The sequence below is a fragment of the Hydractinia symbiolongicarpus genome, chromosome 11, assembly GCF_029227915.1.
Source record: "Hydractinia symbiolongicarpus strain clone_291-10 chromosome 11, HSymV2.1, whole genome shotgun sequence".
Classification (NCBI taxonomy): Eukaryota; Metazoa; Cnidaria; class Hydrozoa; order Anthoathecata; family Hydractiniidae; genus Hydractinia; species Hydractinia symbiolongicarpus.
The window spans coordinates 29,353,846-29,425,934 of record NC_079885.1 but is presented as its reverse complement, the minus strand read 5'-3'; positions in this window follow the sequence as shown (position 1 = coordinate 29,425,934).

The following is a 72,089-nucleotide window of genomic DNA, read 5'->3' as shown; positions in this document are numbered from 1 at the left end:
AAAATGAAAACATTTTTGAAAACTACAAGTCTCATGCGTTTTAGTGGTGAAAAAAAAATTTAAAAAATCGTTCGGGAAATGAGTTTACTCCCTGGGTACTTTCTTTGTATACATTTGACTACACGGGCCAAGCCCGGGATTTAGGGGAAATCGCTGGTTTTTGTTTGCCGGCGATTAAACCTCTTTCATTAAGCGTCTCATCAAAAATGAAAACATTTTTGAAAACTACAAGTCTCATGCGTTTTAGTGGTGAAAAAATATATTAAAAAATTGTTCTGGAAATGAGTTTACTCACAGGGTACTTTCTTTGTATACATTCGACTATACAGGCCAAGCCCGGGATTTACGGGAAATCGCTGGTTTTTGTTTGCCGGCGATTAAACCGCTTTCATTAAGCGTCTCATCAAAAATGAAAACATTTTTGAAAACTACCAGTCTCATGCGTCTTAGTGGTGAAAAAAAAAATTAAAAAATCGTTCGGGAAATGAGTTTACTCCCTGGGTACTTTCTTTGTATACATTTGACTACACGGGCCAAGCCCGGGATTTAGGGGAAATCGCGGGTTTTCGTGTGCCGGCGATTAAACTTCTTTTATTCAGCGTCCCATCAAAAATGAAAACATTTTTGAAAACTGCAAGTCTTATGCGTTTTAGTGGTGAAAAAATAATTTAAAAAATCGTTCGGGAAATGAGTTTACTCCCTGGGTACTTTCTTTTTATACTTGTGACTATACGGGCCGAGCCCGGGATTTACGGGAAATCGCGGGTTTTCGTTTGCCGGCGATTAAACTTCTTTTATTCAGCGTCTCATCAAAAATGAAAACATTTTTAAAAACTGCAAGTCTCATGGGCTTTAGTGGTGAAATTATAATTAAAAAATCGTTTGGGAAATGAGTTTACTCCCTGGGTACTTTCTTTGTATACTTTTGACTATACGGGCCGAGTGCGGGATTTACGGGAAATCGCAGGTTTCCGTTTGCCGGCGATTAAACTTCTTTTATTCAGCGTCTCATCAAAAATGAAAACATTTTTGAAAACTACAAGTCTCATGCGTTTTAGTGGTGAAAAGATAATTTAAAAATCGTTCTGGAAATGAGTTTACTCACAGGGTACTTTCTTTGTATACATTCGACTGTACGGGCCAAGCCCGGGATTTACGGGAAATTGCGGGTTTTCGTTTGCCGGCGATTAAACCTCTTTCATTAGGCGTCTCATCAAAAATGAAAACATTTTTGAAAACTACAAATCTCATGCGTTTTAGTGGTGAAAAAATAATTTAAAAATCGTTCTGGAAATGAGTTTACTCACAGGGTACTTTCTTTGTATACATTCGACTATACGGGCCAAGCCGGGATTTACGGGAAATCGCGGGTTTTTATTTGCCGGCGATTAAACCTCTTTCATTAAGCGTCTCATCAAAAATGAAAACATTTGTGAAACCTACAAGTCTCATGCGTTTTAGTGGTGAAAAAAAAATTTAAAAAATCGTTCGGGAAATGAGTTTACTCCCTGGGTACTTTCTTTGTATACTTTTGACTATACGGGCCGAGCCCGGGATTTACGGGAAATCGCGGGTTTTCGTTTGCCGGCGATTAAACTTCTTTTATTCAGCGTCTCATCAAAAATGAAAACATTTTTAAAAACTGCAAGTCTCATGGGCTTTAGTGGTGAAATAATAATTAAAAAATCGTTCGGGAAATGAGTTTACTTCCTGGGTACTTTCTTTGTATACTTTTGACTATACGGGCCGAGTGTGAGATTTACGGGAAATCGCAGGTTTCCGTTTGCCGGCGATTAAACTTCTTTTATTCAGCGTCTCATCAAAAATGAAAACATTTTTGAAAACTACAAGTCTCATGCGTTTTAGTGGTGAAAAGATAATTTAAAAATCGTTCTGGAAATAAGTTTACTCACAGGGTACTTTCTTTGTATACATTCGACTATACGGGCCAAGCCTGGGATTTACGGGAAATTGCGGGTTTTCGTTTGCCGGCGATTAAACCTCTTTCATTAGGCGTCTCATCAAAAATGAAAACATTTTTGAAAACTACAAATCTCATGCGTTTTAGTGGTGAAAAAATAATTTAAAAATCGTTCTGGAAATGAGTTTACTCACAGGGTACTTTCTTTGTATACATTCGACTATACGGGCCAAGCCGGGATTTACGGGAAATCGCGGGTTTTTGTTTGCCGGCGATTAAACCTCTTTCATTAAGCGTCTCATCAAAAAGGAAAACATTTGTGAAACCTACAAGTCTCATGCGTTTTAGTGGTGAAAAAAAAATTTAAAAAATCGTTCGGGAAATGAGTTTACTCCCTGGGTACTTTCTTTGTATACTTTTGACTATACGGGCCGAGCCCGGGATTTACGGGAAATCGCGGGTTTTCGTTTGCCGGCGATTAAACTTCTTTTATTCAGCGTCTCATCAAAAATGAAAACACTTTTGAAAACTACAAGTCTCATGCTTTTTAGTGGTGAAAAAATAATTTAAAAAATCGTTCGGGAAATGTGTTTACTCCCTGGGTACTTTCTTTGTATACTTTTGACTATACGGGCCAAGCCCGGGATTTACGGGAAATCGCGGGTTTTCGTTTGCCGGCGATTAAACCTCTTTCATTAAGCGTCTCATCAAAAATGAAAACATTTTTAAAACCTACAAGTCTCATGCGTTTTAGTGGTGAAAAAAAATTTTAAAAAATCGTTCGGGAAATGAGTTTACTCCCTGGGTACTTTCTTTGTATACTTTTGACTATACGGGCCGAGACCTGGATTTACGGGAAATCGCGGGTTTTCGTTTGCCGGCGATTAAACTTCTTTTATTCAGCGTCTCCACAAAAATGAAAACATTTTTAAAAACTGCAAGTCTCATGGGCTTTAGTGGTGAAAAAATAATTTAAAAAATCGTTCGCGAAATGAGTTACTCCCTGGGTACTTTCTTTGTATACATTCGACTATACGGGCCAAGCCCGGGATTTACGGGAAATCGCGGGTTTTTGTTTGCCGGCGATTAGACCTCTTTCATTAAGCGTCTCATCAAAAATGAAAACATTTTTGAAAACTACAAGTCTCATGCGTTTTAGTGGTGAAAAAAAAATTTAAAAAATCGTTCGAGAAATGAGTTTACTCCCTGGGTACTTTCTTTGTATACATTTGACTACACGGGCCAAGCCCGGGATTTAGGGGAAATCGCTGGTTTTTGTTTGCCGGCGATTAAACCTCTTTCATTAAGCGTCTCATCAAAAATGAAAACATTTTTGAAAACTACAAGTCTCATGCGTTTTAGTGGTGAAAAAATATATTAAAAAATTGTTCTGGAAATGAGTTTACTCACAGGGTACTTTCTTTGTATACATTCGACTATACAGGCCAAGCCCGGGATTTACGGGAAATCGCTGGTTTTTGTTTGCCGGCGATTAAACCGCTTTCATTAAGCGTCTCATCAAAAATGAAAACATTTTTGAAAACTACCAGTCTCATGCGTCTTAGTGGTGAAAAAAAAAATTAAAAAATCGTTCGGGAAATGAGTTTACTCCCTGGGTACTTTCTTTGTATACATTTGACTACACGGGCCAAGCCCGGGATTTAGGGGAAATCGCGGGTTTTCGTGTGCCGGCGATTAAACTTCTTTTATTCAGCGTCCCATCAAAAATGAAAACATTTTTGAAAACTGCAAGTCTTATGCGTTTTAGTGGTGAAAAAATAATTTAAAAAATCGTTCGGGAAATGAGTTTACTCCCTGGGTACTTTCTTTGTATACTTTTGACTATACGGGCCGAGCCCGGGATTTACGGGAAATCGCGGGTTTTCGTTTGCCGGCGATTAAACTTCTTTTATTCAGCGTCTCATCAAAAATGAAAACATTTTTAAAAACTGCAAGTCTCATGGGCTTTAGTGGTGAAATTATAATTAAAAAATCGTTTGGGAAATGAGTTTACTCCCTGGGTACTTTCTTTGTATACATTCGACTGTACGGGCCAACCCCGGGATTTACGGGAAATTGCGGGTTTTCGTTTGCCGGCGATTAAACCTCTTTCATTAGGCGTCTCATCAAAAATGAAAACATTTTTGAAAACTACAAATCTCATGCGTTTTAGTGGTGAAATAATAATTAAAAAATCGTTCGGGAAATGAGTTTACTCCCTGGGTACTTTCTTTGTATACTTTTGACTATACGGGCCGAGTGCGAGATTTACGGGAAATCGCAGGTTTCCGTTTGCCGGCGATTAAACTTCTTTTATTCAGCGTCTCATCAAAAATGAAAACATTTTTAAAAACTACAAGTCTCATGCGTTTTAGTGGTGAAAAGATAATTTAAAAATCGTTCTGGAAATAAGTTTACTCACAGGGTACTTTCTTTGTATACATTCGACTATACGGGCCAAGCCCGGGATTTACGGGAAATTGCGGGTTTTCGTTTGCCGGCGATTAAACCTCTTTCATTAGGCGTCTCATCAAAAATGAAAACATTTTTGAAAACTACAAATCTCATGCGTTTTAGTGGTGAAAAAATAATTTAAAAATCGTTCTGGAAATGAGTTTACTCACAGGGTACTTTCTCTGTATACATTCGACTATACGGGACAAGCCCGGCATTTACGGGAAACAGCGGGTTTTCGTTTGCCGGCGATTAAACCTCTTTCATTAAGCGTCTCATTAAAAATGAAAACATTTTTAAAAACTACAAGTCTCATTCGTTCTAGTGGTGCAGAAATAATTTGAAAAATCGTTCGGGAAATTAGTGTACTCCCTGGGTACTTTCTTTAGATACATTCAACTGTACGGGCCAAGCCCAGGATTTACGGGAAATCGCGGGTTTTCGTTTGCCGGCGATTAAACTTCTTTTATTCAGCGTCTCATCAAAAATGAAAACACTTTTGAAAACTACAAGTCTCATGCGTTTTAGTGGTGAAAAAATAATTTAAAAAATCGTTCGGGAAATGTGTTTACTCCCTGGGTACTTTCTTTTTATACTTTTGACTATACGGGCTAAGCCCAGGATTTACGGGAAATCGCGGGTTTTCGTTTGCCGGCGATTAAACCTCTTTCATTAAGCGTCTTATCAAAAATGAAAACATTTTTGAAACCTACAAGTCTCATGCGTTTTAGTGGTGAAAAAAAAATTTAAAAAATCGTTCGGGAAATGAGTTTACTCCCTGGGTACTTTCTTTGTATACTTTTGACTATACGGGCCGGGTCCGGGATTTACGGGAAATCGCAGGTTTCCGTTTGCCGGCGATTAAACTTCTTTTATTCAGCGTCTCATCAAAAATGAAAACATTTTTGAAAACTACAAGTCTCATGCGTTTTAGTGGTGAAAAGATAATTTAAAAGTCGTTCTGGAAATGAGTTTACTCACAGGGTACTTTCTTTGTATACATTCGACTATACGGGCCAAGCCCGGGATTTACGGGAAATCGCGGGTTTTCGTTTGCCGGCGATTAAACTTCTTTTATTCAGCGTCTCATCAAAGATGAAAACATTTTTAAAAACTGCAAGTCTCATGGGCTTTAGTGGTGAAATAATAATTAAAAAATAGTTCGGGAAGTGAGTTTACTCCCTGGGTACTTTTTTTGTATACTTTTGACTATACGGGCCGAGTCCGGGATTTACGGGAAATCGCAGGTTTCCGTTTGCCGACGATTAAACTTCTTTTATTCAGCATCTCATCAAAAATGAAAACATTTTTGAAAACTACAAGTCTCATGCGTTTTAGTGGTGAAAAGATAATTTAAAAATCGTTCTGGAAATGAGTTTACTCACAGGGTACTTTCTTTGTATACATTCGACTATACGGGCCAAGCCCGGGATTTACGGGAAATCGCGGGTTTTCGTTTGCCGGCGATTAAACCTCTTTCATTAGGCGTCTCATCTAAAATGAAAACATTTTTGAAAACTATAAATCTCATGCGTTTTAGTGGTGAAAAAATAATTTAAAAAATCTTTCAAAAAATGAGTTTACTCCCTGGGTACTTTCTTTGTATACATTCGACTATACGGGCCAAGCCCGGGATTTACGGGAAATCGCGGGTTTTCGTTTTCCGGCCATTAAACTTCTTTTATTCAGCGTCTCATCAAAAATGAAAACATTTTTAAAAACTGCAAGTCTCATGGGCTTTAGTGGTGAAATAATAATTAAAAAATAGTTCGGGAAGTGAGTTTACTCCCTGGGTACTTTCTTTGTATACTTTTGACTATACAGGCCGAGTCCGGGATTTACGGGAAATCGCAGGTTTCCGTTTGCCGGCGATTAAACTTCTTTTAGTCAGCGTCTCATCAAAAATGAAAACATTTTCGAAAACTATAAGTCTCATGCGTTTTAGTGGTGAAAAGATAATTTAAAAATCGTTCTGGAAATGAGTTTACTCACAGGGTACTTTCTTTGTATACTTTCGACTATACGGGACAAGCCCGGGCTTTACGGGAAATAGCGGGTTTTCGTTTGCCGGCGATTAAACTTCTTTTATTCAGCGTCTCATCAAAAATGAAAACATTTTTGAAAACTACAAATCTCATGCGTTTTAGTGGTGAACAAATAATTTAAAAAATCTTTCGAAAAATGAGTTTACTCCCTGGCCACTTTCTTTGTATACATTCGACTATACGGGCCAAGCCCGGGATTTACGGGAAATCGCGGGTTTTCGTTTTCCGGCCATTAAACTTCTTTTATTCAGCGTCTCATCAAAAATGAAAACATTTTTAAAAACTGCAAATCTCATGGGCTGTAGTGGTGAAATAATAGTTAAAAAATCGTTCGGGAAATGAGTTTACTCCCTGGGTACTTTCTTTGTATACTTTTGACTATACGGGCCGAGTCCGCGACTTATGGGAAATCGCAGGTTTCCGTTTGCCGGCTATTAAACTTCTTTTAGTCAGCGTCTCATCAAAAATGAAAACATTTTCGAAAACTACAAGTCTCATGCGTTTTAGTGGTGAAAAGATAATTTAAAAATCGTTCTGGAAATGAGTTTACTCACAGGGTACTTTCTTTGTATACATTCGACTATACCGGACAAGCCCGGGATTTACGGAAATAGCGGGTTTTCGTTTGCCGGCGATTAGACCTCTTTCATTAAGCGTCTCATTAAAAATGAAAACATTTTTGAAAACTACAAGTCTCATTCGTTCTAGTGGTGCAGAAATAATTTGAAAAATCGTTCGGGAAATCAGTTTACTCCCTGGGTACTTTCTTTAGATACATTCAACTATACGGGCCAAGCCCAGGATTTACGGGAAATCGCGGGTTTTCGTTTGCCGTCGATTAAACTTCTTTTATTCAGCGTCTCATCAAAAATGAAAACACTTTTGAAAACTACAAGTCTCATGCGTTTTAGTGGTGAAAAAATAATTTAAAAAATCTTTCGAAAAATGAGTTTACTCCCTGGCCACTTTCTTTGTATACATTCGACTATACGGGCCAAGCCCGGGATTTACGGGAAATCGCGGGTTTTCGTTTTCCGGCCATTAAACTTCTTTTATTCAGCGTCTCATCAAAAATGAAAACATTTTTAAAAACTGCAAATCTCATGGGCTGTAGTGGTGAAATAATAGTTAAAAAATCGTTCGGGAAATGAGTTTACTCCCTGGGTACTTTCTTTGTATACTTTTGACTATACGGGCCGAGTCCGCGATTTACGGGAAATCGCAGGTTTCCGTTTGCCGGCTATTAAACTTCTTTTAGTCAGCGTCTCATCAAAAATGAAAACATTTTCGAAAACTACAAGTCTCATGCGTTTTAGTGGTGAAAAGATAATTTAAAAATCGTTCTGGAAATGAGTTTACTCACAGGGTACTTTCTTTGTATACATTCGACTATACCGGACAAGCCCGGGATTTACGGAAATAGCGGGTTTTCGTTTGCCGGCGATTAGACCTCTTTCATTAAGCGTCTCATTAAAAATGAAAACATTTTTGAAAACTACAAGTCTCATTCGTTCTAGTGGTGCAGAAATAATTTGAAAAATCGTTCGGGAAATCAGTTTACTCCCTGGGTACTTTCTTTAGATACATTCAACTATACGGGCCAAGCCCAGGATTTACGGGAAATCGCGGGTTTTCGTTTGCCGTCGATTAAACTTCTTTTATTCAGCGTCTCATCAAAAATGAAAACACTTTTGAAAACTACAAGTCTCATGCGTTTTAGTGGTGAAAAAATAATTTAAAAAATCGTTCGGGAAATGTGTTTACTCCATGGGTACTTTCTTTGTATACTTTTGACTATACGGGCCGAGCCCGTGATTTACGGGAAATCGCGGGTTTTCGTTTGCCGGCGACTAAACTTCTTTTATTCAGCGTCTCATCAAAAATGAAAACATTTTTAAAAACTGCAAGTCTCATGGGCTTTAGTGGTGAAATAATAATTAAAAAATCGTTCGGGAAGTGATTTTACTCCCTGGGTACTTTCTTTGTATACTTTTGACTATACGGGCCGAGTCCGGGATTTACGGGAAATCGCAGGTTTCCGTTTGCCGGCGATTTAACTTCTTTTATTCAGCGTCTCATCAAAAATGAAAACATTTTTGAAAACTACAAGTCTCATGCGTTTTAGTGGTGAAAAGATAATTTAAAAATCGTTCTGGAAATGAGTTTACTCACAGGGTACTTTCTTTGTATACATTCGACTATACGGGCCAAGCCCGGGATTTACGGGAAATCGCGGGTTTTCCTTTGCCGGCGATTAAACCTCTTTCATTAGGCGTCTCATCAAAAATGAAAACATTTTTGAAAACTACAAATCTCATGCGTTTTAGTGGTGAAAAAACAATTTAAAAAATCTTTCGAAAAATGAGTTTACTCCCTGGGTACTTTTTTGTATACATTCGACTATACGGGCCAAGCCCGGGATTTACGGAAAATCGCGGGTTTTCGTTTTCGGGCCATTAAACTTCTTTTATTCAGCGTCTCATCAAAAATGAAAACATTTTTAAAAACTGCAAGTCTCATGGGCTTTAGTGGTGAAATAATAATTAAAAAATCGTTCGGGAAGTGATTTTACTCCCTGGGTACTTTCTTTGTATACTTTTGACTATACGGGCCGAGTCCGGGATTTACGGGAAATCGCAGGTTTCCGTTTGCCGGCGATTTAACTTCTTTTATTCAGCGTCTCATCAAAAATGAAAACATTTTTGAAAACTACAAGTCTCATGCGTTTTAGTGGTGAAAAGATAATTTAAAAATCGTTCTGGAAATGAGTTTACTCACAGGGTACTTTCTTTGTATACATTCGACTATACGGGCCAAGCCCGGGATTTACGGGAAATCGCGGGTTTTCCTTTGCCGGCGATTAAACCTCTTTCATTAGGCGTCTCATCAAAAATGAAAACATTTTTGAAAACTACAAATCTCATGCGTTTTAGTGGTGAAAAAACAATTTAAAAAATCTTTCGAAAAATGAGTTTACTCCCTGGGTACTTTTTTGTATACATTCGACTATACGGGCCAAGCCCGGGATTTACGGAAAATCGCGGGTTTTCGTTTTCGGGCCATTAAACTTCTTTTATTCAGCGTCTCATCAAAAATGAAAACATTTTTAAAAACTGCAAGTCTCATGGGCTTTAGTGGTGAAATAATAGTTAAAAAATCGTTCGGGAAATGAGTTTACTCCCTGGGTACTTTCTTTGTATACTTTTGACTATACGGGTCGAGTCCGGGATTAACGGGAAATCGCAGGTTTCCGTTTGCCGGCGATTAAACTTCTTTTAGTCAGCGTCTCATCAAAAATGAAAACATTTTTGAAAACTACAAGTCTCATGCGTTTTAGTGGTGAAAAGATAATTTAAAAATCCTTCTGGAAATGAGTTTACTCACAGGGTACTTTCTTTGTATACATTCGACTATACGGGACAAGCCCGGGATTAAGGGAAATAGCGGGTTTTCGTTTGCCGGTGATTAAACCTCTTTCATTAAGCGTCTCATTAAAAATGAAAACATTTTTGAAAACTACAAGTCTTATGCGTTTTTTGGTGAAAAAATAATTTAAAAAATTGTTCTGGAAATGAGTTTACTCCCTGGGTACTTTCTTTGTATACATTCGACTATACGGGCCGAGTCCGGGATTTACGGGAAATCGCGGGTTTTTGTTTGCCGGCGATTAAACTTCTTTTATTCAGCGTCTCATCAAAAATGAAAATGTTTATGAAAAGTACAAGTCTCATGCGTTTTAGTGGTGAAAAAATAATTTAAAAAATCGTTCGGAAAATGAGTTTACTCCCTGGGTACTTTCTTTGTATACTTTTGACTATACGGGCCAAGCCCGGGATTTACGGGAAATCGCATGTTTTCGTTTGCCGGCGATTAAACTTCTTTTATTCAGCGTCTCATCAAAAATAAAAACATTTTTAAAAACTACAAGTCTTATGCGTTTTAGTGGTGAAAAAATAATTTAAAAAATCGTTCTGGAAATGAGTTTACTCCCTGGGTACTTTCTTTGTATACATTCGACTATACGGGCCAAGCCCGGAATTTACGGGAAATCGCTGGTTTTCGTTTGCCAGCGATTAAACATCTTTTATTCAGCGTCTCATCAAAAATGAAAACATTTTTGAAAACTACAAGTCTCATGCGTTTTAGTGGTGAAAAAATAATTTAAAAATTCATTCGGGAAATGAGTTTACTCACTGGGTACTTTCCTTGTATACGTTTGACTATACGGGCCGAGTCCGGGATTTACGGGAAATCGCGGGTTTTTGTTTGCCGGCGATTAAACTTCTTTTATTCAGCGTCTCATCAAAAATGAAAATGTTTATGAAAAGTACAAGTCTCATGCGTTTTAGTGGTGAAAAAATAATTTAAAAAATCGTTCGGAAAATGAGTTTACTCCCTGGGTACTTTCTTTGTATACTTTTGACTATACGGGCCAAGCCCGGGATTTACGGGAAATCGCATGTTTTCGTTTGCCGGCGATTAAACTTCTTTTATTCAGCGTCTCATCAAAAATAAAAACATTTTTAAAAACTACAAGTCTTATGCGTTTTAGTGGTGAAAAAATAATTTAAAAAATCGTTCTGGAAATGAGTTTACTCCCTGGGTACTTTCTTAGTATACTTTTGACTATACGGGCCGAGTCCGGGATTTACGGGAAATCGCAGGTATTCATTTGCCGGCGATTAAACTTCTTTTATTCAGCGTCTCATCAAAAATGAAAATATTTTTAAAAACTACAAGTCTCATGCGTTTTAGTGGTGAAATAATAATTTAAAAAATCGTTCGGGAAATGAGTTTACTCCCTGGGTACTTTCTTTGTATACTTTTGACTATACGGGCCAAGCTCGGGATTTACGGGAAATCGCGGGTTTTCGTTTGCCGGCGATTAAATTCTTTTATTCAGCGTCTCATCAAAAATGAAAACATTTTTGAAAACTACAAGTATCATGCGTTTTAGTGGTGAAAAAAAGGTTTAAAAAATCGTTCGGGAAATGAGTTTACATCCTGGGTACTTTCTTTGTATACATTCGACTATACGGGCCAAGCCCGGGATTTACGGGAAATCGCGGGTTTTCGTTTGCCGGCGATTAAACCTCTTTCATTAGGCGTCTCATCAAAAATGAAAACATTTGTGAAACCTACAAGTCTCATGCGTTTTAGTGGTGAAAAGATAATTTAAAAATCGTTCTGGAAATGAGTTTACTCACAGGGTATTTTCTTTGTATACATTCGACTATACGGGCCAAGCCCGGGATTTACGGGAAATCGCGGGTTTTCCTTTGCCAGCGATTAAACCTCTTTCATTAGGCGTCTCATCAAAAATGAAAACATTTTTGAAAACTACAAATCTCATGCGTTTTAGTGGTGAAAAAACAATTTAAAAAATCTTTCGAAAAATGAGTTTACTCCCTGGGTACTTTTTTGTATACATTCGACTATACGGGCCAAGCCCGGGATTTACGGAAAATCGCTGGTTTTCGTTTTCGGGCCATTAAACTTCTTTTATTCAGCGTCTCATCAAAAATGAAAACATTTTTAAAAACTGCAAGTCTCATGGGCTTTAGTGATGAAATAATAGTTAAAAAATCGTTCGGGAAATGAGTTTACTTCCTGGGTACTTTCTTTGTATACTTTTGACTATACGGGTCGAGTCCGGGATTAACGGGAAATCGCAGGTTTCCGTTTGCCGGCGATTAAACTTCTTTTAGTCAGCGTCTCATAAAAAATGAAAACATTTTTGAAAACTACAAGTCTCATGCGTTTTAGTGGTGAAAAGATAATTTAAAAATCCTTCTGGAAATGAGTTTACTCACAGGGTACTTTCTTTGTATACATTCGACTATACGGGACAAGCCCGGGATTAAGGGAAATAGCGGGTTTTCGTTTGCCGGTGATTAAACCTCTTTCATTAAGCGTCTCATTAAAAATGAAAACATTTTTGAAAACTACAAGTCTCATTCGTTCTAGTGGTGCAGAAATAATTTGATAAATCGTTCGGGAAATCAGTTTATTCCCTGGGTACTTTCTTTAGATACATTCAACTATACAGGCCAAGCCCAGGATTTACGGGAAATCGCGGGTTTTCGTTTGCAGGCGATTAAACTTCTTTTATTCAGCGTCTCATCAAAAATAAAAACACTTTTGAAAACTACAAGTCTCATACGTTTTAGTGGTGAAAAAATAATTTAAAAAATCGTTCGGGAAATGTGTTTACTCCCTGGGTACTTTCTTTGTATACTTTTGACTATACGGGCCAAGCCCGGGATTTACGGGAAATCGCGGGTTTTCGTTTGCCGGCGATTAAACCTATTTCAATAAGCGTCTCATCAAAAATGAAAACATTTTTGAAAACTACAAGTCTTATGCGTTTTTTGGTGAAAAAATAATTCAAAAAATTGTTCTGGAAATGAGTTTACTCACAGGATCCTTTCTTTGTATACATTCAACTATACGGGCCAAGCCCGGGATTTACGGGAAATCACGGGTTTTCGTTTGCCGGCGATTAAACCTATTTCAATAAGCGTCTCATCAAAAATGAAAACATTTTTGAAAACTACAAGTCTTATGCGTTTTTTGGTGAAAAAATAATTTAAAAAATTGTTCTGGAAATGAGTTTACTCCCTGGGTACTTTCTTTGTATACATTCGACTATACGGGCCAAGCCCGGAATTTACGGGAAATCGCGGGTTTTCGTTTGCCAGCGATTAAACATCTTTTATTCAGCGTCTCATCAAAAATGAAAACATTTTTGAAAACTACAAGTCTCATGCGTTTTAGTGGTGAAAAAATAATTTAAAAATTCATTCGGGAAATGAGTTTACTCACTGGGTACTTTCCTTGTATACGTTTGACTTTACGGGCCGAGTCCGGGATTTACGGGAAATCGCATGTTTTCGTTTGCCGGCGATTAAACTTCCTTTATCCAGCGTCTCATCAAAAATAAAAACATTTTTAAAAACTACAAGTCTTATGCGTTTTAGTGGTGAAAAAATAATTTAAAAATCGTTCTGGAAATGAGTTTACTCCCTGGGTACTTTCTTAGTATACTTTTGACTATACGGGCCGAGTCCGGGATTTACGGGAAATCGCAGGTATTCATTTGCCGGCGATTAAACTTCTTTTATTCAGCGTCTCATCAAAAATGAAAATATTTTTAAAAACTACAAGTCTCATGCGTTTTAGTGGTGAAATAATAATTTAAAAATCCGTTCGGGAAATGAGTTTACTCCCTGGGTACTTTCTTTGTATACTTTTGACTATACGGGCCAAGCCCAGGATTTACGGGAAATCGCGGGTTTTCGTTTGCCGGCGATTAAACTCCTTTTATTCAGCGTCTCATCAAAAATGAAAACACTTTTGAAAACTACAAGTCTCATGCGTTTTAGTGGTGAAAAAATAATTTAAAAAATCGTTCGGGAAATGTGTTTACTCCCTGGGTACTTTCTTTGTATACTTTTGACTATACGGGCTAAGCCCGGGATTTACGGGAAATCGCGGGTTTTCGTTTGCCGGCGATTAAACCTCTTTCATTAAGCGTCTCATTAAAAATGAAAACATTTTTGAAAACTACAAGTCTCATTCGTTCTAGTGGTGCAGAAATAATTTGAAAAATCGTTCGGGAAATTAGTGTACTTCCTGGGTACTTTCTTTGTATACTTTTGACTATACGGGCCGAGTCCTGGGTTTACGGGAAATGGCGGGTTTTCGTTTGCCGGCGATTAAACTTCTTTTATTCAGCGTCTCATCAAAAATGAAAATATTTTTGAAAACTACAAGTCTCATGCGTTTTACTGGTGAAATAATAATTTAAAAAATCGTTCGGGAAATGAGTTTACTCCCTGGGTACTTTCTTTGTATACTTTTGACTATACGGGCCAAGCTCGGGATTTACGGGAAATCGCGGGTTTTCGTTTGCCGGCGATTAAATTCTTTTATTCAGCGTCTCATCAAAAATGAAAACATTTTTGAAAACTACAAGTATCATGCGTTTTAGTGGTGAAAAAAAAGTTTAAAAAATCGTTCGGAAAATGAGTTTACATCCTGGGTACTTTCTTTGTATACATTCGACTATACGGGCCAAGCCCGGGATTTACGGGAAATCGCGGGTTTTCGTTTGCCGGCGATTAAATTCTTTTATTCAGCGTCTCATCAAAAATGAAAACATTTTTGAAAACTACAAGTCTCATGCGTTTTAGTGGTGAAAAGATAATTTAAAAAATCGTTTTGGAAATGAGTTTACTCACAGGGTAATTTCTTTGTATACATTCGACTATACGGGCCAAGTCCGGGATTTACGGGAAATCGCGGGTTTTCGTTTGCCGGCGATTAAACCACTTTCATTAAGCGTCTCATCAAAAATGAAAACATTTCTGAAAACTACAAGTCTCATGCGTTTTAGTGGTGAAAAAATAATTTAAAAAATTGTTCGGGAAATGAGTTTACTCACAGGGTACTTTCTTTGTATACATTCGACTATACGGGCCAAGCCCGGGATTTACGGGAAATCGCGGGTTTTCGTTTGCCGGTGAGTAAACCTCTTACATTAAGCGTCTCATTAAAAATGAAAACATTTTTGAAAACTACAAGTCTCATGCGTTTTAGTGGTGAAAAAATAATTTAAAAAATCGTTCGGGAAATGAGTTTACTCCCTGGGTACTTTCTTTGTATACTTTTGACTATACGGGCCAAGCCCGGGTATTACGGGAAATCGCATGTTTTCGTTTGCCGGCGATTAAACTTCTTTTATTCAGCGTCTCATCAAAAATGAAAACATTTTTAAAAACTGCAAGTCTCATGGGCTTTAGTGGTGAAATAATAATTAAAAAATCGTTCGGGAAATGAGTTTACTCCCTGGGTACTTTCTTTGTATACTTTTGACTATACGGGCCGAGTGCGAGATTTACGGGAAATCGCAGGTTTCCGTTTGCCGGCGATTAAACTTCTTTTATTCAGCGTCTCATCAAAAATGAAAACATTTTTGAAAACTACAAGTCTCATGCGTTTTAGTGGTGAAAAGATAATTTAAAAATCGTTCTGGAAATAAGTTTATTCACAGGGTATTTTCTTTGTATACATTCGACTATACCGGCCAAGCCCGGGATTTACGGGAAATTGCGGGTTTTCGTTTGCCGGCGATTAAACCTCTTTCATTAGGCGTCTCATCAAAAATGAAAACATTTTTGAAAACTACAAATCTCATGCGTTTTAGTGGTGAAAAAATAATTCAAAAATCGTTCTGGAAATGAGTTTACTCACAGGGTACTTTCTTTGTATACATTCGACTATACGGGACAAGCCCGGGATTTACGGGAAACAGCGGGTTTTCGTTTGCCGGTGATTAAACCTCTTTCATTAAGCGTCTCATTAAAAATGAAAACATTTTTGAAAACTACAAGTCTCATTCGTTCTAGTGGTGCAGAAATAATTTGAAAAATCGTTCGGGAAATTAGTGTACTCCCTGGGTACTTTCTTTAGATACATTCAACTATACGGGCCAAGCCCAGGATTTACGGGAAATCGCGGGTTTTCGTTTGCCGGCGATTAAACTCCTTTTATTCAGCGTCTCATCAAAAATGAAAACACTTTTGAAAACTACAAGTCTCATGCGTTTTAGTGGTGAAAAAATAATTTAAAAAATCGTTCGGGAAATGTGTTTACTCCCTGGGTACTTTCTTTGTATACTTTTGACTATACGGGCTAAGCCCGGGATTTACGGGAAATCGCGGGTTTTCGTTTGCCGGCGATTAAACCTCTTTTATTAAGCGTCTCATTAAAAATGAAAACATTTTTGAAAACTACAAGTCTCATTCGTTCTAGTGGTGCAGAAATAATTTGAAAAATCGTTCGGGAAATTAGTGTACTCCCTGGGTACTTTCTTTGTATACTTTTGACTATACGGGCCGAGTCCTGGGTTTACGGGAAATGGCGGGTTTTCGTTTGCCGGCGATTAAACTCCTTTTATTCAGCGTCTCATCAAAAATGAAAACTCTTTTGAAAACTACAAGTCTCATGCGTTTTAGTGGTGAAAAAATTATTTAAAAAATCGTTCGGGAAATGTGTTTACTCCCTGGGTACTTTCTTTGTATACTTTTGACTATACGGGCTAAGCCCGGGATTTACGGGAAATCGCGGGTTTTCGTTTGCCGGCGATTAAACCTCTTTCATTAAGCGTCTCATCTAAAATGAAAACATTTTTGAAACCTACAAGTCTCATGCGTTTTAGTGGTGAAAAAAAAATTTAAAAAATCGTTCGGGAAATGAGTTTACTCCCTGGGTACTTTCTTTGTATACTTTTGACTATACGGGCCGAGCCCAGGATTTACGGGAAATCGCGGGTTTTCGTTTGCCGGCGATTAAACTTTTTTTATACAGCGTCTCCACAAAAATGAAAACATTTTTAAAAACTGCAAGTCTCATGGGCTTTAGTGGTGAAATAATAGTTAAAAAATCGTTCGGGAAGTGAGTTTACTCCCTGGGTACTTTCTTTGTATACTTTTGACTATACAGGCCGAGTCCGGGATTTACGGGAAATCGCAGGTTTCCGTTTGCCGGCGATTAAACTTCTTTTATTCAGCGTCTCATCAAAAATGAAAACATTTTTGAAAACTACAAGTCTCATGCGTTTTAGTGGTGAAAAGATAATTTAAAAATCGTTCTGGAAATGAATTTACTCACAGGGTACTTTCTTTGTATACATTCGACTATACGGGCCAAGCCCCGGATTTACGGGAAATCGCGGGTTTTCGTTTGCCGGCGATTAAACTTCTTTTATTCAGCGTCTCATCAAAGATGAAAACATTTTTAAAAACTGCAAGTCTCATGGGCTTTAGTGGTGAAATAATAATTAAAATATCGTTCGGGAAGTGAGTTTACTCCCTGGGTACTTTTTTTGTATACTTTTGACTATACGGGCCGAGTCCGGGATTTACGGGAAATCGCAGGTTTCCGTTTGCCGGCGATTAAACTTCTTTTATTCAGCGTCTCATCAAAAATGAAAACATTTTTGAAAACTACAAGTCTCATGCGTTTTAGTGGTGAAAAAATAATTTAAAAAATCGTTCGGGAAATGTGTTTACTCCCTGGGTACTTTCTTTGTATACTTTTGACTATACGGGCCAAGCCCGGGATTTACGGGAAATCGCGGGTTTTCGTTTGCCGGCGATTAAACCTATTTCAATAAGCGTCTCATCAAAAATGAAAACATTTTTGAAAACTACAAGTCTTATGCGTTTTTTGGTGAAAAAATATTTCAAAAAATTGTTCTGGAAATGAGTTTACTCACAGGATACTTTCTTTGTATACATTCAACTATACGGGCCAAGCCCGGGATTTACGGGAAATCACGGGTTTTCGTTTGCCGGCGATTAAACCTATTTCAATAAGCGTCTCATCAAAAATGAAAACATTTTTGAAAACTACAAGTCTTATGCGTTTTTTGGTGAAAAAATAATTTAAAAAATTGTTCTGGAAATGAGTTTACTCCCTGGGTACTTTCTTTGTATACATTCGACTATACGGGCCAAGCCCGGAATTTACGGGAAATCGCGGGTTTTCGTTTGCCAGCGATTAAACATCTTTTATTCAGCGTCTCATCAAAAATGAAAACATTTTTGAAAACTACAAGTCTCATGCGTTTTAGTGGTGAAAAAATAATTTAAAAATTCATTCGGGAAATGAGTTTACTCACTGGGTACTTTCCTTGTATACGTTTGACTTTACGGGCCGAGTCCGGGATTTACGGGAAATCGCATGTTTTCGTTTGCCGGCGATTAAACTTCCTTTATCCAGCGTCTCATCAAAAATAAAAACATTTTTAAAAACTACAAGTCTTATGCGTTTTAGTGGTGAAAAAATAATTTAAAAAATCGTTCTGGAAATGAGTTTACTCCCTGGGTACTTTCTTAGTATACTTTTGACTATACGGGCCGAGTCCGGGATTTACGGGAAATCGCAGGTATTCATTTGCCGGCGATTAAACTTCTTTTATTCAGCGTCTCATCAAAAATGAAAATATTTTTAAAAACTACAAGTCTCATGCGTTTTAGTGGTGAAATAATAATTTAAAAATCCGTTCGGGAAATGAGTTTACTCCCTGGGTACTTTCTTTGTATACTTTTGACTATACGGGCCAAGCCCAGGATTTACGGGAAATCGCGGGTTTTCGTTTGCCGGCGATTAAACTCCTTTTATTCAGCGTCTCATCAAAAATGAAAACACTTTTGAAAACTACAAGTCTCATGCGTTTTAGTGGTGAAAAAATAATTTAAAAAATCGTTCGGGAAATGTGTTTACTCCCTGGGTACTTTCTTTGTATACTTTTGACTATACGGGCTAAGCCCGGGATTTACGGGAAATCGCGGGTTTTCGTTTGCCGGCGATTAAACCTCTTTCATTAAGCGTCTCATTAAAAATGAAAACATTTTTGAAAACTACAAGTCTCATTCGTTCTAGTGGTGCAGAAATAATTTGAAAAATCGTTCGGGAAATTAGTGTACTTCCTGGGTACTTTCTTTGTATACTTTTGACTATACGGGCCGAGTCCTGGGTTTACGGGAAATGGCGGGTTTTCGTTTGCCGGCGATTAAACTTCTTTTATTCAGCGTCTCATCAAAAATGAAAATATTTTTGAAAACTACAAGTCTCATGCGTTTTACTGGTGAAATAATAATTTAAAAAATCGTTCGGGAAATGAGTTTACTCCCTGGGTACTTTCTTTGTATACTTTTGACTATACGGGCCAAGCTCGGGATTTACGGGAAATCGCGGGTTTTCGTTTGCCGGCGATTAAATTCTTTTATTCAGCGTCTCATCAAAAATGAAAACATTTTTGAAAACTACAAGTATCATGCGTTTTAGTGGTGAAAAAAAAGTTTAAAAAATCGTTCGGAAAATGAGTTTACATCCTGGGTACTTTCTTTGTATACATTCGACTATACGGGCCAAGCCCGGGATTTACGGGAAATCGCGGGTTTTCGTTTGCCGGCGATTAAATTCTTTTATTCAGCGTCTCATCAAAAATGAAAACATTTTTGAAAACTACAAGTCTCATGCGTTTTAGTGGTGAAAAGATAATTTAAAAAATCGTTTTGGAAATGAGTTTACTCACAGGGTAATTTCTTTGTATACATTCGACTATACGGGCCAAGTCCGGGATTTACGGGAAATCGCGGGTTTTCGTTTGCCGGCGATTAAACCACTTTCATTAAGCGTCTCATCAAAAATGAAAACATTTCTGAAAACTACAAGTCTCATGCGTTTTAGTGGTGAAAAAATAATTTAAAAAATTGTTCGGGAAATGAGTTTACTCACAGGGTACTTTCTTTGTATACATTCGACTATACGGGCCAAGCCCGGGATTTACGGGAAATCGCGGGTTTTCGTTTGCCGGCGAGTAAACCTCTTACATTAAGCGTCTCATTAAAAATGAAAACATTTTTGAAAACTACAAGTCTCATGCGTTTTAGTGGTGAAAAAATAATTTAAAAAATCGTTCGGGAAATGAGTTTACTCCCTGGGTACTTTCTTTGTATACTTTTGACTATACGGGCCAAGCCCGGGTATTACGGGAAATCGCATGTTTTCGTTTGCCGGCGATTAAACTTCTTTTATTCAGCGTCTCATCAAAAATGAAAACATTTTTAAAAACTGCAAGTCTCATGGGCTTTAGTGGTGAAATAATAATTAAAAAATCGTTCGGGAAATGAGTTTACTCCCTGGGTACTTTCTTTGTATACTTTTGACTATACGGGCCGAGTGCGAGATTTACGGGAAATCGCAGGTTTCCGTTTGCCGGCGATTAAACTTCTTTTATTCAGCGTCTCATCAAAAATGAAAACATTTTTGAAAACTACAAGTCTCATGCGTTTTAGTGGTGAAAAGATAATTTAAAAATCGTTCTGGAAATAAGTTTACTCACAGGGTATTTTCTTTGTATACATTCGACTATACCGGCCAAGCCCGGGATTTACGGGAAATTGCGGGTTTTCGTTTGCCGGCGATTAAACCTCTTTCATTAGGCGTCTCATCAAAAATGAAAACATTTTTGAAAACTACAAATCTCATGCGTTTTAGTGGTGAAAAAATAATTCAAAAATCGTTCTGGAAATGAGTTTACTCACAGGGTACTTTCTTTGTATACATTCGACTATACGGGACAAGCCCGGGATTTACGGGAAACAGCGGGTTTTCGTTTGCCGGCGATTAAACCTCTTTCATTAAGCGTCTCATTAAAAATGAAAACATTTATGAAAACTACAAGTCTCATTCGTTCTAGTGGTGCAGAAATAATTTGAAAAATCGTTCGGGAAATTAGTGTACTCCCTGGGTACTTTCTTTAGATACATTCAACTATACGGGCCAAGCCCAGGATTTACGGGAAATCGCGGGTTTTCGTTTGCCGGCGATTAAACTCCTTTTATTCAGCGTCTCATCAAAAATGAAAACACTTTTGAAAACTACAAGTCTCATGCGTTTTAGTGGTGAAAAAATAATTTAAAAAATCGTTCGGGAAATGTGTTTACTCCCTGGGTACTTTCTTTGTATACTTTTGACTATACGGGCTAAGCCCGGGATTTACGGGAAATCGCGGGTTTTCGTTTGCCGGCGATTAAACCTCTTTTATTAAGCGTCTCATTAAAAATGAAAACATTTTTGAAAACTACAAGTCTCATTCGTTCTAGTGGTGCAGAAATAATTTGAAAAATCGTTCGGGAAATTAGTGTACTCCCTGGGTACTTTCTTTGTATACTTTTGACTATACGGGCCGAGTCCTGGGTTTACGGGAAATGGCGGGTTTTCGTTTGCCGGCGATTAAACTCCTTTTATTCAGCGTCTCATCAAAAATGAAAACTCTTTTGAAAACTACAAGTCTCATGCGTTTTAGTGGTGAAAAAATTATTTAAAAAATCGTTCGGGAAATGTGTTTACTCCCTGGGTACTTTCTTTGTATACTTTTGACTATACGGGCTAAGCCCGGGATTTACGGGAAATCGCGGGTTTTCGTTTGCCGGCGATTAAACCTCTTTCATTAAGCGTCTCATCTAAAATGAAAACATTTTTGAAACCTACAAGTCTCATGCGTTTTAGTGGTGAAAAAAAAATTTAAAAAATCGTTCGGGAAATGAGTTTACTCCCTGGGTACTTTCTTTGTATACTTTTGACTATACGGGCCGAGCCCAGGATTTACGGGAAATCGCGGGTTTTCGTTTGCCGGCGATTAAACTTTTTTTATACAGCGTCTCCACAAAAATGAAAACATTTTTAAAAACTGCAAGTCTCATGGGCTTTAGTGGTGAAATAATAGTTAAAAAATCGTTCGGGAAGTGAGTTTACTCCCTGGGTACTTTCTTTGTATACTTTTGACTATACAGGCCGAGTCCGGGATTTACGGGAAATCGCAGGTTTCCGTTTGCCGGCGATTAAACTTCTTTTATTCAGCGTCTCATCAAAAATGAAAACATTTTTGAAAACTACAAGTCTCATGCGTTTTAGTGGTGAAAAGATAATTTAAAAATCGTTCTGGAAATGAATTTACTCACAGGGTACTTTCTTTGTATACATTCGACTATACGGGCCAAGCCCCGGATTTACGGGAAATCGCGGGTTTTCGTTTGCCGGCGATTAAACTTCTTTTATTCAGCGTCTCATCAAAGATGAAAACATTTTTAAAAACTGCAAGTCTCATGGGCTTTAGTGGTGAAATAATAATTAAAAAATCGTTCGGGAAGTGAGTTTACTCCCTGGGTACTTTTTTTGTATACTTTTGACTATACGGGCCGAGTCCGGGATTTACGGGAAATCGCAGGTTTCCGTTTGCCGGCGATTAAACTTCTTTTATTCAGCGTCTCATCAAAAATGAAAACATTTTTGAAAACTACAAGTCTCATGCGTTTTAGTGGTGAAAAGATAATTTAAAAATCGTTCTGGAAATGAGTTTACTCACAGGGTACTTTCTTTGTATACATTCGACTATACGGGCCAAGCCCGGGATTTACGGGAAATCGCGGGTTTTCGTTTGCCGGCGATTAAACCTCTTTCATTAGGCGTCTCATCAAAAATGAAAACATTTTTGAAAACTATAAATCTCATGCGTTTTAGTGGTGAAAAAATAATTTAAAAAATCTTTCAAAAAATGAGTTTACTCCCTGGGTACTTTCTTTGTATACATTTGACTATACGGGCCAAGCCCGGGATTTACGGGAAATCGCGGGTTTTCGTTTTCCGGCCATTAAACTTCTTTTATTCAGCGTCTCATCAAAAATGAAAACATTTTTATAAACTGCAAGTCTCATGGGCTTTAGTGGTGAAATAATAGTTAAAAAATCGTTCGGGTAATGAGTTTACTCCCTGGGTACTTTCTTTGTATACTTTTGACTATACAGGCCGAGTCCGGGATTTACGGGAAATCGCAGGTTTCCGTTTGCCGGCGATTAAACTTCTTTTAGTCAGCGTCTCATCAAAAATGAAAACATTTTCGAAAACTATAAGTCTCATGCGTTTTAGTGGTGAAAAGATAATTTAAAAATCGTTTTGGAAATGAGTTTACTCACAGGGTACTTTCTTTGTATACTTTCGACTATACGGGACAAGCCCGGACTTTACGGGAAATAGCGGGTTTTCGTTTGCCGGCGATTAAACTTTTTTTATTCAGCGTCTCATCAAAAATGAAAACATTTTTGAAAACTACAAGTCTCATGCGTTTTAGTAGTGAAAAGATAATTTAAAAATCGTTCTGGAAATGAGTTTACTCACAGGGTATTTTTTTTGTATACATTCGACTATACGGGCCAAGCCCGGGATTTACGGGAAATCGCGGGTTCTTGTTTGCCGGCGATTAAACCTCTTTCATTAGGCGTCTCATCAAAAATGAAAACATTTTTGAAAACTACAAATCTCATGCGTTTTAGTGGTGAACAAATAATTTAAAAAATCTTTCGAAAAATGAGTTTACTCCCTGGCCACTTTCTTTGTATACATTCGACTATACGGGCCAAGCCCGGGATTTACGGGAAATCGCGGGTTTTCGTTTTCCGGCCATTAAACTTCTTTTATTCAATGTCTCATCAAAAAAAAAACATTTTTAAAAACTGCAAGTCTCATGGGCTTTAGTGGTGAAATAATAGTTAAAAAATCGTTCGGGAAATGAGTTTACTCCCTGGGTACTTTCTTTGTATACTTTTGACTATACGGGCCGAGTCCGCGATTTACGGGAAATCGCAGGTTTCCGTTTGCCGGCGATTAAACTTCTTTTGGTCAGCGTCTCATCAAAAATGAAAACATTTTCGAAAACTACAAGTCTCATGCGTTTTAGTGGTGAAAAGATAATTTAAAAATCGTTCTGGAAATGAGTTTACTGACAGGGTACTTTCTTTGTATACATTCGACTATACGGGACAAGCCCGGGATTTACGGGAAATAGCGGGTTTTCGTTTGCCGGCGATTAGACCTCTTTCATTAAGCGTCTCATTAAAAATGAAAACATTTTTAAAAACTACAAGTCTCATTCGTTCTAGTGGTGCAGAAATAATTTGAAAAATCGTTCGGGAAATCCGTTTACTCCCTGGGTACTTTCTTTAGATACATTCAACTATACGGGCCAAGCCCAGGATTTGCGGGAAATCGCGGGTTTTCGTTTGCCGTCGATTAAACTTCTTTTATTCAGCGTCTCATCAAAAATGAAAACACTTTTGAAAACTACAAGTCTCATGCGTTTTAGTGGTGAAAAAATAATTTAAAAAATCGTTCGGGAAATGTGTTTACTCCATGGGTACTTTCTTTGTATACTTTTGACTATACGGGCCGAGCCCGGGATTTACGGGAAATCGCGGGTTTTCGTCTGCCGGCGACTAAACTTCTTTTATTCAGCGTCTCATCAAAAATGAAAACATTTTTAAAAACTGCAAGTCTCATGGGCTTTAGTGGTGAAATAATAATTAAAAAATCGTTCGGGAAGTGAGTTTACTCCCTGGGTACTTTCTTTGTATACTTTTGACTATACGGGCCGAGTCCGGGATTTACGGGAAATCGCAGGTTTCCGTTTGCCGGCGATTTAACTTCTTTTATTCAGCGTCTCATCAAAAATGAAAACATTTTTGAAAACTACAAGTCTCATGCGTTTTAGTGGTGAAAAGATAATTTAAAAATCGTTCTGGAAATGAGTTTACTCACAGGGTACTTTCTTTGTATACATTCGACTATACGGGCCAAGCCCGGGATTTACGGGAAATTGCGGGTTTTCCTTTGCCGGCGATAAAACCTCTTTCATTAGGCGTCTCATCAAAAATGAAAACATTTTTGAAAACTACAAATCTCATGCGTTTTAGTGGTGAAAAAACAATTTAAAAAATCTTTCGAAAAATGAGTTTACTCCCTGGGTACTTTTTTGTATACATTCGACTATACGGGCCAAGCCCGGGATTTACGGAAAATCGCGGGTTTTCGTTTTCCGGCCATTAAACTTCTTTTATTCAGCGTCTCATCAAAAATGAAAACATTTTTAAAAACTGCAAGTCTCATGGGCTTTAGTGGTGAAATAATAGTTAAAAAATCGTTCGGGAAATGAGTTTACTCCCTGGGTACTTTCTTTGTATACTTTTGACTATACGGGTCGAGTCCGGGATTAACGGGAAATCGCAGGTTTCCGTTTGCCGGCGATTAAACTTCTTTTAGTCAGCGTCTCATCAAAAATGAAAACATTTTTGAAAACTACAAGTCTCATGCGTTTTAGTGGTGAAAAGATAAGTTAAAAATCCTTCTGGAAATGAGTTTACTCACAGGGTACTTTCTTTGTATACATTCGACTATACGGGACAAGCCCGGGATTAAGGGAAATAGCGGGTTTTCGTTTGCCGGCGATTAAACCTCTTTCATTAAGCGTCTCATTAAAAATGAAAACATTTTTGAAAACTACAAGTCTCATTCGTTCTATTGGTGCAGAAATAATTTGATAAATCGTTCGGGAAATCAATTTATTCCCTGGGTACTTTCTTTACATACATTCAACTATACAGGCCAAGCCCAGGATTTACGGGAAATCGCGGGTTTTCGTTTGCAGGCGATTAAACTTCTTTTATTCAGCGTCTCATCAAAAATAAAAACACTTTTGAAAACTACAAGTCTCATGCGTTTTAGTGGTGAAAAGATAATTTAAAAATCGTTCTGGAAATGAGTTTACTCACAGGGTACTTTCTTTGTATACATTCGACTATACGGGCCAAGCCCGGGATTTACGGGAAATCGCGGGTTTTCGTTTGCCGGCGATTAAACTTCTTTTATTCAGCGTCTCATCAAAGATGAAAACATTTTTAAAAACTGCAAGTCTCATGGGCTTTAGTGGTGAAATAATAATTAAAAAATCGTTCGGGAAGTGAGTTTACTCCCTGGGTACTTTTTTTGTATACTTTTGACTATACGGGCCGAGTCCGGGATTTACGGGAAATCGCAGGTTTCCGTTTGCCGGCGATTAAACTTCTTTTATTCAGCGTCTCATCAAAAATGAAAACATTTTTGAAAACTACAAGTCTCATGCGTTTTAGTGGTGAAAAGATAATTTAAAAATCGTTCTGGAAATGAGTTTACTCACAGGGTACTTTCTTTGTATACATTCGACTATACGGGCCAAGCCCGGGATTTACGGGAAATCGCGGGTTTTCGTTTGCCGGCGATTAAACCTCTTTCATTAGGCGCCTCATCAAAAATGAAAACATTTTTGAAAACTATAAATCTCATGCGTTTTAGTGGTGAAAAAATAATTTAAAAAATCTTTCAAAAAATGAGTTTACTCCCTGGGTACTTTCTTTGTATACATTCGACTATACGGGCCAAGCCCGGGATTTACGGGAAATCGCGGGTTTTCGTTGTCCGGCCATTAAACTTCTTTTATTCAGCGTCTCATCAAAAATGAAAACATTTTTAAAAACTGCAAGTCTCATGGGCTTTAGTGGTGAAATAATAGTTAAAAAATCGTTCGGGTAATGAGTTTACTCCCTGGGTACTTTCTTTGTATACTTTTGACTATACAGGCCGAGTCCGGGATTTACGGGAAATCGCAGGTTTCCGTTTGCCGGCGATTAAACTTCTTTTAGTCAGCGTCTCATCAAAAATGAAAACATTTTCGAAAACTATAAGTCTCATGCGTTTTAGTGGTGAAAAGATAATTTAAAAATCGTTCTGGAAATGAGTTTACTCACAGGGTACTTTCTTTGTATACTTTCGACTATACGGGACAAGTCCGGGCTTTACGGGAAATAGCGGGTTTTCGTTTGCCGGCGATTAAACTTCTTTTATTCAGCGTCTCATCAAAAATGAAAACGTTTTTGAAAACTACAAGTCTCATGCGTTTTAGTAGTGAAAAGATAATTTAAAAATCGTTCTGGAAATGAGTTTACTCACAGGGTACTTTCTTTGTATACATTCGACTATACGGGCCAAGCCCGGGATTTACGGGAAATCGCGGGTTCTTGTTTGCCGGCGATTAAACCTCTTTCATTAAGCGTCTCATCAAAAATGAAAACATTTTTGAAAACTACAAATCTCATGCGTTTCAGTGGTGAACAAATAATTTAAAAAATCTTTCGAAAAATGAGTTTACTCCCTGGCCACTTTCTTTGTATACATTCGACTATACGGGCCAAGCCCGGGATTTACGGGAAATCGCGGGTTTTCGTTTTCCGGCCATTAAACTTCTTTTATTCAGCGTCTCATCAAAAAAAAAACATTTTTAAAAACTGCAAGTCTCATGGGCTTTAGTGGTGAAATAATAGTTAAAAAATCGTTCGGGAAATGAGTTTACTCCCTGGGTACTTTCTTTGTATACTTTTGACTATACGGGCCGAGTCCGCGATTTACGGGAAATCGCAGGTTTCCGTTTGCCGGCGATTAAACTTCTTTTAGTCAGCGTCTCATCAAAAATGAAAACATTTTCGAAAACTACAAGTCTCATGCGTTTTAGTGGTGAAAAGATAATTTAAAAATCGTTCTGGAAATGAGTTTACTCACAGGGTACTTTCTTTGTATACATTCGACTATACGGGACAAGCCCGGGATTTACGGGAAATATCGGGTTTTCGTTTGCCGGCGATTAGACCTCTTTCATTAAACGTCTCATTAAAAATGAAAACATTTTTAAAAACTACAAGTCTCATTCGTTCTAGTGGTGCAGAAATAATTTGAAAAATCGTTCGGGAAATCAGTTTACTCCCTGGGTACTTTCTTTAGATACATTCAACTATACGGGCCAAGCCCAGGATTTGCGGGAAATCGCGGGTTTTCGTTTGCCGTCGATTAAACTTCTTTTATTCAGCGTCTCATCAAAAATGAAAACACTTTTGAAAACTACAAGTCTCATGCGTTTTAGTGGTGAAAAAATAGTTTAAAAAATCGTTCGGGAAATGTGTTTACTCCATGGGTACTTTCTTTGTATACTTTTGACTATACGGGCCGAGCCCGGTATTTACGGGAAATCGCGGGTTTTCGTTTGCCGGCGACTAAACTTCTTTTATTCAGCGTCTCATCAAAAATGAAAACATTTTTAAAAACTGCAAGTCTCATGGGCTTTAGTGGTGAAATAATAATTAAAAAATCGTTCGGGAAGTGAGTTTACTCCCTGGGTACTTTCTTTGTATACTTTTGACTATACGGGCCGAGTCCGGGATTTACGGGAAATCGCAGGTTTCCGTTTGCCGGCGATTTAACTTCTTTTATTCAGCGTCTCATCAAAAATGAAAACATTTTTGAAAACTACAAGTCTCATGCGTTTTAGTGGTGAAAAGATAATTTAAAAATCGTTCTGGAAATGAGTTTACTCACAGGGTACTTTCTTTGTATACATTCGACTATACGGGCCAAGCCCGGGATTTACGGGAAATTGCGGGTTTTCCTTTGCCGGCGATAAAACCTCTTTCATTAGGCGTCTCATCAAAAATGAAAACATTTTTGAAAACTACAAATCTCATGCGTTTTAGTGGTGAAAAAACAATTTAAAAAATCTTTCGAAAAATGAGTTTACTTCCTGGGTACTTTTTTGTATACATTCGACTATACGGGCCAAGCCCGGGATTAACGGAAAATCGCGGGTTTTCGTTTTCCGGCCATTAAACTTCTTTTATTCAGCGTCTCATCAAAAATGAAAACATTTTTAAAAACTGCAAGTCTCATGGGCTTTAGTGGTGAAATAATAGTTAAAAAATCGTTCGGGAAATGAGTTTACTCCCTGGGTACTTTCTTTGTATACTTTTGACTATACGGGTCGAGTCCGGGATTAACGGGAAATCGCAGGTTTCCGTTTGCCGGAGATTAAACTTCTTTTAGTCAGCGTCTCATCAAAAATGAAAACATTTTTGAAAACTACAAGTCTCATGCGTTTTAGTGGTGAAAAGATAAGTTAAAAATCCTTCTGGAAATGAGTTTACTCACAGGGTACTTTCTTTGTATACATTCGACTATACGGGACAAGCCCGGGATTAAGGGAAATAGCGGGTTTTCGTTTGCCGGCGATTAAACCTCTTTCATTAAGCGTCTCATTAAAAATGAAAACATTTTTGAAAACTACAAGTCTCATTCGTTCTAGTGGTGCAGAAATAATTTGATAAATCGTTCGGGAAATCAATTTATTCCCTGGGTACTTATTTTAGATACATTCAACTATACAGGCCAAGCCCAGGATTTACGGGAAATCGCGGGTTTTCGTTTGCAGGCGATTAAACTTCTTTTATTCAGCGTCTCATCAAAAATAAAAACACTTTTGAAAACTACAAGTCTCATGCGTTTTAGTGGTGAAAAGATAATTTAAAAATCGTTCTGGAAATGAGTTTACTCACAGGGTACTTTCTTTGTATACATTCGACTATACGGGCCAAGCCCGGGATTTACGGGAAATCGCGGGTTTTCGTTTGCCGGCGATTAAACTTCTTTTATTCAGCGTCTCATCAAAGATGAAAACATTTTTAAAAACTGCAAGTCTCATGGGCTTTAGTGGTGAAATAATAGTTAAAAAATCGTTCGGGAAATGAGTTTACTCCCTGGGTACTTTCTTTGTATACTTTTGACTATACGGGCCGAGTCCGCGATTTACGGGAAATCGCAGGTTTCCGTTTGCCGGCGATTAAACTTCTTTTAGTCAGCGTCTCATCAAAAATGAAAACATTTTCGAAAACTACAAGTCTCATGCGTTTTAGTGGTGAAAAGATAATTTAAAAATCGTTCTGGAAATGAGTTTACTCACAGGGTACTTTCTTTGTATACATTCGACTATACGGGACAAGCCCGGGATTTACGGGAAATAGCGGGTTTTCGTTTGCCGGCGATTAGACCTCTTTCATTAAACGTCTCATTAAAAATGAAAACATTTTTAAAAACTACAAGTCTCATTCGTTCTAGTGGTGCAGAAATAATTTGAAAAATCGTTCGGGAAATCAGTTTACTCCCTGGGTACTTTCTTTAGATACATTCAACTATACGGGCCAAGCCCAGGATTTGCGGGAAATCGCGGGTTTTCGTTTGCCGTCGATTAAACTTCTTTTATTCAGCGTCTCATCAAAAATGAAAACATTTTTAAAAACTGCAAGTCTCATGGGCTTTAGTGGTGAAATAATAATTAAAAAATCGTTCGGGAAGTGAGTTTACTCCCTGGGTACTTTCTTTGTATACTTTTGACTATACGGGCCGAGTCCGGGATTTACGGGAAATCGCAGGTTTCCGTTTGCCGGCGATTTAACTTCTTTTATTCAGCGTCTCATCAAAAATGAAAACATTTTTGAAAACTACAAGTCTCATGCGTTTTAGTGGTGAAAAGATAATTTAAAAATCGTTCTGGAAATGAGTTTACTCACAGGGTACTTTCTTTGTATACATTCGACTATACGGGCCAAGCCCGGGATTTACGGGAAATTGCGGGTTTTCCTTTGCCGGCGATAAAACCTCTTTCATTAGGCGTCTCATCAAAAATGAAAACATTTTTGAAAACTACAAATCTCATGCGTTTTAGTGGTGAAAAAACAATTTAAAAAATCTTTCGAAAAATGAGTTTACTCCCTGGGTACTTTTTTGTATACATTCGACTATACGGGCCAAGCCCGGGATTAACGGAAAATCGCGGGTTTTCGTTTTCCGGCCATTAAACTTCTTTTATTCAGCGTCTCATCAAAAATGAAAACATTTTTAAAAACTGCAAGTCTCATGGGCTTTAGTGGTGAAATAATAGTTAAAAAATCGTTCGGGAAATGAGTTTACTCCCTGGGTACTTTCTTTGTATACTTTTGACTATACGGGTCGAGTCCGGGATTAACGGGAAATCGCAGGTTTCCGTTTGCCGGAGATTAAACTTCTTTTAGTCAGCGTCTCATCAAAAATGAAAACATTTTTGAAAACTACAAGTCTCATGCGTTTTAGTGGTGAAAAGATAAGTTAAAAATCCTTCTGGAAATGAGTTTACTCACAGGGTACTTTCTTTGTATACATTCGACTATACGGGACAAGCCCGGGATTAAGGGAAATAGCGAGTTTTCGTTTGCCGGCGATTAAACCTCTTTCATTAAGCGTCTCATTAAAAATGAAAACATTTTTGAAAACTACAAGTCTCATTCGTTCTAGTGGTGCAGAAATAATTTGATAAATCGTTCGGGAAATCAATTTATTCCCTGGGTACTTTCTTTAGATACATTCAACTATACAGGCCAAGCCCAGGATTTACGGGAAATCGCGGGTTTTCGTTTGCAGGCGATTAAACTTCTTTTATTCAGCGTCTCATCAAAAATAAAAACACTTTTGAAAACTACAAGTCTCATGCGTTTTAGTGGTGAAAAGATAATTTAAAAATCGTTCTGGAAATGAGTTTACTCACAGGGTACTTTCTTTGTATACATTCGACTATACGGGCCAAGCCCGGGATTTACGGGAAATCGCGGGTTTTCGTTTGCCGGCGATTAAACTTCTTTTATTCAGCGTCTCATCAAAGATGAAAACATTTTTAAAAACTACAAGTCTCATTCGTTCTAGTGGTGCAGAAATAATTTGAAAAATCGTTCGGGAAATCAGTTTACTCCCTGGGTACTTTCTTTAGATACATTCAACTATACGGGCCAAGCCCAGGATTTGCGGGAAATCGCGGGTTTTCGTTTGCCGTCGATTAAACTTCTTTTATTCAGCGTCTCATCAAAAATGAAAACACTTTTGAAAACTACAAGTCTCATGCGTTTTAGTGGTGAAAAAATAGTTTAAAAAATCGTTCGGGAAATGTGTTTACTCCATGGGTACTTTCTTTGTATACTTTTGACTATACGGGCCGAGCCCGGGATTTACGGGAAATCGCGGGTTTTCGTTTGCCGGCGACTAAACTTCTTTTATTCAGCGTCTCATCAAAAATGAAAACATTTTTAAAAACTGCAAGTCTCATGGGCTTTAGTGGTGAAATAATAATTAAAAAATCGTTCGGGAAGTGAGTTTACTCCCTGGGTACTTTCTTTGTATACTTTTGACTATACGGGCCGAGTCCGGGATTTACGGGAAATCGCAGGTTTCCGTTTGCCGGCGATTTAACTTCTTTTATTCAGCGTCTCATCAAAAATGAAAACATTTTTGAAAACTACAAGTCTCATGCGTTTTAGTGGTGAAAAGATAATTTAAAAATCGTTCTGGAAATGAGTTTACTCACAGGGTACTTTCTTTGTATACATTCGACTATACGGGCCAAGCCCGGGATTTACGGGAAATTGCGGGTTTTCCTTTGCCGGCGATAAAACCTCTTTCATTAGGCGTCTCATCAAAAATGAAAACATTTTTGAAAACTACAAATCTCATGCGTTTTAGTGGTGAAAAAACAATTTAAAAAATCTTTCGAAAAATGAGTTTACTCCCTGGGTACTTTTTTGTATACATTCGACTATACGGGCCAAGCCCGGGATTAACGGAAAATCGCGGGTTTTCGTTTTCCGGCCATTAAACTTCTTTTATTCAGCGTCTCATCAAAAATGAAAACATTTTTAAAAACTGCAAGTCTCATGGGCTTTAGTGGTGAAATAATAGTTAAAAAATCGTTCGGGAAATGAGTTTACTCCCTGGGTACTTTCTTTGTATACTTTTGACTATACGGGTCGAGTCCGGGATTAACGGGAAATCGCAGGTTTCCGTTTGCCGGAGATTAAACTTCTTTTAGTCAGCGTCTCATCAAAAATGAAAACATTTTTGAAAACTACAAGTCTCATGCGTTTTAGTGGTGAAAAGATAAGTTAAAAATCCTTCTGGAAATGAGTTTACTCACAGGGTACTTTCTTTGTATACATTCGACTATACGGGACAAGCCCGGGATTAAGGGAAATAGCGGGTTTTCGTTTGCCGGCGATTAAACCTCTTTCATTAAGCGTCTCATTAAAAATGAAAACATTTTTGAAAACTACAAGTCTCATTCGTTCTAGTGGTGCAGAAATAATTTGATAAATCGTTCGGGAAATCAATTTATTCCCTGGGTACTTTCTTTAGATACATTCAACTATACAGGCCAAGCCCAGGATTTACGGGAAATCGCGGGTTTTCGTTTGCAGGCGATTAAACTTCTTTTATTCAGCGTCTCATCAAAAATAAAAACACTTTTGAAAACTACAAGTCTCATGCGTTTTAGTGGTGAAAAGATAATTTAAAAATCGTTCTGGAAATGAGTTTACTCACAGGGTACTTTCTTTGTATACATTCGACTATACGGGCCAAGCCCGGGATTTACGGGAAATCGCGGGTTTTCGTTTGCCGGCGATTAAACTTCTTTTATTCAGCGTCTCATCAAAGATGAAAACATTTTTAAAAACTGCAAGTCTCATGGGCTTTAGTGGTGAAATAATAATTAAAAAATCGTTCGGGAAGTGAGTTTACTCCCTGGGTACTTTTTTTGTATACTTTTGACTATACGGGCCGAGTCCGGGATTTACGGGAAATCGCAGGTTTCCGTTTGCCGGCGATTAAACTTCTTTTATTCAGCGTCTCATCAAAAATGAAAACATTTTTGAAAACTACAAGTCTCATGCGTTTTAGTGGTGAAAAGATAATTTAAAAATCGTTCTGGAAATGAGTTTACTCACAGGGTACTTTCTTTGTATACATTCGACTATACGGGCCAAGCCCGGGATTTACGGGAAATCGCGGGTTTTCGTTTGCCGGCGATTAAACCTCTTTCATTAGGCGCCTCATCAAAAATGAAAACATTTTTGAAAACTATAAATCTCATGCGTTTTAGTGGTGAAAAAATAATTTAAAAAATCTTTCAAAAAATGAGTTTACTCCCTGGGTACTTTCTTTGTATACATTCGACTATACGGGCCAAGCCCGGGATTTACGGGAAATCGCGGGTTTTCGTTGTCCGGCCATTAAACTTCTTTTATTCAGCGTCTCATCAAAAATGAAAACATTTTTAAAAACTGCAAGTCTCATGGGCTTTAGTGGTGAAATAATAGTTAAAAAATCGTTCGGGTAATGAGTTTACTCCCTGGGTACTTTCTTTGTATACTTTTGACTATACAGGCCGAGTCCGGGATTTACGGGAAATCGCAGGTTTCCGTTTGCCGGCGATTAAACTTCTTTTAGTCAGCGTCTCATCAAAAATGAAAACATTTTCGAAAACTATAAGTCTCATGCGTTTTAGTGGTGAAAAGATAATTTAAAAATCGTTCTGGAAATGAGTTTACTCACAGGGTACTTTCTTTGTATACTTTCGACTATACGGGACAAGCCCGGGCTTTACGGGAAATAGCGGGTTTTCGTTTGCCGGCGATTAAACTTCTTTTATTCAGCGTCTCATCAAAAATGAAAACGTTTTTGAAAACTACAAGTCTCATGCGTTTTAGTAGTGAAAAGATAATTTAAAAATCGTTCTGGAAATGAGTTTACTCACAGGGTACTTTCTTTGTATACATTCGACTATACGGGCCAAGCCCGGGATTTACGGGAAATCGCGGGTTCTTGTTTGCCGGCGATTAAACCTCTTTCATTAAACGTCTCATCAAAAATGAAAACATTTTTGAAAACTACAAATCTCATGCGTTTCAGTGGTGAACAAATAATTTAAAAAATCTTTCGAAAAATGAGTTTACTCCCTGGCCACTTTCTTTGTATACATTCGACTATACGGGCCAAGCCCGGGATTTACGGGAAATCGCAGGTTTTCGTTTTCCGGCCATTAAACTTCTTTTATTCAGCGTCTCATCAAAAAAAAAACATTTTTAAAAACTGCAAGTCTCATGGGCTTTAGTGGTGAAATAATAGTTAAAAAATCGTTCGGGAAATGAGTTTACTCCCTGGGTACTTTCTTTGTATACTTTTGACTATACGGGCCGAGTCCGCGATTTACGGGAAATCGCAGGTTTCCGTTTGCCGGCGATTAAACTTCTTTTAGTCAGCGTCTCATCAAAAATGAAAACATTTTCGAAAACTACAAGTCTCATGCGTTTTAGTGGTGAAAAGATAATTTAAAAATCGTTCTGGAAATGAGTTTACTCACAGGGTACTTTCTTTGTATACATTCGACTATACGGGACAAGCCCGGGATTTACGGGAAATAGCGGGTTTTCGTTTGCCGGCGATTAGACCTCTTTCATTAAACGTCTCATTAAAAATGAAAACATTTTTAAAAACTACAAGTCTCATTCGTTCTAGTGGTGCAGAAATAATTTGAAAAATCGTTCGGGAAATCAGTTTACTCCCTGGGTACTTTCTTTAGATACATTCAACTATACGGGCCAAGCCCAGGATTTGCGGGAAATCGCGGGTTTTCGTTTGCCGTCGATTAAACTTCTTTTATTCAGCGTCTCATCAAAAATGAAAACACTTTTGAAAACTACAAGTCTCATGCGTTTTAGTGGTGAAAAAATAGTTTAAAAAATCGTTCGGGAAATGTGTTTACTCCATGGGTACTTTCTTTGTATACTTTTGACTATACGGGCCGAGCCCGGGATTTACGGGAAATCGCGGGTTTTCGTTTGCCGGCGACTAAACTTCTTTTATTCAGCGCCTCATCAAAAATGAAAACATTTTTAAAAACTGCAAGTCTCATGGGCTTTAGTGGTGAAATAATAATTAAAAAATCGTTCGGGAAGTGAGTTTACTCCCTGGGTACTTTCTTTGTATACTTTTGACTATACGGGCCGAGTCCGGGATTTACGGGAAATCGCAGGTTTCCGTTTGCCGGCGATTTAACTTCTTTTATTCAGCGTCTCATCAAAAATGAAAACATTTTTGAAAACTACAAGTCTCATGCGTTTTAGTGGTGAAAAGATAATTTAAAAATCGTTCTGGAAATGAGTTTACTCACAGGGTACTTTCTTTGTATACATTCGACTATACGGGCCAAGCCCGGGATTTACGGGAAATTGCGGGTTTTCCTTTGCCGGCGATAAAACCTCTTTCATTAGGCGTCTCATCAAAAATGAAAACATTTTTGAAAACTACAAATCTCATGCGTTTTAGTGGTGAAAAAACAATTTAAAAAATCTTTCGAAAAATGAGTTTACTCCCTGGGTACTTTTTTGTATACATTCGACTATACGGGCCAAGCCCGGGATTAACGGAAAATCGCGGGTTTTCGTTTTCCGGCCATTAAACTTCTTTTATTCAGCGTCTCATCAAAAATGAAAACATTTTTAAAAACTGCAAGTCTCATGTGCTTTAGTGGTGAAATAATAGTTAAAAAATCGTTCGGGAAATGAGTTTACTCCCTGGGTACTTTCTTTGTATACTTTTGACTATACGGGTCGAGTCCGGGATTAGGGGAAATCGCAGGTTTCCGTTTGCCGGCGATTAAACTTCTTTTAGTCAGCGTCTCATCAAAAATGAAAACATTTTTGAAAACTACAAGTCTCATGCGTTTTAGTGGTGAAAAGATAATTTAAAAATCCTTCTGGAAATGAGTTTACTCACAGGGTACTTTCTTTGTATACATTCGACTATACGGGACAAGCCCGGGATTAAGGGAAATAGCGGGTTTTCGTTTGCCGGCGATTAAACCTCTTTCATTAAGCGTCTCATTAAAAATGAAAACATTTTTGAAAACTACAAGTCTCATTCGTTCTAGTGGTGCAGAAATAATTTGATAAATCGTTCGGGAAATCAATTTATTCCCTGGGTACTTTCTTTAGATACATTCAACTATACAGGCCAAGCCCAGGATTTACGGGAAATCGCGGGTTTTCGTTTGCAGGCGATTAAACTTCTTTTATTCAGCGTCTCATCAAAAATAAAAACACTTTTGAAAACTACAAGTCTCATGTGTTTTAGTGGTGAAAAAATAATTTAAAAAATCGTTCGGGAAATGTGTTTACTCCCTGGGTACTTTCTTTGTATACTTTTGACTATACGGGCCAAGCCCAGGATTTACGGGAAATCGCGGGTTTTCGTTTGCCGGCGATTAAACCTATTTCAATAAGCGTCTCATCAAAAATGAAAACATTTTTGAAAACTACAAGTCTTATGCGTTTTTTGGTAAAAAAATAATTTAAAAAATTGTTCTGGAAATGAGTTTACTCACAGGATACTTTCTTTGTATACATTCAACTATACGGGCCAAGCCCGGGATTTACGGGAAATCGCGGGTTTTCGTTTGCCGGCGATTAAACCTATTTCAATAAGCGTCTCATCAAAAATGAAAACATTTTTGAAAACTACAAGTCTTATGCGTTTTTTGGTGAAAAAAAAGTTAAAAAATTGTTCTGGAAATGAGTTTACTCCCTGGGTACTTTCTTTGTATACATTCGACTATACGGGCCAAGCCCGGGATTTACGGGAAATCGCGGGTTTTCGTTTGCCGGCGATTAAATTCTTTTATTCAGCGTCTCATCAAAAATGAAAACATTTTTGAAAACTACAAGTCTCATGCGTTTTAGTGGTGAAAAGATAATTTAAAAAATCATTTTGGAAATGAGTTTACTCACAGGGTAATTTCTTTGTATACATTCGACTATACGGGCCAAGTCCGGGATTTACGGCAAATCGCGGGTTTTCGTTTGCCGGCGATTAAACCACTTTCATTAAGCGTCTCATCAAAAATGAAAACATTTCTGAAAACTACAAGTCTCATGCGTTTTAGTGGTGAAAAAATAATTTAAAAAATCGTTCGGGAAATGAGTTTACTCACAGGGTACTTTCTTTGTATACATTCGACTATACGGGCCAAGCCCGGGATTTACGGGAAATCGCGGGTTTTCGTTTGCCGGCGAGTAAACCTCTTTCATTAAGCGTCTCATTAAAAATGAAAAAATTTTTGAAAACTACAAGTCTCATGCGTTTTAGTGGTGAAAAAATAATTTAAAAAATCGTTCGGGAAATGAGTTTACTCCCTGGGTACTTTCTTTGTATACTTTTGACTATACGGGCCAAGCCCGGGATTTACGGGAAATCGCATGTTTTCGTTTGCCGGCGATTAAACTTCTTTTATTCAGCGTCTCATCAAAAATAAAAACATTTTTAAAAACTACAAGTCTTATGCGTTTTAGTGGTGAAAAAATAATTTAAAAAATCGTTCTGGAAATGAGTTTACTCCCTGGGTACTTTCTTAGTATACTTTTGACTATACGGGCCGAGTCCGGGATTTACGGGAAATCGCAGGTATTCGTTTGCCGGCAATTAAACTTCTTTTATTCAGCGTCTCATCAAAAATGAAAATATTTTTGAAAACTACAAGTCTCATGCGTTTTAGTGGTGAAATAATAATTTAAAAAATCGTTCGGGAATTGAATTTACTCCCTGGGTACTTTCTTTGTATACTTTTGACTATACGGGCCAAGCCCGGGATTTACTGGAAATCGCGGGTTTTCGTTTGCCGGCGATTAAATTCTTTTATTCAGCGTCTCATCAAAAATGAAAACATTTTTGAAAACTACAAGTATCATGCGTTTTAGTGGTGAAAAAAAAGTTTAAAAAATCGTTCGGGAAATGAGTTTACATCCTGGGTACTTTCTTTGTATACATTCGACTATACGGGCCAAGCCCGGGATTTACGGGAAATCGCGGGTTTTCGTTTGCCGGCGATTAAATTCTTTTATTCAGCGTCTCATCAAAAATGAAAACATTTTTGAAAACTACAAGTCTCATGCGTTTTAGTGGTGAAAAGATAATTTAAAAAATCGTTTTGGAAATGAGTTTACTCACAGGGTAATTTCTTTGTATACATTCGACTATACGGGCCAAGTCCGGGATTTACGGCAAATCGCGGGTTTTCGTTTGCTGGCGATTAAACCACTTTCATTAAGCGTCTCATCAAAAATGAAAACATTTCTGAAAACTACAAGTCTCATGCGTTTTAGTGGTGAAAAAATAATTTAAAAAATCGTTCGGGAAATGAGTTTACTCCCTGGGTACTTTCTTTAGATACTTTTGACTATACGGGCCGAGCCCGGGATTTACGGGAAATCGCATGTTTTCGTTTGCCGGCGATTAAACTTCTTTTATTCAGCGTCTCATCAAAAATGAAAACATTTTTAAAAACTACAAGTCTTATGCGTTTTAGTGGTGAAAAAATAATTTAAAAAATCGTTCGGGAAATGAGTTTACTCACTGGGTACTTTCCTTGTATACTTTTGACTATACGGCCGAGTCCGGGATTTACGGGAAATCGCGGGTTTTCGTTTGCCAGCGATTAAACATCTTTTATTCAGCGTCTCATCAAAAATGAAAACATTTTTGAAAACTACAAGTCTCATGCGTTTTAGTGGTGAAAAAATAATTTAAAAATTCGTTCGGGAAATGAGTTTACTCACTGGGTACTTTCCTTGTATACGTTTGACTATACGGGCCGAGTCCGGGATTTACGGGAAATCGCGGGTTTTCGTTTGCCGGCGATTAAACTTCTTTTATTCAGCGTCTCATCAAAAATGAAAATATTTTTGAAAAGTACAAGTCTCATGCGTTTTAGTGGTGAAAAATAATTTAAAAAATCGTTCGGAAAATGAGTTTACTCCCTGGGTACTTTCTTTGTATACTTTTGACTATACGGGCCAAGCCCGGGATTTACGGGAAATCGCATGTTTTCGTTTGCCGGCGATTAAACTTCTTTTATTCAGCGTCTCATCAAAAATGAAAACATTTTTGAAAACTACAAGTCTCATGCGTTTTAGTGGTGAAAAAATAATTTAAAAAATCGTTCGGAAAATGAGTTTACTCCCTGGGTACTTTCTTTGTATACTTTTGACTATACGGGCCAAGCCCGGGATTTACGGGAAATCGCATGTTTTCGTTTGCCGGCGATTAAACTTCTTTTATTCAGCGTCTCATCAAAAATAAAAACATTTTTGAAAACTACAAGTATCATGCGTTTTAGTGGTGAAAAAAAAGTTTAAAAAATCGTTCGGGAAATGAGTTTACATCCTGGGTACTTTCTTTGTATACATTCGACTATACGGGCCAAGCCCGGGATTTACGGGAAATCGCGGGTTTTCGTTTGCCGGCGATTAAATTCTTTTATTCAGCGTCTCATCAAAAATGAAAACATTTTTGAAAACTACAGGTATCATGCGTTTTAGTGGTGAAAAAAAAGTTTAAAAAATCGTTCGGGAAATGAGTTTACATCCTGGGTACTTTCTTTGTATACATTCGACTATACGGGCCAAGCCCGGGATTTACGGGAAATCGCGGGTTTTCGTTTGCCGGCGATTAAATTCTTTTATTCAGCGTCTCATCAAAAATGAAAACATTTTTGAAAACTACAAGTATCATGCGTTTTAGTGGTGACAAAATAATTTCAAAAAATCGTTCGGGAAATGAGTTTACTCACAGGGTACTTTCTTTGTATACATTCGACTATACGGGCCAAGCCCGGGATTTACGGGAAATCGCGGGTTTTCGTTTGCCGGCGATTAAACCACTTTCATTAAGCGTCTCATCAAAAATGAAAACATTTTTGAAAACTACAAGTCTTATGCGTTTTAGTGGTGAAAAAATAATTTAAAAAATCGTTCGGGAAATGAGTTTACTCCCTGGGTACTTTCTTTGTATACATTCGACTATACGGGCAGAGTCCGGGATTTACGGGAAATCGCGGGTTTTCGTTTGCCAGCGATTAAACTTCTTTTATTCAGCGTCTCATCAAAAATGAAAACATTTTTAAAAACTACAAGTCTTATGCGTTGTAGTGGTGAAAAAATAATTTAAAAAATCGTTCGGAAAATTAGTTTACTCCCTGGGTACTTTCTTTGTATACTTTTGACTATACGGGCCAAGCCCGGGATTTACGGGAAATCGCATGTTTTCGTTTGCCGGCGATTAAACTTCTTTTATTCAGCGTCTCATCAAAAATGAAAACATTTTTAAAAACTACAAGTCTTATGCGTTGTAGTGGTGAAAAAATAATTTAAAAAATCGTTCGGAAAATTAGTTTACTCCCTGGGTACTTTCTTTGTATACTTTTGACTATACGGGCCAAGCCCGGGATTTACGGGAAATCGCATGTTTTCGTTTGCCGGCGATTAAACTTCTTTTATTCAGCGTCTTATCAAAAATGAAAACATTTTTAAAAACTACAAGTCTTATGCGTTTTAGTGGTGAAAAGATAATTTAAAAAATCGTTTTGGAAATGAGTTTACTCGCAGGGTACTTTCTTTCTATACATTCGACTGTACGGGCCAAGTCCGGGATTTACGGCAAATCGCGGGTTTTCGTTTGCCGGCGATTAAACCACTTTCATTAAGCGTCTCATCAAAAATGAAAACATTTCTACAAACTACAAGTCTCATGCGTTTTAGTGGTGAAAAAATAATTTAAAAAATCGTTCGGGAAATGAGTTTACTCACATGGTACTTTCTTTGTATACATTCGACTATACGGGCCGAGTCCGGGGTTTACGGGAAATGGCGCGTTTTCGTTTGCTGGCGATTAAACTTCTTTTATTCAGCGTCTCATCAAAAATGAAAACATTTTTGAAAACTACAAGTCTCATGCGTTTTAGTGGTGAAAAGATAATTTAAAAAATCGTTTTGGAAATGAGTTTACTCACAGGGTACTTTCTTTGTATTCCTTCGACTATACGGGCCAAGTCCGGGATTTACGGCAAATCGCGGGTTTTCGTTTGCCGGCGATTAAACCACTTTCATTAAGCGTCTCATCAAAAATGAAAACATTTCTGAAAACTACAAGTCTCATGCGTTTTAGTGGTGAAAAAATAATTTAAAAAATCGTTCGGGAAATGAGTTTACTCACAGGGTACTTTCTTTGTATACATTCGACTATACGGGCCAAGCCCGGGATTTACGGGAAATCGCGGGTTTTCGTTTGCCAGCGATTAAACCTCTTTCATTAAGCGTCTCATCAAAAATGAAAACATTTTTAAAAACTACAAGTCTTATGCGTTTTAGTGGTAAAAAAATAATTTAAAAAATCGTTCGGGAAATGAGTTTACTCCCTGGGTACTTTCTTTGTATAAATTCGACTATACGGGCCAAGCCCGGGATTTACGGGAAATCGCGGGATTTCGTTTGCCGGTGATTAAACCTCTTTCATTAAGCGTCTCATCAAAAATAAAAACATTTTTGAAAACTACAAGTCTCATGCGTTTTAGCGGTGAAAAAATAATTTAAAAAATCGTTCGGGAAATGAGTTTACTCCCTCGGTACTTTCTTTGTATACTTTGGACTATACGGGCCGAGTCCGGGATTTACGGAAATCGCGGATTTTCGTTTGAGGGCGATTAAACTTCTTTTATTCAGCGTCTCATCAAAAATGAAAACATTTTTGAAAACTACAAGTCTCATGCGTTGTAGTGGTGAAAAAATAATTTAAAAAATCGTTCGGGAAATGAGTTTACTCCCTGGGTACTTTCTTTGTATACTTTTGACTATACGGGCCGAGTCCGGGATTTACGGGAAATCGCGGGTTCTCGTTTGCCAGCGATTAAACTTCTTTTATTCAGCGTCTCATCAAAAATGAAAACATTTTTGAAAACTACAAGTCTCATGCGTTTTAGTGGTGAAAAAATAATTTAAAAAATCGTTCGGAAAATTAGTTTTATTCCCTGGGTACCTTCCTTGTATACTTTTGACTATACGGGCCAAGCCCGGGATTTACGGGAAATCGCATGTTTTCGTTTGCCGGCGATTAAACTTCTTTTATTCAGCGTCTCATCAAAAATGAAAACATTTTTAAAAACTACAAGTCTTATGCGTTTTAGTGGTGAAAAAATAATTTAAAAAATCGTTCGGGAAATGAGTTTACATCCTGGGTACTTTCTTTGTATACATTCGACTATACGGGCCGAGTCCGGGGTTTACGGGAAATGGGGCGTTTTCGTTTGCCAGCGATTAAACTTCTTTTATTCAGCGTCTCATCAAAAATAAAAACGTTTTTAAAAACTACAAGTCTTATGCGTTTTAGTGGTGAAAAGATAATTTAAAAAATCGTTTTGGAAATGAGTTTACTCACAGGGTACTTTCTTTGTATACATTCGACTATACGGGCCAAGTCCGGGATTTACGGCAAATCGCGGGTTTTCGTTTGCCGGCGATTAAACCACTTTCATTAAGCGTCTCATCAAAAATGAAAACATTTCTGAAAACTACAAGTCTCATGCGTTTTAGTGGTGAAAAAATAATTTAAAAAATCGTTCGGGAAATGAGTTTACTCACAGGGTACTTTCTTTGTATACATTCGACTATACGGGCCAAGCCCGGGATTTACGGGAAATCGCGGGTTTTCTTTTGCCGGCGATTAAACCTCTTTCATTAAGCGTCTCATCAAAAATGAAAACATTTTTGAAAACTACAAGTCTTATGCGTTTTAGTGGTGAAAAAATAATTTAAAAAATCGTTCGGGAAATGAGTTTACTCCCAGGGTACTTTCTTTGTTTACATTCGACTATACGGGCCAAGCCCGGGATTTACGGGAAATCGCGGGATTTCGTTTGCCGGCGATTAAACCTCTTTCATTAAGCGTCTCATCAAAAATGAAAACATTTTTGAAAACTACAAGTCTTATGCGTTTTAGTGGTGAAAAAATAATTTAAAAAATCGTTCGGGAAATGAGTTTACTCCCAGGGTACTTTCTTTGTTTACATTCGACTATACGGGCCAATCCCGGGATTTACGGGAAATCGCGGGATTTCGTTTGCCGGTGATTAAACCTCTTTCATTAGGCGTCTCATCAAAAATGAAAACATTTTTGAAAACTACAAGTCTCATGCGTTTTAGCGGTGAAAAAATAATTTAAAAAATCGTTCGGGAAATGAGTTTACTCCCTCGGTACTTTCTTTGTATACTTTTGACTATACGGGCCAAGCCCGGGATTTACGGGAAATCGCATGTTTTCGTTTGCCGGCGATTAAACTTCTTTTATGCAGCGTCTCATCAAAAATGAAAACATTTTTAAAAACTACAAGTCTTATGCGTTTTAGTGGTGAAAAAATAATTTAAAAAACCGTTCGGGAAATGAATTTACTCACTGGGTACTTTCCTTGTATACTTTTGACTATACGGGCCGAGTCCGGGATTTACGGGAAATCGCGGGTTTTCGTTTGCCGGCGATTAAACTTCTTTTATTCAGCGTCTCATCAAAAATGAAAACATTTCTGAAAACTACAAGTCTCATGCGTTTTAGTGGTGAAAAAATAATTTAAAAAATCGTTCGGGAAATGAGTTTACTCCCTGGGTACTTTCTTTGTATACTTTTGACTATACGGGCAAAGCCCGGGATTTACGGGAAATCGCAGGTTTTCGTTTGCCGGCGATTAAACTTCTTTTATTCAGCGTCTCATCAAAAGTAAAAACATTTTTAAAAACTACAAGTCTTATGCGTTTTAGTGGTGAAAAAATAATTTAAAAAATCGTTCTGGAAATCAGTTTACTTCCTAGGTACTTTCTTTGTATACTTTTGACTATACGGGCCGAGTCCGGGATTTACGGGAAATCGCAAGTATTCGTTTGCCGGCGATTAAACTTCTTTTATTCAGCGTCTCATCAAAAATGAAAATTTTTTGAAAACTACAAGTCTCATGCGTTTTAGTGGTGAAAAAATAATTTAAAAAATCGTTCGGGAAATGAGTTTACTCCCTGGGTACTTTCTTTGTATACTTTTGACTATACGGGCCAAGCCCGGGATTTACGGGAAATCTCGGGTTTTCGTTTGCCGGCGATTAAACTTCTTTTATTCAGCGTCTAATCAAAAATAAAAACATTTTTAAAAACTGCAATTCTTATGCGTTTTAGTGGTGAAAAAATAATTTAAAAAATCGTTGGGAAAATGAGTTTACTCCCTGGGTACTTTCTTTGTATACTTTTGACTATACGGGCCAAGCCCGGGATTTACGGGAAATCGCATGTTTTCGTTTGCCGGCGATTAAACTTCTTTTATTCAGCGTCTCATCAAAAATGAAAACATTTTTGAAAACTACAAGTCTCATGCGTTTTAGTGGTGAAAAAATAATTTAAAAAATCGTTCGGAAAATGAGTTTACTCCCTGGGTACTTTCTTTGTATACTTTTGACTATACGGGCCAAGCCCGGGATTTACGGGAAATCGCATGTTTTCGTTTGCCGGCGATTAAACTTCTTTTATTCAGCGTCTCATCAAAAATAAAAACATTTTTAAAAACTACAAGTCTTATGCGTTTTAGTGGTGAAAAAATAATTTAAAAAATCGTTCTGGAAATGAGTTTACTCCCTGGGTACTTTCTTAGTATACTTTTGACTATACGGGCCAAGCCCGGGATTTACGGGAAATCGCGGGTTTTCGTTTGCCGGCGATTAAATTCTTTTATTCAGCGTCTCATCAAAAATGAAAACATTTTTGAAAACTACAAGTATCATGCGTTTTAGTGGTGAAAAAAAAGTTTAAAAAATCGTTCGGGAAATGAGTTTACATCCTGGGTACTTTCTTTGTATACATTCGACTATACGGGCCAAGCCCGGGATTTACGGGAAATCGCGGGTTTTCGTTTGCCGGCGATTAAATTCTTTTATTCAGCGTCTCATCAAAAATGAAAACATTTTTGAAAACTACAAGTATCATGCGTTTTAGTGGTGAAAAAAAAGTTTAAAAAATCGTTCGGGAATTGAGTTTACATCCTGGGTACTTTCTTTGTATACATTCGACTATACGGGCCAAGCCCGGGATTTACGGGAAATCGCGGGTTTTCGTTTGCCGGCGATTAAATTCTTTTATTCAGCGTCTCATCAAAAATGAAAACATTTTTGAAAACTACAAGTCTCATGCGTTTTAGTGGTGAAAAGATAATTTAAAAAATCGTTTTGGAAATGAGTTTACTCACAGGGTACTTTCTTTGTATACATTCGACTATACGGGCCAAGTCCGGGATTTACGGCAAATCGCGGGTTTTCGTTTGCCGGCGATTAAACCACTTTCATTAAGCGTCTCATCAAAAATGAAAACATTTCTGAAAACTACAAGTCTCATGCGTTTTAGTGGTGAAAAAATAATTTAAAAAATCGTTCGGGAAATGAGTTTACTCACAGGGTACTTTCTTTGTATACATTCGACTATACGGGCCAAGCCCGGGATTTACGGGAAATCGCGGGTTTTCGTCTGCCGGCGATTAAACCTCTTTCATTAAGCGTCTCATCAAAAATGAAAACATTTTTGAAAACTACAAGTCTTATGCGTTTTAGTGGTGAAAAAATAATTTAAAAAATCGTTCGGGAAATGAGTTTACTCCCTGGGTACTTTCTTTGTATACATTCGACTATACGGGCCGAGTCCGGGATTTACGGCAAATCACGGGTTTTCGTTTGCCGGCGATTAAACCACTTTCATTAAGCGTCTCATCAAAAATGAAAACATTTCTGAAAACTACAAGTCTCATGCGTTTTAGTGGTGAAAAAATAATTTAAAAAATCGTTCGGGAAATGAGTTTACTCACAGGGTACTTTCTTTGTATACATTCGACTATACGGGCCAAGCCCGGGATTTACGGGAAATCGCGGGTTTTCGTTTGCCGGCGATTAAACCACTTTCATTAAGCGTCTCATCAAAAATGAAAACATTTTTAAAAACTACAAGTCTTATGCGTTTTAGTGGTGAAAAAATAATTTAAAAAATCGTTCGGGAAATGAGTTTACTCCCTGGGTACTTTCTTTGTATACTTTTGACTATACGGGCCAAGCCCGGGATTTACGGGAAATCGCATGTTTTCGTTTGCCGCCGATTAAACTTCTTTTATTCAGCGTTTCATCAAAAATGAAAACATTTTTAAAAACTACAAGTCTTATGCGTTTTAGTGGTGAAAAAAAAATTTAAAAAATCGTTCGGAAAAGTAGTTTACTCCCTGGGTACTTTCTTTGTATACTTTTGACTATACGGGCTAAGCCCGGGATTTACGGGAAATCGCATGTTTTCGTTTGCCGGCGATTAAACTTCTTTTATTCAGCGTCTCATCAAAAATGAAAACATTTTTAAAAACTACAAGTCTTATGCGTTTTAGTGGTGAAAAGATAATTTAAAAAATCGTTTTGGAAATGAGTTTAATCACAGGGTACTTTCTTTCTATACATTCGACTATACGGGCCAAGTCCGGGATTTACGGCAAATCGCGGGTTTTCGTTTGCCGGCGATTAAACCACTTTCATTAAGCGTCTCATCAAAAATGAAAACATTTCTGAAAACTACAAGTCTCATGCGTTTTAGTGGTGAAAAAATAATTTAAAAAATCGTTCGGGAAATGAGTTTACTCACATGGTACTTTCTTTGTATACATTCGACTATACGGGCCGAGTCCGGGGTTTACGGGAAATGGCGCGTTTTCGTTTGCTGGCGATTAAACTTCTTTTATTCAGCGTCTCATCAAAAATGAAAACATTTTTGAAAACTACAAGTCTCATGCGTTTTAGTGGTGAAAAGATAATTTAAAAAATCGTTTTGGAAATGAGTTTACTCACAGGGTACTTTCTTTGTATACATTCGACTATACGGGCCAAGTCCGGGATTTACGGCAAATCGCGGGTTTTCGTTTGCCGGCGATTAAACCACTTTCATTAAGCGTCTCATCAAAAATGAAAACATTTCTGAAAACTACAAGTCTCATGCGTTTTAGTGGTGAAAAAATTATTTAAAAAATCGTTCGGGAAATGAGTTTACTCACAGGGTACTTTCTTTGTATACATTCGACTATACGGGCCAAGCCCGGGATTTACGGGAAATCGCGGGTTTTCGTTTGCCGGCGATTAAACCTCTTTCATTAAGCGTCTCATCAAAAATGAAAACATTTTTGAAAACTACAAGTCTTATGCGTTTTAGTGGTGAAAAAATAATTTAAAAAATCGTTCGGGAAATGAGTTTACTCCCTGGGTACTTTCTTTGTATACATTCGACTATACGGGCCAAGCTTGGGATTTACGGGAAATCGCGGGATTTCGTTTGCCGGTGATTAAACCTCTTTCATTAAGCGTCTCATCAAAAATAAAAACATTTTTGAAAACTACAAGTCTCATGCGTTTTAGCGGTGAAAAAATAATTTAAAAAATCGTTCGGGAAATGAGTTTACTCCCTCGGTACTTTCTTTGTATACTTTGGACTATACGGGCCGAGTCCGGGATTTACGGAAATCGCGGATTTTCGTTTGAGGGCGATTAAACTTCTTTTATTCAGCGTCTCATCAAAAATGAAAACATTTTTGAAAACTACAAGTCTCATGCGTTGTAGTGGTGAAAAAATAATTTAAAAAATCGTTCGGGAAATGAGTTTACTCCCTGGGTACTTTCTTTGTATACTTTTGACTATACGGGCCGAGTCCGGGATTTACGGGAAATCGCGGGTTTTCGTTTGCCGGCGATTAAACTTCTTTTATTCAGCGTCTCATCAAAAATGAAAACATTTTTGAAATCTACAAGTCTCATGCGTTTTAGTGGTGAAAAAATAATTTAAAAAATCGTTCGGAAAATTAGTTTTATTCCCTGGGTACTTTCTTTGTATACTTTTGACTATACGGGCCAAGCCCAGAATTTACGGGAAATCGCATGTTTTCGTTTGCCGGCGATTAAACTTCTTTTATTCAGCGTCTCATCAAAAATGAAAACATTTTTAAAAACTACAAGTCTTATGCGTTTTAGTGGTGAAAAAATAATTTAAAAAATCGTTCGGGAAATGAGTTTACATCCTGGGTACTTTCTTTGTATACATTCGACTATACGGGCCGAGTCCGGGGTTTACGGGAAATGGCGCGTTTTCGTTTGCCAGCGATTAAACTTCTTTTATTCAGCGTCTCATCAAAAATGAAAACGTTTTTAAAAACTACAAGTCTTATGCGTTTTAGTGGTGAAAAGATAATTTAAAAAATCGTTTTGGAAATGAGTTTACTCACAGGGTACTTTCTTTGTATACATTCGACTATACGGGCCAAGTCCGGGATTTAAGGCAAATCGCGGGTTTTCGTTTGCCGGCGATTAAACCACTTTCATTAAGCGTCTCATCAAAAATGAAAACATTTCTGAAAACTACAAGTCTCATGCGTTTTAGTGGTGAAAAAATAATATAAAAAATCGTTCGGGAAATGAGTTTACTCCCTGGGTACTTTCTTTGTATACTTTTGACTATACGGGCAAAGCCCGGGATTTACGGGAAATCGCAGGTTTTCGTTTGCCGGCGATTAAACTTCTTTTATTCAGCGTCTCATCAAAAGTAAAAACATTTTTAAAAACTACAAGTCTTATGCGTTTTAGTGGTGAAAAAATAATTTAAAAAATCGTTCTGGAAATCAGTTTACTTCCTAGGTACTTTCTTTGTATACTTTTGACTATACGGGCCGAGTCCGGGATTTACGGGAAATCGCAAGTATTCGTTTGCCGGCGATTAAACTTCTTTTATTCAGCGTCTCATCAAAAATGAAAATTTTTTGAAAACTACAAGTCTCATGCGTTTTAGTGGTGAAAAAATAATTTAAAAAATCGTTCGGGAAATGAGTTTACTCCCTGGGTACTTTCTTTGTATACTTTTGACTATACGGGCCAAGCCCGGGATTTACGGGAAATCTCGGGTTTTCGTTTGCCGGCGATTAAACTTCTTTTATTCAGCGTCTAATCAAAAATAAAAACATTTTTAAAAACTGCAATTCTTATGCGTTTTAGTGGTGAAAAAATAATTTAAAAAATCGTTGGGAAAATGAGTTTACTCCCTGGGTACTTTCTTTGTATACTTTTGACTATACGGGCCAAGCCCGGGATTTACGGGAAATCGCATGTTTTCGTTTGCCGGCGATTAAACTTCTTTTATTCAGCGTCTCATCAAAAATGAAAACATTTTTGAAAACTACAAGTCTCATGCGTTTTAGTGGTGAAAAAATAATTTAAAAAATCGTTCGGAAAATGAGTTTACTCCCTGGGTACTTTCTTTGTATACTTTTGACTATACGGGCCAAGCCCGGGATTTACGGGAAATCGCATGTTTTCGTTTGCCGGCGATTAAACTTCTTTTATTCAGCGTCTCATCAAAAATAAAAACATTTTTAAAAACTACAAGTCTTATGCGTTTTAGTGGTGAAAAAATAATTTAAAAAATCGTTCTGGAAATGAGTTTACTCCCTGGGTACTTTCTTAGTATACTTTTGACTATACGGGCCAAGCCCGGGATTTACGGGAAATCGCGGGTTTTCGTTTGCCGGCGATTAAATTCTTTTATTCAGCGTCTCATCAAAAATGAAAACATTTTTGAAAACTACAAGTATCATGCGTTTTAGTGGTGAAAAAAAAGTTTAAAAAATCGTTCGGGAAATGAGTTTACATCCTGGGTACTTTTTTTGTATACATTCGACTATACGGGCCAAGCCCGGGATTTACGGGAAATCGCGGGTTTTCGTTTGCCGGCGATTAAATTCTTTTATTCAGCGTCTCATCAAAAATGAAAACATTTTTGAAAACTACAAGTATCATGCGTTTTAGTGGTGAAAAAAAAGTTTAAAAAATCGTTCGGGAATTGAGTTTACATCCTGGGTACTTTTTTTGTATACATTCGACTATACGGGCCAAGCCCGGGATTTACGGGAAATCGCGGGTTTTCGTTTGCCGGCGATTAAATTCTTTTATTCAGCGTCTCATCAAAAATGAAAACATTTTTGAAAACTACAAGTCTCATGCGTTTTAGTGGTGAAAAGATAATTTAAAAAATCGTTTTGGAAATGAGTTTACTCACAGGGTACTTTCTTTGTATACATTCGACTATACGGGCCAAGTCCGGGATTTACGGCAAATCGCGGGTTTTCGTTTGCCGGCGATTAAACCACTTTCATTAAGCGTCTCATCAAAAATGAAAACATTTCTGAAAACTACAAGTCTCATGCGTTTTAGTGGTGAAAAAATAATTTAAAAAATCGTTCGGGAAATGAGTTTACTCACAGGGTACTTTCTTTGTATACATTCGACTATACGGGCCAAGCCCGGGATTTACGGGAAATCGCGGGTTTTCGTCTGCCGGCGATTAAACCTCTTTCATTAAGCGTCTCATCAAAAATGAAAACATTTTTGAAAACTACAAGTCTTATGCGTTTTAGTGGTGAAAAAATAATTTAAAAAATCGTTCGGGAAATGAGTTTACTCCCTGGGTACTTTCTTTGTATACATTCGACTATACGGGCCGAGTCCGGGATTTACGGCAAATCACGGGTTTTCGTTTGCCGGCGATTAAACCACTTTCATTAAGCGTCTCATCAAAAATGAAAACATTTCTGAAAACTACAAGTCTCATGCGTTTTAGTGGTGAAAAAATAATTTAAAAAATCGTTCGGGAAATGAGTTTACTCACAGGGTACTTTCTTTGTATACATTCGACTATACGGGCCAAGCCCGGGATTTACGGGAAATCGCGGGTTTTCGTTTGCCGGCGATTAAACCACTTTCATTAAGCGTCTCATCAAAAATGAAAACATTTTTAAAAACTACAAGTCTTATGCGTTTTAGTGGTGAAAAAATAATTTAAAAAATCGTTCGGGAAATGAGTTTACTCCCTGGGTACTTTCTTTGTATACTTTTGACTATACGGGCCAAGCCCGGGATTTACGGGAAATCGCATGTTTTCGTTTGCCGCCGATTAAACTTCTTTTATTCAGCGTTTCATCAAAAATGAAAACATTTTTAAAAACTACAAGTCTTATGCGTTTTAGTGGTGAAAAAAAAATTTAAAAAATCGTTCGGAAAAGTAGTTTACTCCCTGGGTACTTTCTTTGTATACTTTTGACTATACGGGCTAAGCCCGGGATTTACGGGAAATCGCATGTTTTCGTTTGCCGGCGATTAAACTTCTTTTATTCAGCGTCTCATCAAAAATGAAAACATTTTTAAAAACTACAAGTCTTATGCGTTTTAGTGGTGAAAAGATAATTTAAAAAATCGTTTTGGAAATGAGTTTAATCACAGGGTACTTTCTTTCTATACATTCGACTATACGGGCCAAGTCCGGGATTTACGGCAAATCGCGGGTTTTCGTTTGCCGGCGATTAAACCACTTTCATTAAGCGTCTCATCAAAAATGAAAACATTTCTGAAAACTACAAGTCTCATGCGTTTTAGTGGTGAAAAAATAATTTAAAAAATCGTTCGGGAAATGAGTTTACTCACATGGTACTTTCTTTGTATACATTCGACTATACGGGCCGAGTCCGGGGTTTACGGGAAATGGCGCGTTTTCGTTTGCTGGCGATTAAACTTCTTTTATTCAGCGTCTCATCAAAAATGAAAACATTTTTGAAAACTACAAGTCTCATGCGTTTTAGTGGTGAAAAGATAATTTAAAAAATCGTTTTGGAAATGAGTTTACTCACAGGGTACTTTCTTTGTATACATTCGACTATACGGGCCAAGTCCGGGATTTACGGCAAATCGCGGGTTTTCGTTTGCCGGCGATTAAACCACTTTCATTAAGCGTCTCATCAAAAATGAAAACATTTCTGAAAACTACAAGTCTCATGCGTTTTAGTGGTGAAAAAATTATTTAAAAAATCGTTCGGGAAATGAGTTTACTCACAGGGTACTTTCTTTGTATACATTCGACTATACGGGCCAAGCCCGGGATTTACGGGAAATCGCGGGTTTTCGTTTGCCGGCGATTAAACCTCTTTCATTAAGCGTCTCATCAAAAATGAAAACATTTTTGAAAACTACAAGTCTTATGCGTTTTAGTGGTGAAAAAATAATTTAAAAAATCGTTCGGGAAATGAGTTTACTCCCTGGGTACTTTCTTTGTATACATTCGACTATACGGGCCAAGCTTGGGATTTACGGGAAATCGCGGGATTTCGTTTGCCGGTGATTAAACCTCTTTCATTAAGCGTCTCATCAAAAATAAAAACATTTTTGAAAACTACAAGTCTCATGCGTTTTAGCGGTGAAAAAATAATTTAAAAAATCGTTCGGGAAATGAGTTTACTCCCTCGGTACTTTCTTTGTATACTTTGGACTATACGGGCCGAGTCCGGGATTTACGGAAATCGCGGATTTTCGTTTGAGGGCGATTAAACTTCTTTTATTCAGCGTCTCATCAAAAATGAAAACATTTTTGAAAACTACAAGTCTCATGCGTTGTAGTGGTGAAAAAATAATTTAAAAAATCGTTCGGGAAATGAGTTTACTCCCTGGGTACTTTCTTTGTATACTTTTGACTATACGGGCCGAGTCCGGGATTTACGGGAAATCGCGGGTTTTCGTTTGCCGGCGATTAAACTTCTTTTATTCAGCGTCTCATCAAAAATGAAAACATTTTTGAAATCTACAAGTCTCATGCGTTTTAGTGGTGAAAAAATAATTTAAAAAATCGTTCGGAAAATTAGTTTTATTCCCTGGGTACTTTCTTTGTATACTTTTGACTATACGGGCCAAGCCCAGAATTTACGGGAAATCGCATGTTTTCGTTTGCCGGCGATTAAACTTCTTTTATTCAGCGTCTCATCAAAAATGAAAACATTTTTAAAAACTACAAGTCTTATGCGTTTTAGTGGTGAAAAAATAATTTAAAAAATCGTTCGGGAAATGAGTTTACATCCTGGGTACTTTCTTTGTATACATTCGACTATACGGGCCGAGTCCGGGGTTTACGGGAAATGGCGCGTTTTCGTTTGCCAGCGATTAAACTTCTTTTATTCAGCGTCTCATCAAAAATGAAAACGTTTTTAAAAACTACAAGTCTTATGCGTTTTAGTGGTGAAAAGATAATTTAAAAAATCGTTTTGGAAATGAGTTTACTCACAGGGTACTTTCTTTGTATACATTCGACTATACGGGCCAAGTCCGGGATTTACGGCAAATCGCGGGTTTTCGTTTGCCGGCGATTAAACCACTTTCATTAAGCGTCTCATCAAAAATGAAAACATTTCTGAAAACTACAAGTCTCATGCGTTTTAGTGGTGAAAAAATAATATAAAAAATCGTTCGGGAAATGAGTTTACTCACAGGGTACTTTCTTTGTATACATTCGACTATACGGGCCAAGCCCGGGATTTACGGGAAATCGCGGGTTTTCGTTTGCCGGCGATTAAACCTCTTTCATTAAGCGTCTCATCAAAAATGAAAACATTTTTGAAAACTACAAGTCATATGCGTTTTAGTGGTGAAAAAATAATTTAAAAAATCGTTCGGGAAATGAATTTACTCACTGGGTACTTTCCTTGTATACTTTTGACTATACGGGCCGAGTCCGGGATTTACGGGAAATCGCGGGTTTTCGTTTGCCGGCGATTAAACTTCTTTTATTCAGCGTCTCATCAAAAAAGAAAACATTTTTGAAAACTACAAGTCTCATGCGTTTTAGTGGTGAAAAAATAATTTAAAAAATCGTTCGGAAAATTAGTTTACTCCCTGGGTACTTTCTTTGTATACTTTTGACTATACGGGCCAAGCCCGGGATTTACGGGAAATCGCATGTTTTCGTTTGCCGGCGATTAAACTTCTTTTATTCAGCGTCTCATCAAAAATGAAAACATTTTTAAAAACTACAAGTCTTATGCGTTTTAGTGGTGAAAAAATAATTTAAAAAATCGTTCGGGAAATGAGTTTACTCCCTGGGTACTTTCTTTGTATACTTTTGACTATACGGGCAAAGCCCGGGATTTACGGGAAATCGCGGGTTTTCGTTTGCCGGCGATTAAACTTCTTTTATTCAGCGTCTCATCAAAAATAAAAACATTTTTAAAAACTACAAGTCTTATGCGTTTTAGTGGTGAAAAAATAATTTAAAAAATCGTTCTGGAAATCAGTTTACTTCCTGGGTACTTTCTTTGAATCTTTTTGACTATACGGGCCGAGTCCGGGATTTACGGGAAATCGCAGGTATTCGTTTGCCGGCGATTAAACTTCTTTTATTCAGCGTCTCATCAAAAATGAAAATTTTTTGAAAACTACAAGTCTCATGCGTTTTAGTGGTGAAAAAATAATTTAAAAAATCGTTCGGGAAATAAGTTTACTCCCTGGGTACTTTCCTTGTATACTTTTGACTATACGGGCCGAGTCCGGGATTTACGGGAAATCGCGGGTTTTCGTTTGCCGGCGATTAAACTTCTTTTATTCAGCGTCTCATCAAAAATAAAAACATTTTTAAAAACTACAAGTCTTATGCGTTTTAGTGGTGAAAAAATAATTTAAAAAATCGTTCTGGAAATCAGTTTACTTCCTGGGTACTTTCTTTGTATACTTTTGACTATACGGGCCGAGTCTGGGATTTACGGGAAATCGCAGGTATTCGTTTGCCGGCGATTAAACTTCTTTTATTCAGCGTCTCATCAAAAATGAAAATTTTTTGAAAACTACAAGTCTCATGCGTTTTAGTGGTGAAAAAATAATTTAAAAAAAAGTTCGGGAAATGAGTTTACTCCCTGGGTACTTTCTTTGTATACTTTTGACTATACGGGCCAAGCCCGGGATTTACGGGAAATCTCGGGTTTTCGTTTGCCGGCGATTAAACTTCTTTTATTCAGCGTCTAATCAAAAATAAAAACATTTTTAAAAACTGCAAGTCTTATGCGTTTTAGTGGTGAAAAAATAATTTAAAAAATCGTTCTAGAAATGAGTTTACTCCCTGGGTACTTTCTTTGTATACTTTTGACTATGCGGGCCGAGTCCGTGATTTACGGGAAATCGCAGGTATTCGTTTGCCGGCGATTAAACTTCTTTTATTCAGCGTCTCATCAAAAATGAAAATTTTTTGAAAACTACAAGTCTCATGCGTTTTAGTGGTGAAAAAATAATTTAAAAAATCGTTCGGGAAATAAGTTTACTCCCTGGGTACTTTCTTTGTATACTTTTGACTATACGGGCCAAGCCCGGGATTTACGGGAAATCTCGGGTTTTCGTTTGCCGGCGATTAAACTTCTTTTATTCAGCGTCTAATCAAAAATAAAAACATTTTTAAAAACTGCAAGTCTTATGCGTTTTAGTGGTGAAAAAATAATTTAAAAAATCGTTCTGGAAATCAGTTTACTTCCTGGGTACTTTCTTTGTATACTTTTGACTATACGGGCCGAGTCTGGGATTTACGGGAAATCGCAGGTATTCGTTTGCCGGCGATTAAACTTCTTTTATTCAGCGTCTCATCAAAAATGAAAATTTTTTGAAAACTACAAGTCTCATGCGTTTTAGTGGTGAAAAAATAATTTAAAAAAAAGTTCGGGAAATGAGTTTACTCCCTGGGTACTTTCTTTGTATACTTTTGACTATACGGGCCAAGCCCGGGATTTACGGGAAATCTCGGGTTTTCGTTTGCCGGCGATTAAACTTCTTTTATTCAGCGTCTAATCAAAAATAAAAACATTTTTAAAAACTGCAAGTCTTATGCGTTTTAGTGGTGAAAAAATAATTTAAAAAATCGTTCTAGAAATGAGTTTACTCCCTGGGTACTTTCTTTGTATACTTTTGACTATGCGGGCAAAGCCCGGGATTTACGGGAAATCGCGGGTTTTCGTTTGCCGGCGATTAAACTTCTTTTATTCAGCGTCTCATCAAAAATAAAAACATTTTTAAAAACTACAAGTCTTATGCGTTTTAGTGGTGAAAAAATAATTTAAAAAATCGTTCTGGAAATCAGTTTACTTCCTGGGTACTTTCTTTGTATACTTTTGACTATACGGGCCGAGTCCGTGATTTACGGGAAATCGCAGGTACTCGTTTGCCGGCGATTAAACTTCTTTTATTCAGCGTCTCATCAAAAATGAAAATTTTTTGAAAACTACAAGTCTCATGCGTTTTAGTGGTGAAAAAATAATTTAAAAAATCGTTCGGGAAATAAGTTTACTCCCTGGGTACTTTCTTTGTATACTTTTGACTATACGGGCCAAGCCCGGGATTTACGGGAAATCTCGGGTTTTCGTTTGCCGGCGATTAAACTTCTTTTATTCAGCGTCTAATCAAAAATAAAAACATTTTTAAAAACTGCAAGTCTTATGCGTTTTAGTGGTGAAAAAATAATTTAAAAAATCGTTCTAGAAATAAGTTTACTCCCTGGGTACTTTCTTTGTATACTTTTGACTATACGGGCCGAGTCCGGGATTTACGGGAAATCGCGGGTTTCCGTTTGCCGGCGATTAAACTTCTTTTATTCAGCGTCTCATCAAAAATGAAAACATTTTTGAAAACTACAAGTCTCATGCGTTTTAGTGGTGAAAAAATAATTTAAAAAATCGTTCGGAAAATTAGTTTACTCCCTGGGTACTTTCTTTGTATACTTTTGACTATACGGGCCGAGTCCGGGATTTACGGAAAATCGCGGGTTTTCGTGTGCCGGCGATTAAACTTCTTTTATTCAGCGTCTCATCAAAAATGAAAACATTTTTGAAAACTACAAGTCTCATGCGTTTTAGTGGTGAAAAAATAATTTAAAAAATCGTTCGAGAAATGAGTTTACTCCCTGGGTACTTTCTTTGTATACTTTTGACTATACGGGCAACGCCCGGGATTTACGGGAAATCGCGGGTTTTCGTTTGCCGGCGATTAAACTTCTTTTATTCAGCGTCTCATCAAAAATAAAAACATTTTTAAAAACTACAAGTCTTATGCGTTTTAGTGGTGAAAAAATAATTTAAAAAATCGTTCTGGAAATCAGTTTACTTCCTGGGTACTTTCTTTGTATACTTTTCACTATACGGGCCGAGTCTGGGATTTACGGGAAATCGCAGGTATTCGTTTGCCGGCGATTAAACTTCTTTTATTCAGCGTCTCATCAAAAATGAAAATTTTTTGAAAACTACAAGTCTCATGCGTTTTAGTGGTGAAAAAATAATTTAAAAAAAAGTTCGGGAAATGAGTTTACTCCCTGGGTACTTTCTTTGTATACTTTTGACTATACGGGCCAAGCCCGGGATTTACGGGAAATCTCGGGTTTTCGTTTGCCGGCGATTAAACTTCTTTTATTCAGCGTCTAATCAAAAATAAAAACATTTTTAAAAACTGCAAGTCTTATGCGTTTTAGTGGTGAAAAAATAATTTAAAAAATCGTTCTAGAAATGAGTTTACTCCCTGGGTACTTTCTTTGTATACTTTTGACTATGCGGGCAAAGCCCGGGATTTACGGGAAATCGCGGGTTTTCGTTTGCCGGCGATTAAACTTCTTTTATTCAGCGTCTCATCAAAAATAAAAACATTTTTAAAAACTACAAGTCTTATGCGTTTTAGTGGTGAAAAAATAATTTAAAAAATCGTTCTGGAAATCAGTTTACTTCCTGGGTACTTTCTTTGTATACTTTTGACTATACGGGCCGAGTCCGGGATTTACGGGAAATCGCAGGTATTCGTTTGCCGGCGATTAAACTTCTTTTATTCAGCGTCTCATCAAAAATGAAAATTTTTTGAAAACTACAAGTCTCATGCGTTTTAGTGGTGAAAAAAAAATTTAAAAAATCGTTCGGGAAATAAGTTTACTCCCTGGGTACTTTCTTTGTATACTTTTGACTATACGGGCCAAGCCCGGGATTTACGGGAAATCTCGGGTTTTCGTTTGCCGGCGATTAAACTTCTTTTATTCAGCGTCTAATCAAAAATAAAAACATTTTTAAAAACTGCAAGTCTTATGCGTTTTAGTGGTGAAAAAATAATTTAAAAAATCGTTCTAGAAATAAGTTTACTCCCTGGGTACTTTCTTTGTATACTTTTGACTATACGGGCCGAGTCCGGGATTTACGGGAAATCGCGGGTTTCCGTTTGCCGGCGATTAAACTTCTTTTATTCAGCGTCTCATCAAAAATGAAAACATTTTTGAAAACTACAAGTCTCATGCGTTTTAGTGGTGAAAAAATAATTTAAAAAATCGTTCGGAAAATTAGTTTACTCCCTGGGTACTTTCTTTGTATACTTTTGACTATACGGGCCGAGTCCGGGATTTACGGAAAATCGCGGGTTTTCGTGTGCCGGCGATTAAACTTCTTTTATTCAGCGTCTCATCAAAAATGAAAACATTTTTGAAAACTACAAGTCTCATGCGTTTTAGTGGTGAAAAAATAATTTAAAAAATCGTTCGGAAAATTAGTTTACTCCCTGGGTACTTTCTTTGTATACTTTTGACTATACGGGCCAAGCCCGGGATTTACGGGAAATCGCATGTTTTCGTTTGCCGGCGATTAAACTTCTTTTATTCAGCGTCTCATCAAAAATGAAAATATTTTTAAAAACTACAAGTCTTATGCGTTTTAGTGGTGAAAAAATAATTTAAAAAATCGTTTGGGAAATGAGTTTACTCCCTGGGTACTTTCTTTGTATACTTTTGACTATACGGGCAAAGCCCGGGATTTACGGGAAATCGCGGGTTTTCGTTTGCCGGCGATTAAACTTCTTTTATTCAGCGACTCATCAAAAATAAAAACATTTTTAAAAACTACAAGTCTTATGCGTTTTAGTGGTGAAAAAATAATTTAAAAAATCGTTCTGGAAATGAGTTTACTCCCTGGGTACTTTCTTTGTATACTTTTGACTATACGGGCCGAGTCCGGGATTTACGGGAAATCGCAGATATTCGTTTGCCGGCGATTAAACTTCTTTTATTCAGCGTCTCATCAAAAATGAAAATATTTTTGAAAACTACAAGTCTCATGCGTTTTAGTGGTGAAAAAATAATTTAAAAAATCGTTCGGGAAATGAGTTTACTCCCTGGGTACTTTCTTGGTATACTTTTAACTACACGGGCCGAGTCCGGGGTTTACGGGAAATGGCGGGTTTTCGTGTGCCGGCGATTAAACTTCTTTTATTCAGTGTCTCATCAAAAATGAAAACATTTTTTGAAAACTACAAGTCTCATGCGTTCTAGTGGTGACAAGATAATTTAAAAAATCGTTTTGGAAATGAGTTTACTCACAGGGTACTTTCTTTGTATACATTCGACTATACGGGCCAAGTACGGGATTTACGGGAAATCGCGGGTTTTCGTTTGCCGGCGATTAAACCACTTTCATTAAGCGTCTCATCAAAAATGAAAACATTTCTAAAAACTACAAGTCTCATGCGTTTTAGTGGTGAAAAAATAATTTAAAAAATCGTTCGGGAAATGAGTTTACTCACAGGGTACTTTCTTTGTATACATTCGACTATACGGGCCGAGTCCGGGGTTTACGGGAAATGGCGCGTTTTCGTTTGCCAGCGATTAAACTTCTTTTATTCAGCGTCTCATCAAAAATAAAAACGTTTTTAAAAACTACAAGTCTTATGCGTTTTAGTGGTGAAAAGATAATTTAAAAAATCGTTTTGGAAATGAGTTTACTCACAGGGTACTTTCTTTGTATACATTCGACTATACGGGCCAAGTCCGGGATTTACGGCAAATCGCGGGTTTTCGTTTGCCGGCGATTAAACCACTTTCATTAAGCGTCTCATCAAAAATGAAAACATTTCTGAAAACTACAAGTCTCATGCGTTTTAGTGGTGAAAAAATAATATAAAAAATCGTTCGGGAAATGAGTTTACTCACAGGGTACTTTCTTTGTATACATTCGACTATACGGGCCAAGCCCGGGATTTACGGGAAATCGCAGATATTCGTTTGCCGGCGATTAAACTTCTTTTATTCAGCGTCTCATCAAAAATGAAAATATTTTTGAAAACTACAAGTCTCATGCGTTTTAGTGGTGAAAAAATAATTTAAAAAATCGTTCGGGAAATGAGTTTACTCCCTGGGTACTTTCTTGGTATACTTTTAACTACACGGGCCGAGTCCGGGGTTTACGGGAAATGGCGGGTTTTCGTGTGCCGGCGATTAAACTTCTTTTATTCAGTGTCTCATCAAAAATGAAAACATTTTTTGAAAACTACAAGTCTCATGCGTTCTAGTGGTGACAAGATAATTTAAAAAATCGTTTTGGAAATGAGTTTACTCACAGGGTACTTTCTTTGTATACATTCGACTATACGGGCCAAGTACGGGATTTACGGGAAATCGCGGGTTTTCGTTTGCCGGCGATTAAACCACTTTCATTAAGCGTCTCATCAAAAATGAAAACATTTCTAAAAACTACAAGTCTCATGCGTTTTAGTGGTGAAAAAATAATTTAAAAAATCGTTCGGGAAATGAGTTTACTCACAGGGTACTTTCTTTGTATACATTCGACTATACGGGCCGAGTCCGGGGTTTACGGGAAATGGCGCGTTTTCGTTTGCCAGCGATTAAACTTCTTTTATTCAGCGTCTCATCAAAAATAAAAACGTTTTTAAAAACTACAAGTCTTATGCGTTTTAGTGGTGAAAAGATAATTTAAAAAATCGTTTTGGAAATGAGTTTACTCACAGGGTACTTTCTTTGTATACATTCGACTATACGGGCCAAGTCCGGGATTTACGGCAAATCGCGGGTTTTCGTTTGCCGGCGATTAAACCACTTTCATTAAGCGTCTCATCAAAAATGAAAACATTTCTGAAAACTACAAGTCTCATGCGTTTTAGTGGTGAAAAAATAATATAAAAAATCGTTCGGGAAATGAGTTTACTCACAGGGTACTTTCTTTGTATACATTCGACTATACGGGCCAAGCCCGGGATTTACGGGAAATCGCATGTTTTCGTTTGCCGGCGATTAAACTTCTTTTATTCAGCGTCTCATCAAAAATAAAAACATTTTTAAAAACTACAAGTCTTATGCGTTTTAGTGGTGAAAAAATAATTTAAAAAATCGTTCTGGAAATGAGTTTACTCCCTGGGTACTTTCTTTGTATACATTCGACTATACGGGCCAAGCCCGGAATTTACGGGAAATCGCGGGTTTTCGTTTGCCAGCGATTAAACATCTTTTATTCAGCGTCTCATCAAAAATGAAAACATTTTTGAAAACTACAAGTCTCATGCGTTTTAGTGGTGAAAAAATAATTTAAAAATTCATTCGGGAAATGAGTTTACTCACTGGGTACTTTCCTTGTATACGTTTGACTATACGGGCCGAGTCCGGGATTTACGGGAAATCGCGGGTTTTTGTTTGCCGGCGATTAAACTTCTTTTATTCAGCGTCTCATCAAAAATGAAAATGTTTATGAAAAGTACAAGTCTCATGCGTTTTAGTGGTGAAAAAATAATTTAAAAAATCGTTCGGAAAATGAGTTTACTCCCTGGGTACTTTCTTTGTATACTTTTGACTATACGGGCCAAGCCCGGGATTTACGGGAAATCGCATGTTTTCGTTTGCCGGCGATTAAACTTCTTTTATTCAGCGTCTCATCAAAAATAAAAACATTTTTAAAAACTACAAGTCTTATGCGTTTTAGTGGTGAAAAAATAATTTAAAAAATCGTTCTGGAAATGAGTTTACTCCCTGGGTACTTTCTTAGTATACTTTTGACTATACGGGCCGAGTCCGGGATTTACGGGAAATCGCAGGTATTCATTTGCCGGCGATTAAACTTCTTTTATTCAGCTTCTCATCAAAAATGAAAATATTTTTAAAAACTACAAGTCTCATGCGTTTTAGTGGTGAAATAATAATTTTAAAATTCGTTCGGGAAATGAGTTTACTCCCTGGGTACTTTCTTTGTATACTTTTGACTATACGGGCCAAGCTCGGGATTTACGGGAAATCGCGGGTTTTCGTTTGCCGGCGATTAAATTCTTTTATTCAGCGTCTCATCAAAAATGAAAACATTTTTGAAAACTACAAGTCTCATGCGTTTTAGTGGTGAAAAAAAGGTTTAAAAAATCGTTCGGGAAATGAGTTTACATCCTGGGTACTTTCTTTGTATACATTCGACTATACGGGCCAAGCCCGGGATTTACGGGAAATCGCGGGTTTTCGTTTGCCGGCGATTAAACCTCTTTCATTAGGCGTCTCATCAAAAATGAAAACATTTGTGAAACCTACAAGTCTCATGCGTTTTAGTGGTGAAAAGATAATTTAAAAATCGTTCTGGAAATGAGTTTACTCACAGGGTACTTTCTTTGTATACATTCGACTATACGGGCCAAGCCCGGGATTTACGGGAAATCGCGGGTTTTCCTTTGCCAGCGATTAAACTTCTTTTATTCAGCGACTCATCAAAAATAAAAACATTTTTAAAAACTACAAGTCTTATGCGTTTTAGTGGTGAAAAAATAATTTAAAAAATCGTTCTGGAAATGAGTTTACTCCCTGGGTACTTTCTTTGTATACTTTTGACTATACGGGCCGAGTCCGGGATTTACGGGAAATCGCAGATATTCGTTTGCCGGCGATTAAACTTCTTTTATTCAGCGTCTCATCAAAAATGAAAATATTTTTGAAAACTACAAGTCTCATGCGTTTTAGTGGTGAAAAAATAATTTAAAAAATCGTTCGGGAAATGAGTTTACTCCCTGGGTACTTTCTTGGTATACTTTTAACTACACGGGCCGAGTCCGGGGTTTACGGGAAATGGCGGGTTTTCGTGTGCCGGCGATTAAACTTCTTTTATTCAGTGTCTCATCAAAAATGAAAACATTTTTTGAAAACTACAAGTCTCATGCGTTCTAGTGGTGACAAGATAATTTAAAAAATCGTTTTGGAAATGAGTTTACTCACAGGGTACTTTCTTTGTATACATTCGACTATACGGGCCAAGTACGGGATTTACGGGAAATCGCGGGTTTTCGTTTGCCGGCGATTAAACCACTTTCATTAAGCGTCTCATCAAAAATGAAAACATTTCTAAAAACTACAAGTCTCATGCGTTTTAGTGGTGAAAAAATAATTTAAAAAATCGTTCGGGAAATGAGTTTACTCACAGGGTACTTTTTTGTATACATTCGACTATACGGGCCGAGTCCGGGGTTTACGGGAAATGGCGCGTTTTCGTTTGCCAGCGATTAAACTTCTTTTATTCAGCGTCTCATCAAAAATAAAAACGTTTTTAAAAACTACAAGTCTTATGCGTTTTAGTGGTGAAAAGATAATTTAAAAAATCGTTTTGGAAATGAGTTTACTCACAGGGTACTTTCTTTGTATACATTCGACTATACGGGCCAAGTCCGGGATTTACGGCAAATCGCGGGTTTTCGTTTGCCGGCGATTAAACCACTTTCATTAAGCGTCTCATCAAAAATGAAAACATTTCTGAAAACTACAAGTCTCATGCGTTTTAGTGGTGAAAAAATAATATAAAAAATCGTTCGGGAAATGAGTTTACTCACAGGGTACTTTCTTTGTATACATTCGACTATACGGGCCAAGCCCGGGATTTACGGGAAATCGCAGATATTCGTTTGCCGGCGATTAAACTTCTTTTATTCAGCGTCTCATCAAAAATGAAAATATTTTTGAAAACTACAAGTCTCATGCGTTTTAGTGGTGAAAAAATAATTTAAAAAATCGTTCGGGAAATGAGTTTACTCCCTGGGTACTTTCTTGGTATACTTTTAACTACACGGGCCGAGTCCGGGGTTTACGGGAAATGGCGGGTTTTCGTGTGCCGGCGATTAAACTTCTTTTATTCAGTGTCTCATCAAAAATGAAAACATTTTTTGAAAACTACAAGTCTCATGCGTTCTAGTGGTGACAAGATAATTTAAAAAATCGTTTTGGAAATGAGTTTACTCACAGGGTACTTTCTTTGTATACATTCGACTATACGGGCCAAGTACGGGATTTACGGGAAATCGCGGGTTTTCGTTTGCCGGCGATTAAACCACTTTCATTAAGCGTCTCATCAAAAATGAAAACATTTCTAAAAACTACAAGTCTCATGCGTTTTAGTGGTGAAAAAATAATTTAAAAAATCGTTCGGGAAATGAGTTTACTCACAGGGTACTTTCTTTGTATACATTCGACTATACGGGCCGAGTCCGGGGTTTACGGGAAATGGCGCGTTTTCGTTTGCCAGCGATTAAACTTCTTTTATTCAGCGTCTCATCAAAAATAAAAACGTTTTTAAAAACTACAAGTCTTATGCGTTTTAGTGGTGAAAAGATAATTTAAAAAATCGTTTTGGAAATGAGTTTACTCACAGGGTACTTTCTTTGTATACATTCGACTATACGGGCCAAGTCCGGGATTTACGGCAAATCGCGGGTTTTCGTTTGCCGGCGATTAAACCACTTTCATTAAGCGTCTCATCAAAAATGAAAACATTTCTGAAAACTACAAGTCTCATGCGTTTTAGTGGTGAAAAAATAATATAAAAAATCGTTCGGGAAATGAGTTTACTCACAGGGTACTTTCTTTGTATACATTCGACTATACGGGCCAAGCCCGGGATTTACGGGAAATCGCGGGTTTTCGTTTGCCGGCGATTAAACCTCTTTCATTAAGCGTCTCATCAAAAATGAAAACATTTTTGAAAACTACAAGTCTTATGCGTTTTAGTGGTGAAAAAATAATTTAAAAAATCGTTCGGGAAATGAATTTACTCACTGGGTACTTTCCTTGTATACTTTTGACTATACGGGCCGAGTCCGGGATTTACGGGAAATCGCGGGTTTTCGTTTGCCGGCGATTAAACTTCTTTTATTCAGCGTCTCATCAAAAATGAAAACATTTTTGAAAACTACAAGTCTCATGCGTTTTAGTGGTGAAAAAATAATTTAAAAAATCGTTCGGAAAATTAGTTTACTCCCTGGGTACTTTCTTTGTATACTTTTGACTATACGGGCCAAGCCCGGGATTTACGGGAAATCGCATGTTTTCGTTTGCCGGCGATTAAACTTCTTTTATTCAGCGTCTCATCAAAAATGAAAACATTTTTAAAAACTACAAGTCTTATGCGTTTTAGTGGTGAAAAAATAATTTAAAAAATCGTTCGGGAAATGAGTTTACTCCCTGGGTACTTTCTTTGTATACTTTTGACTATACGGGCAAAGCCCGGGATTTACGGGAAATCGCGGGTTTTCGTTTGCCGGCGATTAAACTTCTTTTATTCAGCGTCTCATCAAAAATAAAAACATTTTTAAAAACTACAAGTCTTATGCGTTTTAGTGGTGAAAAAATAATTTAAAAAATCGTTCTGGAAATCAGTTTACTTCCTGGGTACTTTCTTTGAATCTTTTTGACTATACGGGCCGAGTCCGGGATTTACGGGAAATCGCAGGTATTCGTTTGCCGGCGATTAAACTTCTTTTATTCAGCGTCTCATCAAAAATGAAAATTTTTTGAAAACTACAAGTCTCATGCGTTTTAGTGGTGAAAAAATAATTTAAAAAATCGTTCGGGAAATAAGTTTACTCCCTGGGTACTTTCCTTGTATACTTTTGACTATACGGGCCGAGTCCGGGATTTACGGGAAATCGCGGGTTTTCGTTTGCCGGCGATTAAACTTCTTTTATTCAGCGTCTCATCAAAAATGAAAACATTTTTGAAAACTACAAGTCTCATGCGTTTTAGTGGTGAAAAAATAATTTAAAAAATCGTTCGGGAAATGAGTTTACTCCCTGGGTACTTTCTTTGTATACTTTTGACTATACGGGCAACGCCCGGGATTTACGGGAAATCGCGGGTTTTCGTTTGCCGGCGATTAAACTTCTTTTATTCAGCGTCTCATCAAAAATAAAAACATTTTTAAAAACTACAAGTCTTATGCGTTTTAGTGGTGAAAAAATAATTTAAAAAATCGTTCTGGAAATCAGTTTACTTCCTGGGTACTTTCTTTGTATACTTTTGACTATACGGGCCGAGTCTGGGATTTACGGGAAATCGCAGGTATTCGTTTGCCGGCGATTAAACTTCTTTTATTCAGCGTCTCATCAAAAATGAAAATTTTTTGAAAACTACAAGTCTCATGCGTTTTAGTGGTGAAAAAATAATTTAAAAAAAAGTTCGGGAAATGAGTTTACTTCCTGGGTACTTTCTTTGTATACTTTTGACTATACGGGCCAAGCCCGGGATTTACGGGAAATCTCGGGTTTTCGTTTGCCGGCGATTAAACTTCTTTTATTCAGCGTCTAATCAAAAATAAAAACATTTTTAAAAACTGCAAGTCTTATGCGTTTTAGTGGTGAAAAAATAATTTAAAAAATCGTTCTAGAAATGAGTTTACTCCCTGGGTACTTTCTTTGTATACTTTTGACTATGCGGGCAAAGCCCGGGATTTACGGGAAATCGCGGGTTTTCGTTTGCCGGCGATTAAACTTCTTTTATTCAGCGTCTCATCAAAAATAAAAACATTTTTAAAAACTACAAGTCTTATGCGTTTTAGTGGTGAAAAAATAATTTAAAAAATCGTTCTGGAAATCAGTTTACTTCCTGGGTACTTTCTTTGTATACTTTTGACTATACGGGCCGAGTCCGTGATTTACGGGAAATCGCAGGTATTCGTTTGACGGCGATTAAACTTCTTTTATTCAGCGTCTCATCAAAAATGAAAATTTTTTGAAAACTACAAGTCTCATGCGTTTTAGTGGTGAAAAAATAATTTAAAAAATCGTTCGGGAAATAAGTTTACTCCCTGGGTACTTTCTTTGTATACTTTTGACTATACGGGCCAAGCCCGGGATTTACGGGAAATCTCGGGTTTTCGTTTGCCGGCGATTAAACTTCTTTTATTCAGCGTCTAATCAAAAATAAAAACATTTTTAAAAACTGCAAGTCTTATGCGTTTTAGTGGTGAAAAAATAATTTAAAAAATCGTTCTAGAAATAAGTTTACTCCCTGGGTACTTTCTTTGTATACTTTTGACTATACGGGCCGAGTCCGGGATTTACGGGAAATCGCGGGTTTCCGTTTGCCGGCGATTAAACTTCTTTTATTCAGCGTCTCATCAAAAATGAAAACATTTTTGAAAACTACAAGTCTCATGCGTTTTAGTGGTGAAAAAATAATTTAAAAAATCGTTCGGAAAATTAGTTTACTCCCTGGGTACTTTCTTTGTATACTTTTGACTATACGGGCCGAGTCCGGGATTTACGGAAAATCGCGGGTTTTCGTGTGCCGGCGATTAAACTTCTTTTATTCAGCGTCTCATCAAAAATGAAAACATTTTTGAAAACTACAAGTCTCATGCGTTTTAGTGGTGAAAAAATAATTTAAAAAATCGTTCGAGAAATGAGTTTACTCCCTGGGTACTTTCTTTGTATACTTTTGACTATACGGGCAACGCCCGGGATTTACGGGAAATCGCGGGTTTTCGTTTGCCGGCGATTAAACTTCTTTTATTCAGCGTCTCATCAAAAATAAAAACATTTTTAAAAACTACAAGTCTTATGCGTTTTAGTGGTGAAAAAATAATTTAAAAAATCGTTCTGGAAATCAGTTTACTTCCTGGGTACTTTCTTTGTATACTTTTGACTATACGGGCCGAGTCTGGGATTTACGGGAAATCGCAGGTATTCGTTTGCCGGCGATTAAACTTCTTTTATTCAGCGTCTCATCAAAAATGAAAATTTTTTGAAAACTACAAGTCTCATGCGTTTTAGTGGTGAAAAAATAATTTAAAAAAAAGTTCGGGAAATGAGTTTACTCCCTGGGTACTTTCTTTGTATACTTTTGACTATACGGGCCAAGCCCGGGATTTACGGGAAATCTCGGGTTTTCGTTTGCCGGCGATTAAACTTCTTTTATTCAGCGTCTAATCAAAAATAAAAACATTTTTAAAAACTGCAAGTCTTATGCGTTTTAGTGGTGAAAAAATAATTTAAAAAATCGTTCTAGAAATGAGTTTACTCCCTGGGTACTTTCTTTGTATACTTTTGACTATGCGGGCAAAGCCCGGGATTTACGGGAAATCGCGGGTTTTCGTTTGCCGGCGATTAAACTTCTTTTATTCAGCGTCTCATCAAAAATAAAAACATTTTTAAAAACTACAAGTCTTATGCGTTTTAGTGGTGAAAAAATAATTTAAAAAATCGTTCTGGAAATCAGTTTACTTCCTGGGTACTTTCTTTGTATACTTTTGACTATACGGGCCGAGTCCGGGATTTACGGGAAATCGCAGGTATTCGTTTGCCGGCGATTAAACTTCTTTTATTCAGCGTCTCATCAAAAATGAAAATTTTTTGAAAACTACAAGTCTCATGCGTTTTAGTGGTGAAAAAATAATTTAAAAAATCGTTCGGGAAATAAGTTTACTCCCTGGGTACTTTCTTTGTATACTTTTGACTATACGGGCCAAGCCCGGGATTTACGGGAAATCTCGGGTTTTCGTTTGCCGGCGATTAAACTTCTTTTATTCAGCGTCTAATCAAAAATAAAAACATTTTTAAAAACTGCAAGTCTTATGCGTTTTAGTGGTGAAAAAATAATTTAAAAAATCGTTCTAGAAATAAGTTTACTCCCTGGGTACTTTTTTTGTATACTTTTGACTATACGGGCCGAGTCCGGGATTTACGGGAAATCGCGGGTTTCCGTTTGCCGGCGATTAAACTTCTTTTATTCAGCGTGTCATCAAAAATGAAAACATTTTTGAAAACTACAAGTCTCATGCGTTTTAGTGGTGAAAAAATAATTTAAAAAATCGTTCGGAAAATTAGTTTACTCCCTGGGTACTTTCTTTGTATACTTTTGACTATACGGGCCGAGTCCGGGATTTACGGAAAATCGCGGGTTTTCGTGTGCCGGCGATTAAACTTCTTTTATTCAGCGTCTCATCAAAAATGAAAACATTTTTGAAAACTACAAGTCTCATGCGTTTTAGTGGTGAAAAAATGATTTAAAAAATCGTTCGGAAAATTAGTTTACTCCCTGGGTACTTTCTTTGTATACTTTTGACTATACGGGCCAAGCCCGGGATTTACGGGAAATCGCATGTTTTCGTTTGCCGGCGATTAAACTTCTTTTATTCAGCGTCTCATCAAAAATGAAAATTTTTTGAAAACTACAAGTCTCATGCGTTTTAGTGGTGAAAAAATAATTTAAAAAATCGTTCGGGAAATAAGTTTACTCCCTGGGTACTTTCTTTGTATACTTTTGACTATACGGGCCAAGCCCGGGATTTACGGGAAATCTCGGGTTTTCGTTTGCCGGCGATTAAACTTCTTTTATTCAGCGTCTAATCAAAAATAAAAACATTTTTAAAAACTGCAAGTCTTATGCGTTTTAGTGGTGAAAAAATAATTTAAAAAATCGTTCTAGAAATAAGTTTACTCCCTGGGTACTTTTTTTGTATACTTTTGACTATACGGGCCGAGTCCGGGATTTACGGGAAATCGCGGGTTTCCGTTTGCCGGCGATTAAACTTCTTTTATTCAGCGTCTCATCAAAAATGAAAACATTTTTGAAAACTACAAGTCTCATGCGTTTTAGTGGTGAAAAAATAATTTAAAAAATCGTTCGGAAAATTAGTTTACTCCCTGGGTACTTTCTTTGTATACTTTTGACTATACGGGCCGAGTCCGGGATTTACGGAAAATCGCGGGTTTTCGTGTGCCGGCGATTAAACTTCTTTTATTCAGCGTCTCATCAAAAATGAAAACATTTTTGAAAACTACAAGTCTCATGCGTTTTAGTGGTGAAAAAATAATTTAAAAAATCGTTCGGAAAATTAGTTTACTCCCTGGGTACTTTCTTTGTATACTTTTGACTATACGGGCCAAGCCCGGGATTTACGGGAAATCGCATGTTTTCGTTTGCCGGCGATTAAACTTCTTTTATTCAGCGTCTCATCAAAAATGAAAATATTTTTAAAAACTACAAGTCTTATGCGTTTTAGTGGTGAAAAAATAATTTAAAAAATCGTTTGGGAAATGAGTTTACTCCCTGGGTACTTTCTTTGTATACTTTTGACTATACGGGCAAAGCCCGGGATTTACGGGAAATCGCGGGTTTTCGTTTGCCGGCGATTAAACTTCTTTTATTCAGCGTCTCATCAAAAATAAAAACATTTTTAAAAACTACAAGTCTTATGCGTTTTAGTGGTGAAAAAATAATTTAAAAAATCGTTCTGGAAATGAGTTTACTCCCTGGGTACTTTCTTTGTATACTTTTGACTATACGGGCCGAGTCCGGGATTTACGGGAAATCGCAGATATTCGTTTGCCGGCGATTAAACTTCTTTTATTCAGCGTCTCATCAAAAATGAAAATATTTTTGAAAACTACAAGTCTCATGCGTTTTAGTGGTGAAAAAATAATTTAAAAAATCGTTCGGGAAATGAGTTTACTCCCTGGGTACTTTCTTGGTATACTTTTAACTACACGGGCCGAGTCCGGGGTTTACGGGAAATGGCGGGTTTTCGTGTGCCGGCGATTAAACTTCTTTTATTCAGTGTCTCATCAAAAATGAAAACATTTTTTGAAAACTACAAGTCTCATGCGTTCTAGTGGTGACAAGATAATTTAAAAAATCGTTTTGGAAATGAGTTTACTCACAGGGTACTTTCTTTGTATACATTCGACTATACGGGCCAAGTACGGGATTTACGGGAAATCGCGGGTTTTCGTTTGCCGGCGATTAAACCACTTTCATTAAGCGTCTCATCAAAAATGAAAACATTTCTAAAAACTACAAGTCTCATGCGTTTTAGTGGTGAAAAAATAATTTAAAAAATCGTTCGGGAAATGAGTTTACTCACAGGGTACTTTCTTTGTATACATTCGACTATACGGGCCAAGCCCGGGATTTACGGGAAATCGCGGGTCTTCGTTTGCCGGCGATTAAACTTCTTTTATTCAGCGTCTAATCAAAAATAAAAACATTTTTAAAAACTGCAAGTCTTATGCGTTTTAGTGGTGAAAAAATAATTTAAAAAATCGTTCTGGAAATGAGTTTACTCCCTGGGTACTTTCTTTGTATACTTTTGACTATACGGTCCGAGTCCGGGATTTACGGGAAATCGCAGATATTCGTTTGCCGGCGATTAAACTTCTTTTATTCAGCGTCTCATCAAAAATGAAAATATTTTTGAAAACTACAAGTCTCATGCGTTTTAGTGGTGAAAAAATAATTTAAAAAATCGTTCGGGAAATGAGTTTACTCCCTGGGTACTTTCTTTGTATACTTTTAACTACACGGGCCGAGTCCGGGGTTTACGGGAAATGGCGGGTTTTCGTGTGCCGGCGATTAAACTTCTTTTATTCAGTGTCTCATCAAAAATGAAAACATTTTTTGAAAACTACAAGTCTCATGCGTTCTAGTGGTGACAAGATAATTTAAAAAATCGTTTTGGAAATGAGTTTACTCACAGGGTACTTTCTTTGTATACATTCGACTATACGGGCCAAGTACGGGATTTACGGGAAATCGCGGGTTTTCGTTTGCCGGCGATTAAACCACTTTCATTAAGCGTCTCATCAAAAATGAAAACATTTCTAAAAACTACAAGTCTCATGCGTTTTAGTGGTGAAAAAATAATTTAAAAAATCGTTCGGGAAATGAGTTTACTCACAGGGTACTTTCTTTGTATACATTCGACTATACGGGCCAAGCCCGGGATTTACGGGAAATCGCGGGTTTTCGTTTGCCGGC